At 42.4% G+C, this 72,089-nt stretch overlaps 1 protein-coding gene across 1 annotated transcript; it reads right to left on the reverse strand.

The window, feature by feature from the left end:
• Window positions 1-22,942: 22,942 nt before the first annotated feature.
• NKD1 (NKD inhibitor of WNT signaling pathway 1) lies at window positions 22,943-59,860 on the reverse strand. Its single transcript, XM_070761623.1, has 7 exons — window positions 59,797-59,860; window positions 40,795-40,901; window positions 33,696-33,791; window positions 29,151-29,298; window positions 27,719-27,803; window positions 25,255-25,385; window positions 22,943-23,781 (listed from the first exon to the last, which is right to left on the reverse strand). Exons 1-7 carry the CDS (start codon window positions 59,858-59,860, stop codon window positions 23,207-23,209), a joined length of 1,206 nt encoding a protein of 401 aa, XP_070617724.1. The 3' UTR covers window positions 22,943-23,206.
• Between the last annotated feature and the right edge of the window lie 12,229 nt (window positions 59,861-72,089).

Raw genomic sequence — 72,089 nt, forward strand, 5'->3', positions numbered from 1 at the left:
TTGTCTCGTGGGAATAAAGGTGGGATTCAGCTGGTTCAGAACAGTTCGGACAAACTGGTAGTAGCTACCCATAGGTCATGAGTGACCTATATGTATGGACATACGGGTGCACCAGTTGCGGCCCTATTTGGACCGGGAGTCACTGCTCACAGTCACTCATGCCCTCATCACCTCGAGGCTCGACTACTGTAACGCTCTCTACATGGGGCTACCTTTGAAAAGTGTTCGGAAACTTCAGATCGTGCAGAATGCAGCTGCGAGAGCAGTCATGGGCTTTCCTAAATACGCCCATGTCACACCAACACTCCATAGTCTGCATTGGTTGCTGATCAGTTTCCGGTGATGGTCACAATTCAAAGTGTTGGTTATGACCTATAAAGCCCTTCATGGCACCGGACCAGATTATCTCAGGGACCGCCTTCTGCTGCACGAATCCCAGTGACCAGTTAGGTCCCACAGAGTTGGTCTTCTCCGGGTCCCGTCAACTAAACAATGCCGTCTGGCGGGACCCAGGGGAAGAGCCTTCTCTGTGGCGGTCCCGGCCCTCTGGAACCAACTCCCCCCAGAGATTAGAATTGCCCCCACCCTCTTTGCCTTTCATAAGCTGCTTAAAACCCACCTCTGCCGCCAGGCATGGGGGAACTGAGATATTCTTTCCCCCTAGGCCTTTACAATTTTATGCATGGTGTGTCTGTACGTATGTTTGGTTTTATAATAAGGGTTTTTAACTGTTTTAGTATTGGATTATTATTATATGCTGTTTTTTATCATTGTTGTTAGCTGCGCCGAGTCTGCGGAGAGGGGCGGCATACAAATCCAATAAATAAATAAATGAATAAATGATTGAATGAATGAATGAATGAATGAATGGGTGAGTGAGTGAGTGAGTAAGTAAGTAAGTAATAAGTAAGTAAGTAAGTAAGTAAGTAAGTAAGTAAGTAAGTAAGTAAATAAATAAATAAATAAACAAACAAATAAATAAATAAATAAGCAAGCTCACATTTTTGGTGCCAGGCAAACCGGTAGATAAATTATGTGAAGCCCACGTCTTCATGGAAAGGACCCCAAACGATGCCCTCCCAGACCGTTTCTTCTCTCCATTCTACCCCGTTCTCTCCTCCCAATCGATGAATAAAATATGTCTTGAAACACAAAGGCTGGGGTGTCACTTCTCTTTCCCTCTGATGAGAATCAGTATCATTTTAACAAGTTTGGAGTTTTGGCAGGTATTTCACACACAGTGGAAAAATGCCATGTCTTTCTCTTTCTCTCGCTCTTTATTCCGATGGATTTTTTTTGGGGGGGAAAAAAGGATGACAGCGCTTGGAAAGGCGTTTGTTGAAGTTCAGGTGTCTCTGACAGGTTTGGCAGCTTTTTCACTATGACTTTTTATTCCGAGAAGATATGCATGGATGACTCAGCTGATTCCTTCTTTTTACCTCTCCCGCATTTCAGGTTTCCTAAATCTCCACGGCTCTCGTCGGCATTCAAACTTTCTACAGGGTTTCAGTTCTTGACACCCATACAGAGTTTTCAAGTCCTACGGTGGAGTACAGTCAATGAAGCAGTGGAAGTGTTGGTAATGACTTTTAAAGCCCTACATGGCATTGGGCCAGAATACATCCAAAACCGCCTTCTACCGCACGAATCCCACTTCTACTTACAAACATTTCTACTTAAGAACCTGGTCATAGAACGAATTAAGTTCTTAAATAGAGGTACCACTGTACTTTTCTTTCTTTAATGGAAATACCTTGATAGGGTTGTTAAAAGAAAAAGTTGGATATACCTTGGGGGGTTGTAGGGTGTGGCTATTCTAACTTTCTTCCTCTGACTTCTTTTCATCTCCAGGCTGTGCGGCTTCTTGTCTCACCCCACCCTCCCTGGAATGTGGTCCATCCTTCCTGGGAAACTGCTAGATCACTATAGTCCTTCACACTGCCTCCTCTTCCATAGGTACCATTCCACTCCCCAGCTTAGAAGATCACTCAGTTGGCTTTAAGAAGTTCATTCATTCCCAGCCATCCTATGTATAGAATTATTATAGTGGTATAATTCAAGAATAAATGAGCCGGTGTGGCGCAGCAGGTAGAGTACTGTACTGCAGGCCACTGAAGCTGACTGTAGATCTGAAGGTCAGCGGTTCAAATCTCATCACCGGCTCAAGGTTGACTCAGCCTTCCATCCTTCCGAGGTGGGTCAAATGAGGACCCGGATTGTGGGGGCAATAGGCTGGCTCTGTTAAAAAGTGCTATTGCTAACAGGTTGTAAGCCGCCCTGAGTCTAAGGAGAAGGGCGGCATAAAAATTGAATGAATGAATGAATGAATGAATGAATGAATGAATAAATAAATAAATAAATAAATGCAATAATAATGTAAAACAGTGGTCCTCAACTTGGGGGTCAGGACCCCTTTGGGGGTCGAACAACCGTTTCACAGGGGTCCCTTAAGACCCTGGGAAAAGACAAATTTCCCATGGTGTTAGGAACTAAAGCTTCTATTCTGGCGCCTTGGAACATATTTTTACAATCCGACCAATCAGGCCTTTACAATGGGAGTGTCCCTCTGACCTTCCTGCCAATCAGCTGAAAGCTCTGTTGGGAGAATTTGTGCTAGACTTATGATTGGGGGTCACCACAACATGAGGAACTGTATTAAGGGTTCACGGCATTAGAAAGGTTGAGAACCACTGATGTAAAACACGCAACAATCTAACAAGGATTGTTTCATATTCTTTAGCCACGACATTGGCAACCATTGGCTGCTAAAAGGGGGACCAGCTACAATGATCTATTTTTCAGTCTTATTCAACAGGAATCTTCCTAATTTATGGCTAGATACAAGTGGGGCCAAGTCACTTTTATAACAAGAATAAAAAAAGAAGAAATAAATCCATTTCATATTCAGGGCTTCATTTCAGGAGGAAAAATAAAAGGTTAATTTGTCACACATTCTATGAACTTGTTAACTTCTGTCCTGGTTCTGATTAGTTTGGCTTGTTCTCTTTAACGGAATTTTTTTTCTTTCTTTTCTCTCTCCAAGAAAAATCCTTTGGGATTGAAGATGTCTGATGCCATTTTGAAGTCCATGCCAAACATTTGTATTAGCTCAGGCTGGAGAAAAGAGCTTATGGAGAGGCTGCAAGGAGTTCTCCAGAATCCATTTTCAACAGGATGAGTTCTGGCACTGTCTCTTTCACAAACTGTGTATCGTGGGAGCCAAATACTTTAGGGTTGTTGTCTTTTCCCCCCCCTTTTTAAAGAGGAGTTTACAAAACCAGAATCAAAGGGCATCATCCATCAAAGGCTTGGGGTAACTAAATCCAACGAAAAGCAATGGAACGCGACCAGGAACGGATCAATTTTCTAACACTCTTGTCTTCTTCTTTTTTTAAAAAAAAGAGGGTTTTTTTTTCTCTTTGGAACTTAATTTGGTATTCTGCCCCGCCCACCCTCCCCAAAAAATCTATATAGAATTGTTAAGACATTTGTACATATTTTTTTCCTAGCATGCCTAAGGTGAAGGCATGTTTTCAACAGATAGGAAAAGTCTTCCCTGCCGTTATTTGATGATATGTTCCTTTCTGTACGTAGATTTTCCTAGAACAGGCATATCTATGTTCTCTTGCAGTATTTGAGTATGCATTGGGGTTTTTTTGGTCACTATTTAAATATTCTACACTGCAAAAATTGGAAAAATGGCATGTAACCTGTTCTGTCTGAGTCCCCCCAGACGCCAACACCAACCAAAAAGAGTATCCAGACACACTGGTAAAAAGCAAAGGCAGTTTATATAATTCCAAGCAAACACAGGTAACAAAAACTGTTCTTACAGACAGGAACACTTTGAAGCTTCACAGAGGTTTCACAAAGGCCAGGCAATAAAACAGGATTCTTGCTGGCAAAAACAACACTGGAGATAATAAAACCCACGCCTCCCCCAAGTCTTCCAGACTTCTAGGCCACAAGCCAAGATCAGAGAGGCCGAGAATCGAAGCAAGGTCACAGGACTCCCAGTTGATAACTCTCCACAAGACTGTAAGGGAAGGCCTGCCTTTTCAACCCTGCTGAGGAGAACCACACCCAAACCCAGCTGTTGCCAATTCAGGGATGGAAATACCTTTCTAATTGGCCCTGTCTTTGAGCTGCTCGTCGCTGCCTCATGTCTATTATAGCCTGTGCGTCTTCATCCAATGAATCCAGGCTACTAGCTGGGGAGAGCCCCCCCCCCGGGAGTCTCAAGCTGCTCTCCCTCCTCCTCTCCCTGACGTGCCTCTCCCCCGTCTGCCTGGTTCTCCCCCTCCTGTTCACTGTCCTCCTCCTCTGGGCATGGATCCGGCAGAGATCCAGCCGGTCCCTGAGGAGCCTCAGGCTGAATCACAACATAACCAAGTTCCAGATAAAATACCGTTTCTCCCCCCACTCCAGCCCTAAATGACAGTGAACCATACAATTGTTCCAACAGCATTAGGAGGAGAGCCAGGAATCCAACAAAGTCCCACAATGGCAAAATGACAAGAACATTCAAAGGAACAGAGGGGTTTTCCTGAAACAGGTCAAAGATCAATTGGACTCGGAATAGACTCGGTGGCCAACTAAATCTATTCAGGATGTTCACCTTTCTCTTCACCGGTTAAGAGCCTCGGTGGTGCAGTGGTTAGAGTGCAGTACTACAAGCTACTTCTGTTGATCAGCAGTTTGGAAGGAAGAGGGAGATTGTGATCCCGTTATATAGAGCGCTGGTGAGACCACATTTGGAATACTGTGTTCAGTTCTGGAGACCTCACCTACAAAAAGATATTGACAAAATTGAACGGGTCCAAAGACGGGCTACAAGAATGGTGGAAGGTCTTAAGCATAAAACGTATCAGGAAAGACTTAATGAACTCAATCTGTATAGTCTGGAGGACAGAAGGAAAAGGGGGGACATGATCGAAACATTTAAATATGTTAAAGGGTTAAATAAGGTTCAGGAGGGAAGTGTTTTTAATAGGAAAGTGAAGTGTTCTTAATAGGAAAGTGAACACAACAACAAGGGGGACACAATCTGAAGTTAGTTGGGGGAATGATTAAAGTCAACATGAGAAAATATTATTTTACTGAAAGAGTAGTAGATCCTTGGAACAAACTTCCAGCAGACGTGGTTGGTCAATCCACAGTAACTGAATTTAAACATGCCTGGGATAAACATAGACCCATTGTAAGATAAAATACAGGAAACAGTATAAGGGCAGACTAGACGGACCATGAGGTCTTTTTCTGCCGTCAGTCTTCTATGTTTCTATCAAATCTCACCAGGTTCAAGGTTGACTCAGTCTTCCATCCTTCCAAGGTCAGTAAAATGAGGACCCAGATTGATGGAGGCAATATGCTTACTCTCTGTAAACTGCTTAGAGGGGGCTGTAAAGCACTGTGAAGTGATATATATGTCTAAATGCTATTGCTCTTCTTCTTCCAAGTTCAGGATAACGAGTCTGCGGAGAGGGGCGGCATACAAATCTAATCAATAAAATAAATAAATAAAAACAGAATAATAGAATAACGGGATTAGAAAGGAGCTTAGAGGTCTTCTAGTCCAGTGTTTCCCAACCTTGCCAACTTGAAGATATCTGGACTTCAACTCCCAGAATTCCCCAGCCAGCATTCGCTGGCTGGGGAATTCTGGGAGTTGAAGTCCAAATACCTTCAAGTTGCCAAGGTTGGGAAACACTGTTCTAGCCCAACCCTCTTCTTAGGCTACACTTCAGAGAATAATAGCTTGACCCTTCCTTCTTGGTGGCAGCCCCTTCAAAAATATTGGAAGACTGCTGTCGTGTCACCAATTTAGAGCTAAAGGTTCTAGACCAGTGATGGCGAACCTTTTTTTCCCTCCGGTGCCGAAAGAGCGTGGGTGGGCATGAGTGCCCACACCCATAATTCAATGCCTGGGGAGGGCAAAAACAGCCTTGCCTGCCCCCCGGAAACCCCCTGGACGCTGGAAACAGCCTGTTTCCCAACTTCTGGTGGGCCCAGTAGGCTCATGTTTTGTCCTCCCCAGGCTCCAAAGGGTTCCCTGGACCTGGGGGAGGGTAAGAACACCCTCTCCCATCCCCCAGGAGGCTCTCTGGAAGCCAAAAATGCCCTCCCAGGGGCTTCCTGAGAGCCAAAAATCAGCTGGCTGGCACACACATGCACATTGGAGCTGATCTAGGGCAATGGCTCGTGTATCATCAGATGTGCCTCCTTGACACCGGTGCCATAGGTTCGCCATCAAATATTGTAGACCAACATGAAAAGTGTTTGGAAACTTCAGGTCGTGCAGATTGCAGCTGCGAGAGCAATCATGGGCTTTCCCAAATATGCCCATGTCACACCAACACTCCGCAGTCTGCACTGGTTGCCGATAAGTTTCCAGTCACAATTCAAAGTGTTGGTTATGACCTATAAAGCCCTTCATGGCACCGGACCAGACTATCTCAGGGACCGCCTTCTGCTGCACGAATCCCAGCGACCAGTTAGGTCCCACAGAGTTGGTCTTCTCCGGGTCCCATCAACTAAACAATGTTGCTTGGCGGGACCCAGGGGAAGAGCCTTCTCTGTGGCGGCCCCGGCTCTCTGGAACCAACTCTCCCCAGAGATTAGAATTGCCCCCACCCTCCTTGCCTTTCATAAGCTTCTTAAAATCCACCTCTGCCGCCAGGCATGGGGGAATTGAGATACTCTTTCCCTCTAGGCCTTTACAATTTTATGCATGGTATGTCTGTATGTATGTTGGTTTTACAATAGGGGTTTTAAACTGTTTATATTGGATTGTCATATGCTGTTTACTACTGTTGTTAGCCGACCCGAGTCTACGGAGAGGGGCGGCATACAAATCCAATAAAATAAAATCAATCGAATCAAATATTCTCTGCCATGGGATTTTGTTTTCTTTTGAACAGGCAGGGGGGAATCTCTTTAAAACACAAATGCTCCAATCTCCATTCGGCCACTGTAGCGCATCAGATCTGCAACTTGGTGAAAGCCCCTGCTGAGGTCCACGGGGCTTTAGCAGCCAAACAGATGTGGCCAGATGTTCTGCATCCAGGACTAATTTGCCGAAGGGATAGCGGAGGAGGAGGAGGACAGAGTGAAGTGGCCTCCTTCTTGGGCGGAAAAAAAATAACACTGGGATTGCATTTGGAAACTTGGAGCCCGGTCGGAATTTAGACTTACAACTGGGAAGCAGATGCAGTGCTATCATCGTTACAGCCAGCGGAAAGATGAAGGTGGCAGCGGAGGGGGCTTGCCCCCCCCTCCATTGCAAGCCAACCGCTTTGATCTCTGCAACCTAAGTCTGGCCAGCTTGACAAACACAGAACAGAAATCAATTACCAGCGTTCCATCCAGCAGTGTTTATAACTCGTGACACAAGCTTGGATGCCTTTCTCTAGGCGCCCCCCTCCCCAGGCCCCCACCCCACTCAAAAGGGACGCTGTCCAGGTTCCAGGCAGAATTCCTGTCCCCCTGCCATGTAATCAACAGAGTCCAAATGGCTTCGTTCTCTTGCGAGGCTGGAAGGATTTGCACTGTTGTTTTGTGTGTGTGTGTGGTTTTTTTTAAACAAGTTTTATATAGAACTCCAAATGTAAATAACAAAGGGCATTCTTCGGCTGAGTTGGAGAGATTTGCTGCAGGGAATTTGATGATCCATGCGAAGAGACAGTTCCCCCCACCTCGTTCAGGCTCCAAATAATCTTCAAAGGATCTTGGGATTTATGGAAACTCAGCGCTGGAAGGGGGCTTTGAGCCCAAGCTCCTCCTCCACCCAGAAATCCAGATTAATGGGGTTTTTTTCTGGGTAATTGGTTCTCCCCCGTGAAGGGCTGCAAAAATTGTTACTACCGCAATGTGGGTGTGGCTTATTTTCTGGGTGTGGCTTGCCAGCCATGTGACCGGGTGGGAGTGGCTTGATGATCATGTGACTGGGGTGGCTTAAAGGTCATGTGACTGATTTAAGGGGCGCCAACTTGACATCACTCGTGTCAAGGGTTTGGATTAGGGTTAGAAACATAGAAACATAGAAGTCTGACGGCAGAAAAAGACCTCCTGGTCCATCTAGTCTGCCCTTATACTATTTTCTGTATTTTATCTTAGGATGGATATATTTTTATCCCAGGCATGTTTAAATTCAGTTACTGTGGATTTATCTACCACGTCTGCTGGAAGTTTGTTCCAAGGATCTACTACTTTTCAGTAAAATAATATTTTCTCATGTTGCTTTTGATCTTTCCCAGATTGTGTCCCCTTGTTCTTGTGTTCACTTTCCTATTAAAAATACTTCCCTCCTGGACCTTATTTAACCCTTTAATATATTTAAATGTTTCGATCATGTCCCCCCCTTTTCCTTCTGTCCTCCAGACTATACAGATTGAGTTCATTAAGTCTTTCCTGATACGTTTTATGCTTAAGACCTTCCACCATTCTTGTAGCCCGTCTTTGGACCCGTTCAATTTTGTCAATATCTTTTTGTAGGTGAGATCTCCAGAACTGAACACAGGGTTAGGGTGCCTGGCCTCTCCTCGCCTCAAAGAGATACAATTTCCCTTATTATTACTGAACATCCAAAATATACTCTTTAATTCTATGCATATGTGTACATATTGCATATATAATATATATATTATACACAGGCACACAAAAATATATATTATCTACTATATAAACTGTATATGTATGTTCACGCACACACGGCTCTTCTAAAATTATACACAATCAACTTCTTTTACTGTGATAGGTAAAACATACCCAGAGCCCAGAAGGGAAAAAAAGAAAAAAAATTCAAAGTTTTTCTACCGGTTCTGTGTGCCTGACTGTACCTGTAGGAGCCCGTCACTGGTTCTCCTGTTGAAATGTTCTTGCTGATGAGGGAGTTCTCGAATTTTCAGTTGGGCCTTCACCAGTTAAAATCTCACCACTGGCTCAAGGTTGACTCAGCCTTCAGGACAAATATCCTGGGTCTAGAAAGCTTAGAACTACGGCACCTAAACACTACTTAAGTATTGCCCACAAGATCATACGCTGCAACGTCCTACCGGTCAATGACTACTTCAGCTTCAACCGCAACAACACAAGAGCACGCAACAGATTCAAACTTAATATTAACCGCTCCAAACTTGACTGTAAAAAATATGACTTTAACAATCGAGTTGTCGAAGCGTGGAACTCATTACCGGACTAAGTAGTGTCAACCCCTAACTCCCAACATTTCTCCCTTAGACTGTCCACGATTGACCTCTCCAGGTTCCTAAGAGGTCAGTAAGGGGTGTACATAAGTGCACTAGTGTGCCTTTCATCCCCTGTCCAATGGTCTTTCCTTTATCTCATATATGATATATATTTTCTTCCTTTCATATATCTTCTCCTCTATTTTTACATATTATCTTTATATATATTACTTCATGTCTATTCTCTTCCATATGTATTGTGTATTGGACAAATGAATAAATAAAGGAAAATATTTCTTCACCCAGAGGTTTGTTGGTTTATGGAATTCACGTCCAGAAGAGGTTGTGACAGCTGTCAGCCTGGATAGCTTCAAGGCAGGATTAGACAGATCCATAGATGCCAAGTGTATAGGTGGTTATTGAAACGGATGTCCAAGTACCGCCTCTATGTTGGTTGAGGAAGGCAGGATTCCCTTGAGTACCATTTATTGGGGGTCAAGGGAAAGGGAGGGTCTTGCCTTCTCTTTCTGCTCAAGATCCCCATGGACAATTGGTGGGCCACTGTGTGACACAGAATGCTGGACTCGATGGGCTTTGGCCTGATTCAGCATGGCTCTTATGTTCTTCCATCCTTCCGAGGTGGGTAAAACGAGGACCCAGATTGTTGGGGACAATACGCTGACTCTGTAAACCGCTTAGAGAGGGCTGTAAAGCATGGTGAAGTGGTATATAAGTCTAAGTCTAACTGCTATTGCTATTTTGGGAATGCAGTACTGCACGCTACAGTACCTCTGCCGATCACTGGCTGCCAGCAGTTTGGCTGATCGAATCTCGGTAAGCTCAAGTTTGACTCAGCCTTCCATCTTTCCAAGGTCGATAAAATGAGGACCCAGATTGTTGGGGGCAACATGCTGACTCTCTGTAAACTGCTTTAAGAGGGCTGTAAAACACTGTGAAATGGTATGCCTCTACTTATGAACTTTGCTCGATAAGAACCAAGGGTTCAAGATTTCTTTGCCTCTTCTCATACAAACTTGAGCCTCCGAAACTGTAACCTGAAAAGGCAGGGAGAAGCCTCTGTGGGGCCTCTCTAGGAATCTCCTGGGAGGAAACAGGGTTGGAAAAGGTGAGGAGAAGGCTCCATGGGGCCTCTCTAGGAATCTCCTGGGAGGAAACAGGGCCACAAAAGGCAGGGAGAAGCCTCCTTGTGGCATTTCTAGGAATCTCCTGGGAGGAAACAGGGTTGGAAAAGGCGGGGAGAAGCCTCTGTGGGGCCTCTCTAGGAATCTCCTGGGAGGAAACGGGGTTGGAAAAGGCAGGGAGAAGCCTCCGTGGGACTTCTTTAGGAATCTCCTGGGAGGAAACAGGGTTGGAAAAGGCGGGGAGAAGCCTCCGTGTGGCATCTCTAGGAATCTCCTGGGAGGAAACAGGGTTGGAAAAGGCGGGGAGAAGCCTCCGTGTGGCCTCTCTAGGAATCTCCTGGGAGGAAACAGGGTTGGAAAAGGCAGGGAGAAGCCTCCGTGTGGCATCTCTAGGAATCTCCTGGGAGGAAACAGGGTTGGAAAAGGCAGGGAGAAGCCTCCGTGTGGCATCTCTAGGAATCTCCTGGGAGGAAACAGGGTTGGAAAAGGCGGGGAGAAGCCTCCGTGTGGCCTCTCTAGGAATCTCCTGGGAGGAAACAGGGCCAGAAAAGGTGGGGAGAAGCCTCTGTGGGGCCTCTCTAGGAATCTCCTGGGAGGAAACAGGGCCTCCACCCTCTGTGTGGTTTCCCCAATCGCACGCATTATTTGCTTTTACATTGATTCGTATGGGAAAAATTGCTTCTTCTTACAAACTTTTCTACTTAAAGAACCTGGTCACGGAATGAATTAATTTCGTAAGTACAGGTACCACTGTATAAGTCTAAATGCTATTGCTATTGCTATTAAACGGGGCACCAAGTTAGTTACTGCCATTTGATAATGCAAGTCAAAGTACTATCTCCTTCAACTCTTCAGCTTATCATAAGGAGGAAATGAATAATCCATTGAAGCCAGACAAATTACTCTGTGCTTCCTGTCACATTTCCTTTCGCATCCCGGAGGCCTCTATTAGCACCAACACTTTGCCACCGAGGTTCATTTCTACCACCCTAACATCTGCCATAAATGTTTCTGCTCCAAGACATTTTAATGCAGACTCTCTCTCCGCCCCATCGCTGCCCTTACATTTTTTCCCCCTCCTAAAATCAATTTTTTGTCAAGTTTCTGCACTGCTCCAGAAAGACTGTGGCATCAATTAGCCTTAATTCTGTCCTCTTTTGCTATTCACCCCCCCTGCCTCTCTTTCCAAATTTTGTGTGTGTGTATGTGAGTGCATGCGCGGGTGCGTGTTAAAAAAAAATTGCCTTTGTAAGAAAAATCTCATATTTCAGCAATTTGCATTATCCACACAATCTCCTTTGAAGTTCTAAGTTATGGTAAGAAAAGGATCCACTTATCAGCACATAAAAAATGTTCAAAGCTTATAAAGTCGCTGAAACAGATGTACATTATCACTAGATTTGCCTCTCTCTCTCTGCTGTTGCATGGTTAATAGACTTTCACATGGCCTTCTATCCTCTCTCTAGCATCTTTCTTCTGCATAGACGCAGGCCCCCCACTGAGCCAATCCACACTTCAAAGATTTCTGCCTATCTATTAGAAACAAAGCACAAAGTGAGAACATATGGACCCTTTTAAATTCCTCACATTTAAGTCAATATCGTTTCTTTTCTCCTTTGGCGAAGGAAACCTAATAAGGTTTATCTCTGACACCCTCCCCTCATTGTCTTTCTCCCTTCTTCTTCTCCTCTCTCTCTCCCTCTCCCTCCCCTTTCCCAAAATCTGCTACTCCTTTAAATTGCTCTTGCCAACTCTACAAATATGTGTGTCGCATCAGAGTCAGCAGAACCAGGCACGGAGGGCGGGAGAGAGCAATGGAAACACCCATAAACATAAGATGAAAGACCTTCACTTTAATATACAGTGATACTTCGTCTTACAAACCCTTGTCATACAAACTTTTCGAGATACAAACCCGAGGTTTAAGACTTTTTTTGCCTCTTCTTCCAAACTATTTTCACCTTACAAACCCACACCACCGCTGGGATGCCCTGCCTCCGGACCTCTGTTGCCAGCGAAGTGCCCATTTTTGTGCTGCTGGGATTCCCCTGAGGCTCCCCTCCCTGGGAAACACCACCTCCGGACTTCCTTATTTTTGCAATGCTGCAGGCGGAATCCCAGCAGTGCAAAAATGGGTGCTGTGCTGGTAATGGAAGTCCGGAGGTGGGGTTTCCCATGGAGGGGAGCCTCGGGGGAATCCCAGCAGCGCAAAAACGGGTGCTTCGGCTGGCAAAAGGGGTGAGTTTTGGGCTTGCACGCATTCATCGCTTTTCCATTGATTCCTGTGGGAAACATTGTTTCGTCTTACAAACTTTTCACCTTACAAACCTCGTCCCGGAACCAATTAAGTTCGTAAGACGAGGTATCACTCTCTCTATATACAGTGGCACCTCTACTTATGAACTTAATTCGTTCCATGACCAGGTTCTTAAGTAGAAAAGTTTGTAAGAAGAAGCTATTTTTCCTATAGGAATCAATGTAAAAGCAAATAATGCGTGCAAACCCATTAGGAAATAAATAAATGCTCCTAGGCGATCCCTGTTAAATGGTTTTGTGACCCCCATACGGCTCCCGACCCCCAGGTAGAGAAACAATGGTTATATTCTTGGATTAATTTATATGAAGCAAATTTGTGTTGTTTTCATCTAACGGTCCAATGTCCGAAGAATCCCTCTACCCTGAATTGTGCCAATAGCGTTTCTCGGGAAATGAGAACATACGGAATTCTTTTGTTTTTGTAAAAAAGAAGAAATTCAAGAGAGCGTTGAAATAAGAAACAAAGACACAATGAACTGAACTTCAAAAAAGAAATGAGATATCTATACATCTGAACTAGTATTTTTTTTTAATTAACAGGGGTATCTCTTGGCCCAGTTTTGCTATTAAATAAATAAAGCATTTAGTCAAAACCATCTATATTAACTATACAAAATATCGAAAAGCAAACTTTTTGTTTCTTTTTCCTTGGGTTTTTTTTCCTTACAAAAATGGTATAGAGACTTTAGATAAAAATTAATCAAGAACAAAAAAAAGCTGTTACATGACATGATCCACTATTCACACCGAACACACGTAATACAAATGATTTAAATACTGTATATTTTTACATAACTGATTTTTTTTTAAAGAAAAAGAAAAGTGTAGTTACTTGCATTCCACAAAACAGAAGCTGGATATATTTTGGAGCTGTGGAAATGAACCAAAATAAGAATGCTCAGTCAATACTGATAGTTTTGTGCACCCATCTTTCCTTGTTTCCTTTAATATTCACTTTAGATGTTTTGAAAACTTAGTTCACTGGACTAAATGCTCATGGAATGCCATAGAGGGGTGGGGGAATCAAATGTCCATCTTTTCAAAAATTAGAGCAATTGGTCCTGGAAAAGATACCTGTAAAGATGGGGCAAACCCTTTGAGGCTTCTTTAGGGCAGAACGGTGATGGAATGTTGTGCACTAATAGGCGGGTGTTGGATCTAGGACTGGGGTAGGCAAAGTTGGCTGTTCTATGACTTGTGGACTTCCATCCCCAGGCTTCCTGAGCCAATCATGCCAGCTCTGGAATTCTGGGAGTTGAAGTCCACATGTCATAGAACAGCCAACTTTGCCTACCCCTGTTCTAGGACAGCTCACCATGGCCATCTTACCATGGTCAACTCATCACAGCCAACTTGCCATAGCCAACTCGGCATAGTCAACTTGCCATGGCCAACTTGCCAAGACCTATTTGTCAAGGCCAACGTCCCATGGCCAATTTGTCAAGGCCAACGTCCCATGGCTAATTTCTCAAGGCCAACTCTACATGGCCAACTTGGCAGGGTCAACTAACCCACCATGGCAAACCCACTGCAGGACAACTGACTAGAGGACAACAGTTACACTAATATCAAAGAAATGGTGGAACAGAATCATGAAAGAAAGGATAGGGGAGGGACGAAATGAAATAAGAATGACAAAAGCAATTTTTTTAAAAAAAATTACAGGTAGTCCTCAACTTACAACTGTTCATTTAATGACTATTCAAAGTTACAATGTCCCTGAAAAAAGTGACTTATGACCTTTGCAGTTACCACCTTTGCATCATTACCACGATCATACAATCCAAACTCAGACACCTGGGCACTGGCTCGTGTCTATAATGGTTTTGGCATTCTGGGGATCACATGATCCCTTTTTGCAACCTTCGGACAAGCAAAAGTCAACAGAGAAGCCAGATTCAGTTCACAATCAGGATTACTAATCAACTGCAGTAATTCCCCTACCAACTAGAGCAGGAAGGGTTGTAAAATAGGGCAAAACTCCCTTAATACATTTCTCACTTAGCAACAAAAATGTTGGTCATAGTTTGAGGACTACCTGTATTTTAAATAATTGTTGAATTGTCTCGCAGCGAGTTGTCCATGGGGAGTTGTCCTGCGGCCAGTTAGCTGGCCTTGGCGAGTTGTCTCATTCCACAAGTATTTCTTCTCTCATAAACCCCAAACTCCTAGTTAACCAAGCCATGGTTGAATCTGGTGATTCAGAAGAGATTTTTAGGCCATTGCACTGATTAATAGAAATTCCAGCCATAAAACATGGAGGACACTAGCCTCCAGAATGGAGATACGATCAATCTATCTGTTTGACAGATCAGGTTCTAGATCAGTCACCACTGGATGCATCTGGCAACCACTGTCTTCGTATCTTACTTCTTAACCTCTTACTGCACATCTGGATGGCCACAGTGCAAATCATTGTGTTGCGTTTATGGTCCCTTTACAGGACATCTGATAGTTTTATGTTTCTATTCGAGGAGCTGTGTGTTAGTACAGATCTGATCTTCGTTACAATCTGGGTTAATCAAGACACCATTTTTATCACAATTTCTTTTTTTAACAGTGTTGGGCAAACTTGTACAATTTTCGCCGGCGGTCTCTTCTTTTTGTGAACGTTTTTTCCTTCCTGATTTTATTGAAACACAATTGTCCTGGATGCTGCCTTTTTTAAAGCACAAATTTCTACACGGCTATGTTTTTTTTCCCCTTCACCAAAGCAATACACTCTTTCATGTCCTTCCTTTCAAGCCTAACCTCTTTCTCAGCACGCTCCAAATGTTCAACGCATTTCTTTCTGTACGTAAGACATTTAGTTATGTAAACCCCCAATTTCAATTTGAAGCAGCATACACCGAAAATGGGTTTCTTATTTTAATGAGAAAAAAACCCAACAACCCTGTTTCTTGATCATCCTTAGATATGAGCCAATGCAACCGTCATCATCCCTATATCTTTAGAAAAGCCTCTCTCTTTGTGCTTTCTTTAGACCAATGTTTCCCAACCTTGGCAACTTGAAGATAACTGGACTTCAACTCCCAGAATTCCCCAGCCAGCATTTGCTGGCTGGGGAATTCTGGGAGTTGAAGTCCCAATATCTTCAAGTTGCCAAGGTTGGGAAACACTGCTTTAGACAATCTAAAGCAGAGTTTTATTTCTGACACACAGAAGAATTCTTTATTTATACCATTACACTTTATACTTTAAAACTAACCTTCGTAAAGGCGTGTATCCCAGGGGGAGGAAAAAAACAAGTCTTAGAAGAGGGTTAAATCAATGCCACCTGCAAATGCTTAGCCGATATTTGGATTACCTGAAGAATTCTAGTGGCTAAGACTTCTGCATTTTCATCAAATAAGAGATACAGTGATACCTTGTCTTATGAACTTAATTGGTTCCGGGACGAGGTTTGTAAGGTGAAAAGTTTGTAAGACGAAACAATGTTTCCCATAGGAATCAATGGAAAAGCGATTAATGCATGCAAGCCCAAAACTCACCCTTTTGCCAGCTGAAGTGCCCGTTTTTGCGCTGCTGGGATTCCCCTGAGGCTCCCTTCCATGGGAAACCCCACCTCCGGACTTCCGTGTTTTTGTGATGCTGCAGGGGAATCCCAGCAGTGCAAAAATTGGTGCTTCGATGGCAAACCCCACCTCCGGACTTCTGTTGCCAGCGAAGCTCCCGTTTTTGTGCTGCTGGGATTCCCCTGAAGCATTGCAAAAACATGGAAGTCAGGAGGTGGTGTTTCCCAGCGAAGGGAGCATCAGTGAAATCGCAGCATTGCAAAAACACCAAAGTCCTCAAAATCCCACCTCCGGACCTCTGTGTTTTTGCGATGCTGCGATTTCACTGAGGCTCCCCTTGCTGGGAAACACCACCTCCTGACTTCCGTTGCCAGCGAAGCACCCGTTTTTGCACTGCTGGAATTCCCCTGCAGAATCACAAAAACATGGAAGTCCAGAGGTGGGGTTTCCCATGGAGGGGAGCCTCAGGGGAATCCCAGCAGCACAAAAATGGGTGCTTTGCTGGCAACAGAAGTCTGGAGGCAGGGCATCCCAGTGGCGGCGTCTTGGGTTTGTAAGGTGAAAATAGTTTGGAAGAAGAGGCAAAAAACCTTAAACCCCGGGTTTGTATCTCAAAAAGTTTGTATGACGAGGGGTTTGTAAGACGAGGTATCACTGTATTATTCTAATGTTCATTGCAAGAGGATTAGGAACGGATGTAGGTCAAAGTCTCCTAAACTCAGAAGGAAAGTAGAAGGGACAGCAAAACAAGGAGGCATGAAAAGAAATGGGCATGGACAAACCTGAAGAGGGAATTAAAAGGTGCTATGTATTTTCACCATCTCTGATCTACAGCTCCAGCATTCCTCAATCAGATCTCTTTGCATTCTGTGGCTTATTCTAATGAACGTAGCTCTCATGGAGAATGTTCGCTGAGAAAGTTGGTATTACTATCGTGTAGCGGGATGCCAGCGGAAGAGAACAAGCAGTGCCAGTGGTCAGTAGATCATTGACTGGCATTGTGGTGAAGGTGAGAGATGAGTATCCTCATTCCGTTTTCCTCCAAGTGCGAAGTGCGTGCTGTAATACGTTACCTGAATGCTAAGGGCATGAACGCTGCTACGATTCATCGGAAAATCATTTCATTTTATGGAGAGGATGCAATGTCAGAACAAAAAGGGTACAGAATTTCAATTTCGGAAGGACGAAAATTCACAATGAAGACAGAAGTGGACGTCCGTCCATTGTGACTGATGACGTTGTGCAGAAAATTGAAAATCTCTGCTCGCCGTTCAGCAATTGACGACCTGCACGAACATTTGTCACACGCTCTCTTGACATTGCATCCTCTCCATAAACTGAAACAATTTTGCGATGAACCGCAGCAGCGTTCATGTCCTTAGCATTCAGGTAGCATATTACAGCGCGCACTTCGCACATGGAGGGAAACGGAATGAGGACGCTGACCTCTAACCTTCACCACAACGCCAGTTGCTGATCTACCGACCTCTGTCACCGCTCGTTTGCTTTCTCTGGCTTCCCGCTACACGATAGTAATACCAACTTCCCCCGCGAACATTCCCCGCGAGAGCGGCCTTGCAACCTTGCTTTCTGGATAACCGTCATAGTTCCCTTCCACCCCCCACTTACATTCAATTGTAGTACTCCCTAAATGTACTTGACTTCTCATCTTACAATTCCCCAGCTAGTTAAAGCCCGGCCCTTCTAGGAAAGAAGTTTCCAAACTTGGGTCTAGGATAGGGGTGTCAACCCAAGACTCTGGGGCCAAATTCAGACTGTGGGTGTTTAAACCTGGCCCGCAAGGCTGCCCCTGAAACAGCGAAGGACTGACCCATGGTGCTTCTGCTGGTGAAAATGGAGCTACTGGGGGCAGTGTGCAGCCCCCCTGAGCTCAGTTTTCGCTAGCAGAGGTTGCAAGATGCCATCACAGACCAAAATGGATCTCAGGAGTCTGTTTTTGCTTGCAGAGTGCTGGGGCCACCACAGGAGTGATATGGAGCTGACCACGGCCACCCCTGAGGTCAAACACAACCTGACATGGCCCTCACTGAAACCAATGGAATGACTCAAGAAGGTTCCAAATCTGAAGCAAGACAAGGTCCACTGCAAATCGCTTGTCCATCTCGCTTAGGTTGAACTGTCCTGCAGCAATTTGGCCAGGGCAGGTCAGCTCTGGCAGGTGGGTCAGGATCAGTTGGCCAAGGCAAGTTATCCTACTCGGTCCAAACTTTTAAGACTTGTGGACTTCAATTCCCAGAATGCCTCGGCCATCATACCTGGCTCATGAATTTGCAGTCCACACATCCTAAACTTGATGGGATCTTGATGATACCGGCGTAGAGGACATAATTTGTTGCTACAACCATGTCTGATTGGTGTGGCTTCTTGGGACAACACTAGACTGAATGGGAAAGTTGTTTATGGGCTCTTTACTTCTGCTTTTTTTTAAACCCCTTATCAAATTTTCCACTGGTTTAATTTCTTTTTGGACGGAGGGGACAACTGGACACCTCAATCTAATTTCCAATCTGTCCCCCAGTTAATTAAGCATTTGAATATTTCCAATTCATGACTCTTCGGGTTAGGAGGAGATCAGATTTTTATTTTTATTTTATTATTATTATTGGTTCCAGTTGCTAAGGAAAGTAGAAAACATTCAGGGTTTTAAAACAGTCCAAAGGAACAAAGAAACCTTTTTTTTCAACCGCCCCTCCCCGCACTCCCCCCCCCATGGAATGTGTACTTTTCATGGGTTTGCATGCAATATAACAAACATCACTTGAATACATCAGACTTCATTTAACACTATCATATAAATAAGCTTATTCCTTCTATATCAGGCAAGTAAATTGTTGTTTCTCCTGCAGTCCAGAATATATATACATATACATTTTATATATATATGTATCTATTTCCATAGATTTTCACGGGTACAGGTATGACGGTCTTGGTATATTCGGGTTTCTTCCCATGTAGGATTTAGAAATTTCTGGCGACGTTTCGACGAGGTCCCACTCGTCATCTTCAGGCTGGTGCTTCTGTCCTTGTTCTAGGGCGAACACAGTGAGACCTGAGCTGCCTTCCTTCTATAAATACTGGTGGCTGGGTGTGGTTTGATGGCTCAGCAATTGCCTGCTGTGTAGAAACTTCCTGGTGAGTCAGTGGGGTAACACCTGGGGTCGTTGATTTAACTGAGGTATGCTGATTAGTTAATGATTGTGGATTAGGGGTGATATCCTGAGTAGTTGGAGCTTGCAGGCAAAACAACCAAGTAGCCTGCAAGCTCCAACTACTCAGGATATCACCCCTAATCCACAAACAACAACTAACCAGCATACATCAATTACATCAATGACCCCAGGTGTTACCCCACTGACTCACCAGGAAGTTTCTACACAGCAGGCAATTGCTGAGCCATCAAACCACACCCAGCCACCAGTATTTATAGAAGGAAGGCAGCTCAGGTCTCGCTGTGTTCGCCCTAGAACAAGGACAGAAGCACCAGCCTGAAGATGACGAGTGGGACCTCGTCGAAACGTCGCCAGAAATTTCTAAATCCTACACGGGAAGAAACCCGAATATACCAAGACCGTCATATATGTATCTCTCTATATAATTATATACGCATATGGGAGTAAAACAAAGGACTGATAATGTAAGCAGCAAAATAAAACTCGACGAAAAATAAATCAGCCAGTGGTAAATTGAGAAGTTACGTTCCAACTTTCCCTTTGCTGGTTTCTAAACAACAGAAAAAATGTATAAATATTTCGCGGGGGAAGTTTAGAAAACCAATGGAATAAATCAAACGGGCTAGCCGTCCTACAGAACAATCACTGCGGAATATCTCACCAGCAAAAGAAATAAAATAATCTGCAACAACATCTATTTTGATTTGGTTTGAAAAGGTTCACCAGGGGTGGGCGGGTGGGAGAAAAAACCCAAAACCATATATATTTTTTCTCTCTCTTTTTTGAGACCAATGCTAATTAACCAATATTTCTGGTCACGGCCCTCCAAACCATCTGATCTTGCGTTGTGCCAGCTTCATCTATTCAACACTTCTGCAAATGTTACATTCTTGGATTCGACCCAAAAATTGGAGCCGGGGTGGTAAAATCCTAGCTTTAAAGATTTTTTCTTTTTGTTTAAAATAATAATAATAATGTAATAACACTTCAGCATTTTGTAAACATAAACAGCAACCTAAAAACAACAACAACAATAACCCCCAAATTGCATACTGTTTTCAAAATAATTATACATGAGTGGTCAAAGTTTCAACAACTGCAAGAGAATCCCCTTTGGATTTCTTGCTGGGGGAGGGGGATAAAAAATCAAGATTGTATAGCCAAAGGATATGGGGGAAGGGGAATTCAGAGCCCCCTTTCACTGCCTTGTAAAACTCAAAACAACACAACACAACACAATATGGCCCTTGTGTAATTTGAGGGTCAAACTAAATTCCATTTCCCTTACGACTACTCTATTCTTATTTATAGTGATGATGTTAGGTCTTCGTTAGGACCACCATGGGGCCTTATGCTATCACAAGAGTGGTTGTGAGAAAGGAATGTATAGTAGGCTATTTGTCACACAGCCTTACTTCCATTCCACAAGTGGAATAAGAACGGTAGAGCACATGGAACAGCAGTTGGGTAGAGAAGAATCCTCAATCATGATGGGTTGGATTATGGCCTAGAACAGGACTCTTGTGAACCAGGTCATTTGTTGACTACAATATGCTATTAGTCTTTATAACAATTCCTCTGGTCATTCTTTGAAAAGACCAGCACAAGTTATCTGAAACTAAGAGAAAGTCACTGGTTGACGCAACATCTGAATAGGATGACCACTTGCCTTCTAGTACCATAAGAACCATAAAACCCTTGGTGATGATTGAACTGAGAGACCACCAAGGACTCCACCTCCAAGGACTCCACCACCAAGTTCAATCCTGAGCTACATATATGCTCTCCTAAACCATAAGTACCGTTAAGATGCCAGAAATCACTTGCAAGGTATGATTAGGAATAGCGACAAGCTGCAGAGATGGCCTCCCGCATTAATTCAAGATTGACCATGTGTCAAGCCGGTTCAGAGGTTGGTGAGAAATGATCGGCTTGTCACATTATCTATAGAAGGCCTGATGTTTAAGGGAAATTGGGAGGGTTGATTTTCATGAGGGAACAGCTGCAGCCACAAAGCAATCTTTCGAGTGGTTCAAGGCCATCCTATGCCCACCCACCTGGGCGGAAGCGAAAAGAGGACTGGCCACGCTGGCATAATCTGAAGCTCAGATTCAGGTTTCCCAGTGTAGGTTCCAGGATGTCTCTGGAAATAAATTGGAACTTTGAGGAGCACTTTGACTCAGATTCTGATTTCGTTTGGATGTTACCTGGAACCTCGACATTTAACGTGAATCCGAGTCTCATGCTTTTCTGTTGCCTGAACACCAGACATTCCTACAGACCTTCTAACCTAAAGACAGCAGAGTACATTCATTCTTGCGGTTTTCCAATATGACAAGAAAAAATAAAAAGAGAGGGGAAAAAGATGTTTAAAAGTGACCTAACTTATAAAGGTGGCCATTAAAAAAATAACGGAAGTAATAAAAGTTTGTCCATTGTAGCTTTTTTTCCAATGAGCGACCTGAACCATTTCCTCATTGCTAGTATTAAGGGATAGCTAACAAAGTAATGAATAATTTTAAAAAGTAACCGGCTACATGAATGCAATCAAGTTTTTTTTTTAAAAAAAAAAAACACCCTTCCCTGGTTCCATCGCCCCTTTTTTTCTGGCAGCACATTCAATCAAATAAGAAGTTTTGAATTCTCCAAGAAGTAGCAGCTATCTTGTATTCTTGAAATTGCCGGCAGGTTTGCATGACTTAAGCCAGGGGTAGGCAAAGTTGGCTCTTCTATGACTTGTGGACTTCAGCTCCCAGAATTCCTGAGCCAATCATGCTAGCTCAGGAATTTTGGTAGTTGAAGTCCACGTCATAGAAGAGCCAACTTTGCCTATCCTTGACTTAAGCCAACCTGTGCAATAAACTAGATATCTAACCATTTGTTCAAAGCTTCTTTTCCAATATCCCAAAGGAAAGTTTGCATCTTTTTAAGATTTTAAACACAGCTTATCACAGTGGGCTTTGTACGAACCAACATGTATGTTCAACTACTGATTCCTACCTTCAGAATCCCAGTAACACTCACCAGTAGAAAGTTCTCCAGAGTTTTGCTTGGAGAACATCTACGCTCAAGGAGGCAACGTGAAGTCCTCCTTGAAACGCAAGAGGTCTTTCACACAAGACCACAGAGAACTCCTCACAAATTTCCGATGACATTTGTGATGTACACTGCTCAAAATAATAAAGGGAACACTCTAAGAACACTTCCTAGATCTGAATGAATGAAATATTCTCATTGAATACTTTGTTCTGTACAAAGTTTAATGTGCTGACAACAGAATGAAATTGATTGTCAATCAGTGTTGCTTCCTAAGTGGACCGTTTGATTTCACAGAAGTTTGATTTATATATATATATTGTGTTGTTTAAGTGTTCCCTGTATTTTTTTTGAGCAGTATACATTTCCGGGAGTGGACTAGTTTCATGTACCTTTTTCATATGTTCTCTGAATACACGAAGCATTCGTGTGAAGATTCCCATAAGGATATCTACGGCTGTTCTCTGTGTGTGTGTGTGTGTGTGTGTGTATGTTGAACAAGCCAATTCTTTCCAAAATAATAACAAAACCACAAGTTATTAAAGTAAGTGATACAGTTCCGCATAATATAAATAATGTTAGGTTATTATTATTATTATTATTATTATCATCATCATCATCATCACCGTTATTTTTTTTAGTGTTTTTCATACAGGTTCTAAAATAGTTTTAGCAGAATATTAATGTTATAGCAACAATACTAACATGGATAAGGACAACACCGATATTTCCCCCCTGCCCCAAGAGGCCACCACACCAGCCTTCCTTCCTTCATGGACGGGAGAACTTCCCAAGAGGTGGAGAAGGGAGAAAAGTCCATTTCATGTCTGGTAGAAGTGGTGATAGTGGTGATGGTGTTCGTGGTGGTGGTGGTGCTCGTGTCTTTGGATCATCTGCCCAACTTGGCCTTCATATAAGATGACCGCGGGCAGATCCCGGACGTGCTCTTTTTCCACAACTGTCCCCGGAGCTTGGAAGCTTTTGCACAACTGGTGAGGCTCTTTCGCCCTCTGCTTATGCTTCTTGTAAGTCTGCTGAGACGGCATGGGGTGGTAAGGTAGGTTCTGGCTTATCCGCGTGGTAGGAGAAGCCACGGGAAACGGCACTCCTTGGATAGGTTTACTTCTCATAGCCCTTCCGGTGTGAACGGAAGCCGTGTTCTTGCTTTGAGCCTTGGGAGACTTCACGAAGTGCCTGCTGGCCTCTTGGCTTCGCAGCCTCTGCTGAATTTCGGCCAGCTTGGCATACGAAGCTTCCATTAAGTTGATGTGGGCAGGATCCACCACAGGAGACCTCCGCTGCTGGGCATGGAAGACCTCTGGCTCGTGCGAACGGGATCTGGCTTGGTTGGCAACCCGAACGGTCGGGTTGTGCTTCTGAGCGATCGGTGGAGACCCTAAGAAACAACAAAAGATCGTTTAAAAATGGCAGAGCAACCTGAGCAAAGGTCCTCTCTGATTTAAGGGACATTGGCAGATGCCTTAATGACTTGTGCTTCAAATAGTATTAGCACTTAGACTTAGATGCTGATTCACTGTGTTTACAGGGTCAATATATTGCCCAAAACAATCTGGGTCTTCGTTTCATCAACCGCAGAAGGATGGAAAGCTGAGTCGATCTTGAGCCTGGTGAGATCTGAATTGCCAAACTGCTGGCAGCCGGTAGTCAGCAAAAATAGCCTGCAGTTCCACACTCTAACCACTGTGCCTCCTTGGCTTTTAATATATAAATATAACAATTTTACCATTATTAAAGAGAGGTAAACTGTGTTCATTTAGTCCTTGTGGACTGAACATAGAAGACGCAGACAGGAAGAGGTATTGGGGAGGCAAAACACTAGACTCCTAACAATCACTTTTACACTGAGTTTAATAGAAAAGAAATAGATACCTCTATTACATGAAATATAAACAATTTGATCAAGGGCAGGTTAAAAAGTACTTTGATAAACTAATCTTTTTTTTTAATTAGAAAAAAAATATTTACAAATATGTTACATTCAAGAATATGGAAACACACAAAAAACTACATTAAAAACAAGAGATGACCATCTTCTCTCTTTACTAAGTTGTTTTTACTTATATCTTTCTAATTTTTTTTTGCAGATTTTCATATCTCATTTAAACAAATTTGGCTTAGCATACCACAACACAAAGTTGTCCTCAACTTACCACCTCACACTTACACCTCTTGTAGCAGGTGTCGTGCTCCTTCTAGTTTTCTGGAATTGAGTAGTACCCCCTCCCCACAAAAGGTCAATAGTCCCCTTTCTCTGCTGATCCAAAGCTTCTGAAATATGCTAACTAGAACTCAGAGGCAGTTCGAAAGCATGCAAATATGAGTAGATAAATAGGTACCACTTCGGTGGGAAGTTAACAGCTCTCGGTGATGCCATGCTGGCTACATGACCATAGAAATGTCTTTGCACAAAGCTGGCTCAATGGCCTTAAAATGGAGTTGTACGCCACCCCCTATAGTTGGCAATAACTAGTAAAATCCACAAGGATTCCTCCTTCGTTTTACCTTTATTGGAATTAGGGAGGGCCTTAGACAAGTTTTCCTCATATTTTTGCACCGGGATCAAGCCTCGTTTATCTAACCATTGCAGTCATAGTTGTCTGTTCCTCCTTTCCCTATGCTTTCTACAAAACCCTTCTGGAAAACAACACGTAATCAAAACTGTCCTTTATGAGCTGATATGTCCACATGTCCATCTGTTTCAGCCCTTCCCGGTCCATTGCTCCAAATCTCAAAACACAACCTGATCTTTAGATACTCAGCACGCCCCACTATCGAAGTAAAACCAGATCGTCCCATGTCAAAAAATAACAGGATCTGGGATGAATTGCAAGGCATGGATGCAACTTACCTGGCCCGAACTTTGAGGTGTAGTTTTCTATTCCTGCAAGATCTAAATAGTGGTTCCTCCTTTCGATGTTTTCATCAACGCAGTGATGGTAGCATCCATTCGGTTCAGGCTTGGATTCTCCATGATGGTACCTATTCCCAAATTACAGGATGTCTATTAGTTTCATCGTGCGCCATGCTAGTGAATGCCTTTAAAAACTAAGCTTCGTGCTGAAATATAGACACAATTCTATATTTATTGGTGGGTTGCATGCAGTGAAGGGCTACCAAACTTTTCTACTAGCACACTGTGGGCGTGGCTTGTGCAGGATGCCCTGCGTTTTCTTTCAACATCTTTCATGCAAATTGAGTGCTCTGGGGTGGAGCTATATTTTTTGCTACCCCACTGCGTTTCCCCTCATCTGGGTAGCAGCCCACCCCGGTTGTATGCTTTCTGGATAGTGATGGGCGAACCGAACCCGCACAATTCGGGTCCGTACCGAATTTTGCAGTGTTCGGTATGCCGAACACGAAGTCGAAATTTTTTTAAACTTCAGGCAAAGTTCGGGGTTGCATTCAGCGTTCGGACCTGTGACGTCACCGGCAGGTTGCTAAGGACACCAAGGTGATCACTTCCTGGATTCCATGGCATCCTTAGCATGTTTATTTTTACGTGAAAGGATCGCCCTTTGCTTGCAGCGCCGCTGCGGTGTCCTTTCACGTAAAAATAACAATTTTTATTTTTACGTGAAGACCTCCTTTGAAGGAGCTGAGGAATCCCTCCCACGAAGAGATTCCGGGGGTGGAGCCTTGACATCACTGGCAGGTTGCTAAGGACGCCAAGGTGATCACTTCCTGGATTACAAGGAATCCAGGAAGTGATCACCTTGGTGTCCTTAGCAACCTGCCGGTATACATGACGTCAAAGCTCCGACCCCGGAATCTCTTGGTGGGATTCCCCATTCGGGTTCGGGTTCAGTTCGGGTTCGGCCGAATTTTGCATAGTTCATCCGAACTTGCCGAACCCGAACACTGTTGGGTTCGCCCATCACTATTTCTGGGCAGAACACTTTAGTTTCAACTTCTGACATCTCCAATTGAAAGCATTGTTGGAAGTAGGGCTGAAAGATACCTTGATGTGACAATCTAGATTCGCCTTGGTGACTCTAGATTGTTTAATATAGAAAATTAGATCTAGAGCCTTGAGAAATGGTTTATATTTTAGAGAAAAAAGTCCTCCAAGTCCCCTGACTTTTATTTTTATTGTTTTAAGGGCTTTAAATTGAAATTCTCAACAAGTGTCCAGCACAAAAGGCCAAGTCCACATGTGAGAGCCCAATTAAACTCATTTATTGCTAAAAATCTATGCACAGGAATCTTCTCAATGTATGGTTAGCACTTGCTTGGAATTAAAGGTCCTCAGAATTCAAGGGAGGTTGGGCTTACTTCATTAACGGCTATGCAGAGATTCTAGGCTGATGTCTCTTTTAACTCCACCCCCAGTTTCTGCCACGCATTCTCCAAAACAGGAGATAGCAGACAGTTGCCTTGGGTTGGGCTGAGCAGCAAAGAGACTCAGATTTGGTTAATCCTTGAATGAGACACTACCAGAGAAGTTCTCGTTTGCAGCCCGGCTCCTTTGCAGAACTCTGTAATGGTTGGTGTTTTGTTTTCGCCCGTCTTTTAAAATTAAAATGCTAACATTTCAATTTGTTTCATGCATATTGTTAACAAGAAGGAAGTTCGGTGGTGATGTTCATTCTTCCTTGGTTTGTGGAGATGTGGAAACAGTTTTATTTTTTTAAACGGATATCAACTTCAACGTACATCAATAATTTGACAGGTTCAACTCTCCTGGTTTCGAATTGCTGCACCATGCCATGTTAATATGGGCCCATCCTTGTTAATGTGGGACCTCCTACAGGGGAAACATATCTTGGGCATAGCATTGTTTCCAGAAGTGCTAAACTGAATGCTTAAACCCAAGGCTATCTAGCATGGCATTTCCTACATGGCAATGGACCAGATTACCTCCGGAACCGCCTGCTACCGCACGAATCCCAGCGACCAATAAGGTCCCACAGAGTTGGCCTTCTCTGGGTCCCATCGACTAAACAATGTCGTTTGGCGGGCCCTAGGGGAAGAGCCTTCTCTGTGGCGGCCCCGGCCCTCTGGAACCAACTCCCCCCGGAGATTAGAACTGCCCCCACCCTCCCTGTCTTTTGTAAACTACTCAAGACTCATTTATACCGCCAGGCATGGGGGAGTTGAGATATTCCTTCCCCCTAGGCCATTACAAGTTATGCATGGTATGTTTGTGTGTATGTTGGGTTTTACAATAAGGGTTTGTAGTTGTTTTTATTATTGGATTGTACATGTTGTGTTTATTATTGTTCTTAGCCGCCCCGAGAGGGGCGGCATACAAATCCAATAAATTATTATTATTATTTCCCCAGAGACAGATAAAACATTTTGCTCTAGTTTACCTGAGAGAACCCCTTGGCTTCTTGTCACAACTTCTTGCTTCTTCACCAGCTTTGCTCTCTGCTCGATGCCTTGAGCTTTGAAGATCTGCTTTCACAACACACACACACACACAGAGAGAGAGAGAGAGAGAGAGATGGTTATCTCCTCTCTTCTTATTGAACTAAACAGGGCACATCTATTCTTGGTGAAAAATAGGTAGATATTTCTTTGCATCCAGCCTTGAAGGCAGGAAAAGATCCAGTATACCTCTTAAGAAATGTTTCCCAATTTCAGAGTGTTCTGTCGAGCTCTCTGGTAGAATCCTCCCGAAAATGCACAGATACAGTTTCAGACACACACACATTTGAAAATTCAAAACAATGTTCTTTATAATGAAAATTCACTTAAACTAAGCCCTCTTTTTGCATAGCAAAGAGCACTCGTCTCCAAACAAACTGGTAATTTGTACAAGTCCCTTATCAGTCCTGTGATACTTAGCTTGCAGCTGTGAGGCAATTCACAGTCCTTCTTCTTTCACAAAGTGAAACACACTTTGCTCTGGTTTAGTTTCAAAGCGGGGGAAAATCAGCACACAAAAGGTCAAAGTCAGCAAAGCAGGCACGAAACACAACGATCAGATAATCCTCCACAATGGCCAAACCCACAGGCTGCTCTTTATAGCAGCCTCACTAATTACCACAGCCCCACCCAACCACAGGTGGCCTCATTTTCTTTGATAATAATCTCTCAGTTGTTGTTGCCTATGCATCGCTCTCCGCATGTGTGGCTGTATCATTAACTCTTGTTCTGAATCCAAGGAGAAGCTAGAGAATTGATCTCCTTCTGAGCTGTCTGCCACACTCTCCTCCTCCCTGTCACTCATGTCTTCTTGGTCAGAGGAGCCTTCATCAGCAGATTCCACCGGGGGCAAAACAGGCCTGCTGCATGTGGATGTCTCCCCCACATCCACAGTCCTTGGGGCAGGAGCTGGGCCAGAGCTGACCACAACACAGAGGAGGGAAAATCCCCCCCCCAATGATTGATGTGAAGAAGTGCACGCAGGAAAGAAAGAAAGAAAGAGATGTTCAAAGAAACATTGGCCCGACAAAGCAAGAAAAGCAAAGCTAAGATTTTCAACCAGACCGACTGGAATGGAGAACTCTATTTCACTAAGGAAACTTTGCTATTTCAATTACCAATTTCCTTGAAAGGCTGCAACTCCACATCCCATTAAGCCAGGATTGATTGATTAACCCACGGTTTCTTTAATGAACCATTATGTCTTAGCTTGTAAAACCAAACAACAACAACCATGTTGATCTAAATCCAAAATGGAAAAAAATATCTTACTATGGCTTTGTGCAAACGTGCAAACCCAGCTTAAGAGTTTCTCCCGGTGTAAGGAATGATTCTCGGTTTAGGGAAGGAAGAACGGCCCAAATCAAAACTTACCAGTATGGTTCAGCATGATGCTTCTCTTCTTCTGGCTCCCATCTGGAGCAACGGTGAGCTTAACCCTCAAAGTTTTACTAGAGTTGGGTGAATGATTGACAGACGCATCCACGACTTCATAGATGGTATGAAGCAGGCTTGTAATATCCTAGAGACAGAAGAAAATGTGTGTGTAAACTCCAATGATAGCGTTTACTCTGCCAGTAGTCACACTTATTTCCTTCACAGAAATGGTTGTTCTTGTGCTGCTTGGCCCTACTCCGTTCGGAACAGCCCCGACCCTTTGGAACCAACTCCCCCCAGATATCAGAGTTGCCCCCACCCTCGTTGCCTTTCGTAAGCTCCTTAAAACCCACCTCTGTCGTCAGGCATGGGGGAATTGAGACTTTCCCTCCCACTAGGCTTATAAAATTTATGCATGGTATGTCAGTATGTATGATTGGTTTCTAAATTGGGGTTTTAAATTAACTTAAATATTAGATTTGTTTACATTGTATTATTACTGCTGTTAGCCACCCCAAGTCTGCGTAGAGGGGCGGCATACAAATCTGATTAAGGTCTTAAGCATAAAACGTATCAGGAAAGACTTCATGAACTCAATCTGTATAGTCTGGAGGACAGAAGGAAAAGGGGGGACATGATCGAAACATTGAAATATATTAAAGGGTTAAATAAGGTCCAGGAGGGAAGTGTTTTTAATAGGAAAGTGAACACAAGAACAGGGGGACACAATCTGAAGTTAGTTGGGGGAAAGATCAAAAGCAACATGAGAAAATATTATTTTACTGAAAGAGTAGTAGATCCTTGGAACAAACTTCCAGCAGACGTGGTAGATAAATCCACAGTCACTGAATTTAAACATGCCTGGGATAAACATATATCCATCCTAAGATAAAATACAGAAAATAGTATAAGGGCAGACTAGATGGACCATGAGGTCTTTTTCTGCCGTCAGACTTCTATGTTTCTATGTTTCTATAATAATAATAATAATAATAATAATAATAATAATAATAATAATAATAATAATAATAATAATAATTCCAGATATCTATGAATTCCCTATTTTGCACCAACGTTCTGCATTCATCTATCCCAGGAAAGTCTTCCTTCTGTCTTAACTTCAAACACAACAGCGAGATTCTCTTTCTCTCTCTCTCTCTCTTTCTTATCCAAAGCATTTTGATAGCTAAAACCCATGAAAATAAAATAAAAAATATATTGGAGGGGAGAAAGCAGAAATGAGTCTATTAGTGCTTGGAGCAGGGGTTCTCTTTCTATATTCCTTTTTTTCTTTCTTTCACATCCTCTTGGTATCTCTCTCTCCACCTCTAAGAATCTCGATTAACACAGGCCTCCTCAAGAAAGGCCTTAAAGCTATAGGGCATCCACTAAGTTATTCACAAAGAACAACACTCAGCCTCCGCAACAACCCATAGGCAACACGTTTCTCTCTGAAATGCCAATTTGCTCTGTAATTCACCACATCAGAAATAACCACACTTCACACTTGGCTAAGCTTTGCCGGGTTTTTTTCTAGTGGAGGAGATTTCCGTTGGTCCCCAGGCCTTGCTGAATCGACGGGAATTCTGCGTTCTCGCCTTGTCATGGTGTGTATCTCATCTAGACACACAAATTGCCGGTATAACACACTACCAAAACGGAACACCCTACGGACAAGAAAGTAGAGAGACAACTCCAGGAGTAGACTTTGTGTGTTTGTTATTTCACCTGCGAGGTTAAATCCGGGCTAATGGAGGAACTTGGAAATATTGAGCGATGCTCAAAAGTTTGGCCTGGTGGGCGTGTCACTTTTAAATCTAAAATAGCACATGAGCTTCAGCAAAATCTTAACGCTTTGCAAAGTCTTATTGCTGTTTGCATCTTAGAGCCTTTCTAAATAGTGTCAGTACCATGTACTGTATTGGTTGAGTTTCCAATATACTATTAAGACAAGCCAGCATAGATTGTTAGGAGGAAATAACAGGTATTGCTTTAAGAGCTAGGTAGTAATTATGGGCTAGGCTGCAATTTAGTAATATAAGAGAGACAGATGTGCTGTTCTCAGTTACATTCTATGGCTGCATTCTGTTGTTGTATTGCATCTGTCCTGCTGCATGCCTTATATTGTATTGTTGGTTTATATATGCTGGTTAAGCATTAATATCTGTGCTGTGTGCAATATATTGTGTAGAATATACTAAGAGCTGTGTGCAAGATACTGTATAGAATATACTAAGAGCTGTGTGCAAGATACTGTATAAAATATACTAAGAGCTGTCTGCAAGATACTGTATAGAATATACTAAGAGCTGTGTGCAAGATACTGTATAAAATATACTAAGAGCTGTGTGCAAGATACTGTATAGAATATACTAAGAGCTGTGTGCAAGATACTGTATAGAATATACTAAGAGCTGTGTGCTGGATACTGTATAGAATATACTAAGAGCTGTGTGCAAGATACTGTATAGAATATACTAAGAGCTGTGTGCAAGATACTGTATAGAATATACTAAGAGCTGTGTGCTGGATACTGTATAGAATATACTAAGAGCTGTGTGCAAGATACTGTATAGAATATACTAAGAGCTATGTGCAAGATACTGTATAGAATATACTAAGAGCTGTGTGCTGGATACTGTATAGAATATACTAAGAACTGTGTGCAAGATACTGTATAAAATATACTAAGAGCTGTGTGCAAGATACTGTGAAGAATATATTATACTGATGTATAGTGAATATATTATACTGATGTAAAGGTAATAAGAGAATAGGCTGTGTGCTAATACTATTATCTCTGCAGTGTGCAAAGAAGATAATATATTATATCTGTGTTATAATTACTGTGTAATATTATGGAGTTATTGTATATCCTGTATAATACCTTTACTATATATTGACTTGTGTTATTGTCTGAAAAAGCCACCACTGCCACATGTACTCTGGTTACAATACAGTATTTCTATCATTGGTTCTTTGACCAGTGTGGAATACTGACAAATATGATTATCAGTCCAGCTGAAACACTGCTGTTATTTTATTGGCTCTGTTCTGACAGCAATTGGAAGAGCCAGGAAAAAAATCATATTTGCAAAGGGTGCTCTCTTGACATATCTGTTTAAAGAATAATTTGTCTCCAATGTTTATCGCTTTCCAAATTCACACGTTTAAAATGTTCCTGAAACACACACACATACATACATGGGCGCTAATCCTTGACATGAAACAATGCCAAGGAAAAAGGAAAGAATTCTGGTATTCTAAAAACAGAAAAGATGGCACATCTTGAATTGAACTGAATACTTGATATGGCCAAGTATGATTAGACACACAAGGAATTTGTCTCGGGTGCAAAAGCTCTCAGTCTATGTACAAAACAAAAGAATAATGATCATAATACCAATAAGAGGGGGGAAATAAAAAAGATAGAAACAGAAACATAGAAAATTGACGGCAGAAAAAGACCTCAGGGTCCATCTAGTCTGCCCTTATACTATTTTCTATATTTTATCTTATGACGGATAGATGTTTATCCCAGACATGTTGAAATTCAGTTCCTGTGGATTTACCAACCACGTCTGCTGGAAGTTTGTTCCAAGAATCTACTACTCTTTCCGTCAAATAATATTTTCTCATGTGGCTTCTGATCTTTCCCCCAACTAACCTCAGATTGTGCCCCCTTGTTCTTGTGTTCACTTTCCTATTAAAAACACTTACCTCCTGAACCTTATTTAACCCTTTAACATATTTAGATGTTTCGATCATGTCCCCCCTTTTCCTTCTGTCCTCCAGACTATACAGATTGAGTGAGTGTTCACTTTACTGATAAGTTTTATGCTTAAGACTTTCCACCATTTTTGTAGCCTGTCTTTGGACCCGTTCAATTTTATCAATCTCTTTTTGTAGGTGAGGTCTCCAGAACTGAACACAGTATTCCAAATGTGGTCTCACCAGTGCTCTAGACAGCGGGATCACAACCTCCCTCTTCCTGCTTGTTATACCTCTAGCTATGCAGCCAAGCATTCTACTTGTTTTCCTACTGCCTGGCCGCACTGTTCACCCATTTTGAGACTGCCAGAAGTCACTAGCATTAAATCCTTCTCTTCTGAAGTTTCTGCTAACACAGAACTACCAATACATGGTAATATAGATAAAATATAGGTAATGTAGGTAGTAATGAGCTGTTGTATGTGGGTCATTTTTAGTATCTATGAAAAACATTCCAAATACGTATCTCAAAAGCATTCCATAAAACAGGAGTCTCCAAAGCTGGAAACTTATGGGTGAGTTGAAGTCCACCAGTCTTAAAATTGCCAAGTTTGGAGACCCCTGCCATAAAAGACGAGTGAGCTGCACGGATTACTAAAAGAAGAAACATACAGAAAATAATTGGTGTCCCTAAAGACAATCAGCATGTAACATTCATGCTCTCCTGACCTAGAAATGTATAGATTTATGACCTGTGTATAATTTACCTCTTCTCAATTTTCTTTGCCCTTGTTTTTATCTGGTACTGTTTTAGGGTGTGATTTGACTTACCTCGCGGGTGACTCTGCCATTGTTGTCAAAATCGTAGAGAGTGAAGGTCCATTCTTGTCTATTATCTTCCTCAACAGACACATCACACTGCAGTTCCTAAGGAACACACACAAACTTGTGTGTTAGATTAGCCAAAGCAAAATGCTAGTTACTGTTGTCGTCTTTTATGTTTTGAAGATGCTTTTCCAAAAGGGGGAAAAAAATCTCCAACCTTCCTTTTATCAGCAGAGATTGTTGAGAAAGTGGTTACAAAGCCCCTCCAAGGAACGGATAATTTAGATCAGTAGTTCTCAACCTTTCCCCCCACCACGGACTCCCTTAAAATACCTTTGCAAGATTTAAGATTTAAAGCACTCGACTTAATTTCACAGAGCCTCTTGGGGTAGGGAATATTGCGTGCCTCGGGGATCTATGGATCTTGAGAGCTTCATCACTGGAAGCTTTCAAGAAGAGACTGGACTGACACCTGTCGGAAATGGAGTAGGGTCTCCTGTGTAGGATGGGGAGCATTGCACTAAATGACCTACAAAATCCCTTCCCTATACGGCATTCGGTTTGGTCACCATGATGCAAAAAGGATGCTGAGGGTCTAGGAAAAGTGCCGAGAAGAGCAACCAAGATGATTGCTTCTGGATAGATAGATAGATAGATAGATAGATAGATAGATAGATAGATAGGTAGGTAGGTAGGTAGATGGATAGATAGATTAGAAAGATAGATAGATTAGAAAGATAGATAGATTAGATAGATAGATAGATAGATAGATAGATAGATAGATAGATAGATAGATAGATAGATTAGAAAGACAGACAGACAGACAGACAGACAGACTAGAAAGATAGACAGGATAGATAGATAGATAGATAGATAGAGAGAGAGAGAGAGAGAGAGAGAGAGATAGATAGATAGATAGATAGATAGATAGATAGATAGATAGATAGATAGATAGATAGATAGGTGGGCGGCTAACAACAATAATAAAGCAGCATATGACCAGTCTAATATTAAAATAACTAAAAAACCCTTCTTAAAAATCAAACATACACACAAACATACCATGCATAAATTGTATAGCCCTGGGGGGGGGGAAGGAATATCTCAATTCCCCCATGCCTGACGACAGAGGTGGGTTTTAAGGAGATTATGAAAGGCGAGGAGGGTGGGGGCAATTCTGATCTCTGGGGGGAGCTAGTTCCAGAGGGTCGGGGCCACCACAGAGAAGGCTCTTCCCCTGGGTCCCGCCAAACGACATTGTTTAGTCGACGGGACCCGGAGAAGGCCAACTCTGTGGGACCTAACCGGTCGCTGGGATTTGTGCGGCAGAAGGCAGTCCCGGAGATGAAGAGGAGGTGGACGTACTAAATGTACTAAATGGTGGTGGTTCTTTCTATTTGGCAGACAGTTATGTGTTGGCAGATGTGGACAGATCACATGACCTCACAACCATCATAAATACGAGTCAGTGGCCAAGGGTTTGGAATTTGATCAGGTGACCACGAGGATGCTGTAACTGTTGTAAGTGTGGAAAAAGTCACTTTTTTCAGTGCTGCGGTCACTTTGAACGGTCACTAAATGAGCTGCTGTTGTAAGTCGAGGACTTGTGTGTAGTTTAGAGGTTGGTTTCAGCAGGTTCTGGAGAACCGGTAGCAAAAATTTTGAGTAGTTTGGAGAACCAGTAGCAGGAATTTTGAGCAGTTTGGAGAACCATTAATGGAAATTTTGAGTAGTTTGGAGAACTGCTAGTGGTAATTTTGAGTAGTTCGGAGAACCGGTAGCAGAAATTTCAAGCAGTTCAGAGAACCAGTAGTGGAAACTTTGAATAGTTTGGTGAACCAATAGCAGAAATTTTGAGTAGTTCAGAGAACCAGTAGCGGAAATTTTGAGTAGTTCAGAGAACCAGTAGTGGAAATTTTGAGTAGTTCGGAGAACTGGGAGTAGAAATTTTGAGTAGTTCGGAGAACCAGTAGCGGAAATTTTGAGTAGTTCAGAGAACCAGTAGTGGAAATTTTGAGTAGTTCAGAGAACCAGTAGCGGAAATTTTGAGTAGTTCAGAGAACCAGTAGTGGAAATTTTGAGTAGTTCAGAGAACCAGTAGCGGAAATTTTGAGTAGTTCAGAGAACCAGTAGTGGAAATTTTAAGTAGTTCGGAGAACCGGTAGCAGAAATTTTGAGCAATTCGGAGAACCAGTAGCAGAAATTTTTAGTTCGGAGAACCAGTAGCAGAAATTTTGAGCAGTTCGGAGAACTGGTAGTAGAAATTTTGAGTAGTTCAGAGAACCGGTAGTAGAAATTTTGAGTAGTTCAGAGAACCAGTAGTGGAAATTTTAAGTAGTTCGGAGAACCGGTAGTAGAAATTTTGAGTAGTTCAGAGAACCAGTAGCAGAAATTTTGAGTAGTTCGGAGAACCAGTAGCAGAAATTTTGAGCAGTTCGGAGAACCAGTAGTGGAAATTTTGAGTAGTTCAGAGAACTGGTAGTAGAAATTTTGAGTAGTTCAGAGAACGGGTGAATACCACCTCTGACTGTCCCCACCAACATCTATTCTCTGCCTTCCGAGTCCCAGCTGATTGGGAAGAAGTGGGAATTTTGTAGTATCCTTCCCTTGCCACGGCCCCCAACCCACATCCACAAAACCAGCGGCTTAAAATATTTGAAGCTCACCACTGCGTGTAGTTCCTGAAAGGACGCCTGGTCTTCTTACCTGGCTAAAGTAAGAATTAAACCCGGTACTTTCCAGTTTTCAGTTCTCTGAGTTTTCCAAGGAGGAAAAACTTGTTTGCACAACCGTCTCCTTTCAATCCGAGGCCTCACCTCAAACTTTACAGGACCTTCACCTTCCTTCCGTGATCGGAGTCGCGGGGAGAGCGAAAAGGAAGGCATGGGGGCGATTAAAAGGAAAAGCTGTTGCACTCAAGGAAAATAAACACTTCCAAATAGCTCTGGCAGGATGGAAGGCCTGAAATACCACCTTGATCTGCTGACTTGAAACCAATTCCCTACAGCAGTTAACGGTAAAGCCCCGAGTTCCCCCGCTGAGTTCAAAGGCAGCCGTCTCTTGCTTGTTACAGGCCCCTGCTTGAAAGCTGCCAAAAGACCCCTAACACAGTGGTGGAAGTGGAGGTTCAGATTACACAAACATTCCCGGGCTTCTTTAAAAGCAGCCGCCTCGGATTTAGATCTCTTGGCTGTCAGTATTGGAGACTTCCTGGGTCTCCTGTCATAAAATGAAAGCGTTTCCTGGGTGCTTAGCCCCTCGCTTGCGCCACTGAGGAGCTCGGAGTATTGTATTGGCAGTTCTGTGTTAGCAAAAACTTCAGAAGAGAAGGATTTAGGGGTAGTGATTTCCGACAGTCTCAAAATGGGTGAACAATGCGGTCAGGCGGTAGGGAAAGCGAGTAGGATGCTTGGCTGCATAGCTAGAGATATAACAAGCAGGACAAGGGAGATTGTGGTATAGAGCGCTGGAATAATACTGTGTTCAGTTCTGGAGACCTCACCTACAAAAAGATATTGACAAAATTGAACGGGTCCAAAGATGGTCTACAAGAATGGTGGATGGTCTTAAGCATAAAACGTATCAGGAAAGACTTCATGAACTCCATCTGTATAGCCTGGAGGACAGAAGGAAAAGGGGGGACATGATCGAAACATTTAAATATGTTAAAGGGTTAAATAAGGTTCGGGAGGGAAGTGCTTTTAATAGGAAAGTGAACACAAGAACAAGGGGGCACAATCTGAGGTTAGTTGGGGGAAGATCAAAAGCAGCGTGAGAAAATATTATTTTATTGAAAGAGTAGTAGATGCTTGGAACAAGCTTCTAGAAGACGTGGTTGGTAAATCCACAGTAACTGAATGAAGGAAGAGTGGGAGGGAGGGAGAGAGGAAAGGAAGGAGATAGAAGAGTAGAGGGAAGAGAGAGAGGGAGGGAGGGAGAGAAGAAAGGAAGGAGAAAGAAAAGAAAATGGGGAGGGAGAGAAGGAATGAGATAGACGAGTAGAGGGGAAAGAGAGAGGGTGAAGGAAGAGAGGGAAGGAGAAAGAGAGGAAGGGGAGGAGATAGAAGAGTAGAGGGAAGAGAGAGACAAAGGGAGGGAACAAGAGAATGAAGGAAGGAAGGAAAGAAAGAAAGAAAGAAAGAAAGAAAGAAAGAGAAACTGCTTAGAAGTTTTCTTTCCTTCCTTCCTTCCTTCCCTCCCTCACTCTTAAAGCCACTCAAATCATAGAGACTTCATTGACTGTGTTAGTTATCAATGAAGCTACATGAAAAGTCCCTATTTTTCCCCAGGATCTCTCTCTTTTTCATTCACTAATTATATTTTGAAAGAGCAATCCAGGAGGCGCAGAGGGAAAAGAAAAGATGAAAGCCTATTCTTTTTCCAGCTTCAGTTATCAGTCCTGGAACAGTCCTGGAACAATTTTGGCAAGATCACAGCCAACCTCTGAAGGCTCTTAATCTGTCTACTTAGCCGAATTTATACTCAGGGAGGAGAATTAGATCACTTATGTACTTGTAATTGGCTATGTTTACTCCCAGCATTATCTGTATCTTTTACAGCAACAACATACTGATCACCTTTGGCAAGAAAGTAAGAAAACAGGAGAAAAGAGCTTGGTGATAGCCAACAGAGAGCCTTCGTTAACACCAGTTGATGAGACATCAGAATAATATATTAAAAATAATATATTTAAATTTTGCCAGAGTTAGGGTCTATGGTGCTTGGCTCATACAGGTGGAACTACTGCACACACAAGAAAAAAACCAAATAAAAGGTCTCCCTTGAATCAAGTTTCTTGATTTCTTGGAATGAGCCATCTGGGTTTTCTCCCCCCAAATTTGTTTTCCACATTTCCCAGTCTAGTCTACACTCCTGGTGGTCTTGTTCAAATCTGGTCCTTCTTAGCTTTTCCAGATCAGCTAAGGTCAGCTAGTGCTGCAGGCCAATTGGGCATGAATCTAAAAGCTTAATTCACAACTATAATTATCCCACACGAACATATATTTGCCCCCATTGTAGTGAAAAGAGTTTAAATAATAAAGATGTTGAGACTCTAGAAACAGTGTAGAGAAGAGCGACAAAGAGGATTAGGGGATTGAAGGCTAAAACATATGAAGAACGGTTGCAGGAACTGGGCATGGCTAGTTTAATGAAAAGAAGGACCAGGGGAGACATGATAGCAGTTTTCCTATATTTGAGGGCAGAACAAGAAGCAATGAGTGGAAACTAAAGGAGAGAAGCAACTTAGAACTAAGGATAAATTTTCCTAATAGTGAGAACAATTGCCTCTAAAAGTTGTGGCTCCATCATCAAAGGTTTCTAAGAAGAGATTAGATAGCCATTTGTCCAGAATGGTAGAGGGCTTCCTGCTTGAGCAGGGGGTTGGACTAGAAGACCTCTACACTCCCTGGCAATTCTGGGTTTTTTTCCAGTTACTCAAGATATTTGTGTAAACAGAAAAGCTGGAATAATCCTCCAGGGAATTGCAACATGTTTGAACTTTCGAGAAAACTCTCCTTACCCCATGGATCAATTTGATTCTTCAAAGTCCCTTAATTAATTCATTTTGACTGTCAAACATGTAGAAACTAGCAGGTATAGGTATAAACATAAGCAATGTAAGTAACGATAAATGAGGACAATAGGACAGTAAGAGAGGGATGGTAGGCATGGTGGTGTGGTTACGCATGCTCCTTACAGACTGGTTTAATTAATTAAGCAAAGCAGATTGAGATATAATGACAACCCATCAATGGAAACTTCGCCTTAAACTTGTAGTAGTAGCTGCTGCCTCATTGTCAGTTTTGAAGCACAATTCAACAGCTTAGTGACCGGTTAGGTCCCACAGAGTTGGCCTTCTCCGGCTCCCGTCGACTAAGCAATGTCGTTTGGCGGGACCCAGGAGAAGAGCCTTCTCTGTGGTGGCCCCGACCCTCTGGAACCAGCTCCCCCCAGATATCAGAGTTGCCCCCACCCTCCTTGCCTTTCGCAAGCTCCTTAAAACCCACCTCTGTTGTCAGGCATGGGGGAATTGAAATTTTCCTTCCCCCTAGGCTTATAGAATTTATACATGGTATGCTTGTATGTATGAGTGGTTCTTTAAATTGGGGTTTTTAAGATTATTTTTAATATTAGATTTGTTTACATTGTCTTTTTATATTGTTGTTAGCCGCCCCGAGTCTTTGGAGAGGGGCGGCATACAAATCTAATAAGTAAGTAAGTAAGTAAGTAAGTAAGTAAGTAAGTAAGTAAGTAAGTAAATAAATAACAATAAATAACAATAAATAAATAAAAATAGATAAATAAATAGATAAATAAATAGATAGATAAATAAATAAATAAATAGATAGATAAATAGATAGATAGATAGATAGATAGATAGATAGATAGATAGATAGATAGATAGATAGATAGATAGATAGAGAGAGAAAGCAAGCAAGCAAGCAAGCAAGCAAGCAAGCAAGCAAGCAAGCAAGCAAGCAAGCAAGCAAGCAAGCAAGCAAGCAAGCAAGCAAGCAAGCAAGCAAGCAAGCAAGCAAGAAAGCAGGAGATGGAGGAAGCAAACATGATTTCGGGGCCACTTCCAATTCTTTCCAAATCTGTCCCTTTTGGTGTTAGGGATCTAGGCAACCACTTTGCAACCACATATACACAAGATAATCCTCCAGTATTTATTACGCACTCCCAAATAGGGCACACAGCTAGCAGTTCTCTGAAACCCTCGAAGCTTCTTCCATCTTCCAGGAAAAACAGGGCACTGCTTGGAAAGCAGGCTTGTGAAATGTTTCAAAGACAAAACATTTCAAGGCTCCAAAATGCCGTTTCAAGTTCAAAAATGGGTTATTTCATCGTTTCTAGAAGCGTTCTGATGTCGTTCCAACTCGCCTGGAAGGGTTCCAAGAGCAAACCCAGAGCTTGTGTTGACCTCAGAACACTCCCCCAAATCTTTGGAACCAAACCAGCATTGCTGTTTTTGAGCAATGTTGCATTCGCTAAAAACCACTAATATGGAGCTGATTAAGGAGTCAAATTGGATGGCAACGACTGTCTTTCAAGATCTCAGAGCAACTGGCTGCCCTCACAAAAAGTTAACATCATTGCTTACCTCAAATTTTAGCTGCTTCTTTGCATTTGCCCTTCCATCGGTTTCCTTATCGGCTTTCTTTTCATCACCGCTGCAGGCTCCCTCTGTCTTTTCTGGGGGCAGAGCAACTGAGTGAGAAAGAGGGAGAAAAAAGTTAAGAAAAAAGTTCTAAAAGTTGTGTTGAGTTTAACTCCACTGCATTTTTTTTCAGGGCAAAACATGTACAATACCTCAAAACATTCAAAATAACTGCACAGACATAATAATAATAATAATAATAATAATAATAATAATAATAATAATAATAATAATAATAATAATAATAAATAATAAATAATAATAATAATAATAAAATTATTATTATTATTATTATTATTATTATTATTATTATTATTATTATTATTATTATGAAGCAAACTAAGGACCAGTACAGAAAAACTGTAACTCAATGTCGTATGGACAGTTGGCGGAACAAAGCATTGCATGGGCAGTTCTTGGAGAAGATTGAAGGCAAAGTGGATAAAGAAAGGACCTGGTCATGGCTTACAAGTGGAGCACTCAAAAAGGAGACAGAAGGACTAATACTGGCAGCACAAGAACAGGCCATTAGAACAAATGCTGTCAAAGCCAGAATTGAAAAATCAACAGACAATCCAAAGTGCAGACTCTGTAAAGAAACAGATGAAACAATCAATCACATACTCAGCTGCTGCAAAAAGATCGCACAGACTGACTACAAGCATAGACATGATGCTGTGGCACAGATGATCCACTGGAACTTGTGCCCGAACTACCATTTACCAGTGGCAAAGAACTGGTGGGATCATAAGCCTGAAAAAGTGGTCGAAAATGAGCGAGCAAAACTACTGTGGAACTTCCGACTTCAGACTGACCGAATTCTGAAGCATAACACACCAGACATTGTGATCGTGGAGAAAAAGAAAGTATGGATCATCGACATCGCAATCCCAGGAGACAGCAGAATTGAGGAGAAGCAGCTAGAGAAATTAGTGAAATACGAAGATCTAAAAATAGAGCTGCAACGACTCTGGCATAAGCCAGTGAAAGTGGTTCCAGTGGTACTTGTCACGCTGGGAGCAGTGCCAAAGGATCTCAGCGGACATTTCAAAACCATTGGAATTGACAAAATCTCCATCTGTCAATTGTAAAAGGCTGCTTTACTGGGATCGGCAAACATAATTCGCCGCTATATCACGCAGTCTTAGGTGCTTGGGAAGCGCCCAACTGGTGATGAAATACGAAATCCAGCATAGTGATCTTGCTTGATGTGTTGTACTGACATAATAATAATAATAATAATAATAATAATAATAATAATAATAATAATAATAACTTGTTAGATTTGTATGCCGCCCCTCTCCGAAGACTCCAAATAAAGCTTTGTTCTGAACAAGAAATATAACCTATTTGTGGTTTCACACTTAATTATTTGACATGCCAGGGATCTCATTGTAAAACCTATGTTTGCCAACCATGTTAAATGTTGGCTTCAGTTTCAACAACTGGGTACAACCAGGAATTTTACATGGGTTTTTTCCTAAAAAGAATTGCTCCCAGGATCCTAATTTTGACATCCAAAATACAATTTGATTGAACAGGATACAATATTGAAAATGCTCTCTGCGTGGAAAAAAACTGAGGTTTTTTTTTTAAAAAAAAACACACTCAAAGGAAATACAAAAGTGAATTTTTCAAAAGGAAAAAAAGGAAGCATTAAAACCTTGGAACATTTCTACGATGAGAATGGACTTCTTACAACTTGCATACACACATTTGTTTCTCGTTCAGAGCCAACAGAAATCATCACTCAGTGTAAGCATAAAACTAAATCAGTTGTTTTTTAAAAAAAAATCTTATTGCCACAATACTTTGGTTTTGCACATAGAACTAAAAGCCACAATGGCTAGCTTCACACATTGCAGTAACCCCTTCCTGCAAACAAACACGCTGCTTTAATGTAGTGTTATGCCTCCATAAAAGTTCTATTTTATCCTTCAATTAAGTTTCTATATGCAGGCAAGGCAAGGGTGCCCAGAAAAGAAGTCCCAAATGAGAATAAATATTCTTGGCTCTAAGCTCTGTAACTTACTCTTTCCCCACATTCAGATAGATAAATAAAACATTAAAGTGACATATTCTGGCAGGTAAAAAAAGTGTGCTGTGACAAATTAGATCCTTCAAATATAAAATCAAGGACTATCAAAAAGATGATGCAGAAGGGAGAACTTGCCATAATAAACACCTTGGACATATGTTTTAATATGGTATGCAGGCTAGTTTGTTCATTTGGTCTGAAATGTTGTTGCCGGAGCGATTTTTAACATCTGTATTTGAAGAGGGATAGCAGCATCAATTCTTCCAAAGATTATTCCTTTAATGTCACACATTCTTGCAACTTAAGTGCTAGAAATACTCAGCCCCATTATTATTATTATTATTATTATTATTATTATTATTATTATTATTAATTAGATTTGTATGCTGCCCCTCTCCGTAGACTCAGGGCGGCTCACAACAGTAATAGTACAATATATAACAAATCTAATAATTAAAAGTCACTAAAAACCCCTTATTAAAAGGAAACATACACACACAAACATACCATGCATAAACTGTATAGGCCCGGGGGAGATGTCTCAGTTCCCCCATACCTGGCGGTAGAGGTGGGTTTTAAGGAGTTTACAAAAGGCAAGGAGGGTGGGGGCAGTTCTAATCTCTGGGGGGAGCTGGTTCCAGAGGGTCGGGGCCGCCACAGAGAAGGCTCTTCCCCTGGGTCCCACCAGACGACATTGTTTAGTCGACGGGACCCGGAGAAGGCCAACTCTGTGGGACCTAACCGTTGGCTGGGATTTGTGCGGCAGAATATCTAGTAATGTCTTGTAAATGTCTTGTAAAAAATTATATTCCCCAAAAGCACCAGACAGCAGGACAAGAAGCAATGGTTGGAAACTAATCAAGCCTCTCGTTTGCTCTTGGCTTCTTTGGCAACTGGGTACGGTTTTCTTCTTGGTCTGATGATAATGCTCATTTGGTGTTGACTGTTGGAAAAGTGGTGTTGGATTTTTATTTTTGTTCTCTTTTGGGCTGGTTGATTGCCTCTTTTGCACAGTCTATCGATGTTGGTAATGTCTATGTGTCTGTTGCTGACTTGTCAGAGTGCCAAATTCCCTGGGCTCTTTATTTAATTGCCAAGGCTGGTCACAACTACAGATTCAAACTTTTCCATAAATGAAAAAGGCATCGCCGCTTGTGTAGCATAGATCTATGTCTTTAAAGCCCCGTTCAAAAGCAGCCCAGATCACTGAAGATGGACAGCTAGATGAATCTTTTAAATAAATACATACATATGTAAATAAACAGGCTGTCTGGGATAAAAGATCATGCATCAGTCAAACAGTTCCATCACTGGAGTAGATAGTATAGGGGGGGAAATATCAAAGGATTGAATTTTTTGGCTCGAGGCGAGCAAATTTTGTTTTAACACGCGTTTAACTGAAATACAGAAAATTTAAGTGCTTTTAGGCCATATGCCCTTCAACTTGGCTGTCTCTATGCATGAGAAGCAGTACAGGACAATTAAAGAGATCTGTTCACATCGCCCACACGCGCAATAGAAAATCAATGCACCGAAAGCGTCTTTAAAGACAAATGCGAACAACGGCCAGCAAGAGTTCAAATTGGCAGTGCGACAACCCAAGAAAAACCACAAGGCAAAATGCTAAGAGTTCAGCTGCGCACAATGTGGCCGTCCACCCAAATCCTTGCCAACCCTATTATATTTGCCTAGGCGAGATTGCCATCTTAAATAAATGAGAGATCATCAAGGATCCTAGTTTTCATCTCAGAGCCTTTCAAAAGAAATCTGTGGGCAAGCTCACTTCTGGAAGGAAAATACAGTGATACCTCGTCTTATAAACGCCTTGTCATACAAACTTTTTGAGATGCAAATCTGGGGTTTAAGATTTTTTTGCCTCTTCTTACAAACTATTTTTACCTTACAAACCCACCGCCACCACTGGGATGCCCCACCTCCGGACTTCCATTGCCAGCGAAGCACCCATTTTTGCGCTGCTGGGATTCCCCTGAGGCTCCTCTCCATGACAAACCCCATCTCTAGACTTCCATGTTTTTGTGATGCTGCAGGGGATTCCCAGCATCGCAAAAATGGGCACTTCGCTGGCAACGGAAGTCTGGAGGTGGGATTTCCCAGCGAGGGGAGCCTCAGTGAAATCGCAGTATCGCAAAAACACAGAGGTCCATCACAACAAAGAATGTTCTTTCTGCGCCAGCTCAGGAAGCTCAAACTGCCCAAGGAGCTGCTGATACAGTTCTACAGAGGAATCATTGAGTCTGTCATCTGCACCTCTATAACTGTCTGGTTTGGTGCTGCAACCCAACAGGACCGACACAGACTTCAGAGGACAATCAGAACTGCAGAAAAAACAATTGCTGCCAACCTGCCTTCCATTCAGGACCTGTATACTGCACGAGTCAAAAAGAGGGCGGGGAAAATATTTACTGACCCTTCACTTCCTGGACACAAATTGTTTCAACTCCTACCCTCAAAACGTCGCTACAGAGCACTGCACACCAAGACAACTAGACACAAGAACAGTTTTTTTCCGAACGCCATCACTCTACTAAACAAATAATTCCCTCAACACTGTCAGACTTTCTACTAAATCTGCACTTCTATTCTACTAGTTTTTCTCATCATTCCTATCACCCATTTCCTCCCATGTTGACTGTATGATTGTAACTTGTTGCTTATATCCTAAGATTTTTATTAATATTGCTTCTTCATTGCTTATTTGACCCCTATGACAATCATTAAGTGTTGTACCATATGATTCTTGACAAATGTATATTTTATTTTATGTACGCTGAGAGCATATGCACCAAGACAAATTCCTTGTGTGTCCAATCACACTTGGCCAATAAAAATTCTATTCTATTCTATTCTATTCTATTCTATTTAGATCAGTGATGGCAAATCTATGGCACAGATGCCATGCAGAGCCATTTTTGCTGGCACAAAAGCTCAGTTCCAACGTGGATGTGTGTGTTGGCCAGCTGATTTTTGGCTTGCACAGAGCATTTTTGGCTTCCAGAGAGCCTCCGGGAGATGGGGGAGGGCATTTTTACCCTTCCTCAGCTCCAGGGAAGCCTTTGGAACCTGGAAAGGGCAAAACACGAGCCTACTGGGCCGACCAGAAGTTGGGAAACAGACCGTTTCTGGCCTCCAGAGGGCCTCTGGGGGCAGGAGAAGCTGTTTTCACCCTCCCCAGGCACTGAATTACGGGTGTAGACACTCACTCATAGAATCCTGCTTTTTTAGGAGGGATCAAGAGCTGGGGTGGTGCAGTGGTTAGAGTGCTAGCTGTAGTTCAGCAGTTCAAATCTCATCACCGGCTCAAGGTGGACTCAGCCTACCATCCTTCCAAGGTGGGTCAAATGAGGACCCAGATTGTTGGGGGCAAGAGGCTAATTCTATAAACCACTTAGAGGGGGCTGTAAAAGCACAAAGAAGTGGTATATAAGTCTAAATGCTATTGCCATTTACTGAAACCAGCCTAAGCAAACCCAATCAGTAGACAAACATTCGCTCTTGAGTCCAGAAAAATGGGGGAGGGAGGATAACAAAAACTACCATACTATCTAAGTCTTTTTGTTCTCATTTTCAATTGAATGAGGATTACATCTTTTGAAAAATACATCTCATTTGCCTCTTCACAGGGCCTCTTTTCTCTGCTGCTAATTAGAAAGTGTGCTCCACAAACGCCACAGCACAATGTTCCTTTTCTATCTGAAACTGGAAATGCAACAAAGGGAATGGGGCTGAGAAATATTACATTTCAAACGCTGTGAAACAGTACTCTTGCATTTCTTTAAAAAACCTAATTGCTACAAGAATACTTCCAGATATCTGTCGCGGAGGTCAGCTAATTAATAACATCTATTTGTTATTAGAGAACCAGGCAGAACAGAAGGGTGTGGACAGGGGAAAAAAAAGGTTCCATGACTTGTATTCTCAATCTGCATTCTATATAGCAATAGCACTTAGACTTATATACTGCTTCACAGTGCTTTACAGCCCTCTCTAAGTGGTTTACAGAGTCAACTATTGCCCCCAAGAAATTGGGTCTTCATTTTATCCGCCTCGGAAGGATGGAAGACTGAGTCAAACTTGAGGCAGTCCAGATCGAACTGCTGGCTGTAGGCAGAGCTTGCAATAATGCATTCTAACCATTGTACCATTGTACCAACAAGGAAGGAAGGAAGGAAGGAAGGAAGGAAGGAGGCAGGAAGGAAGGAAGGAAGGAAGGAAGGATGGCGGGAGGGAGGGAGGGAGGGACGTATAGCAATAGCACTTAGACTTATCTATCGCTTCACAGTGGTCTTACAGTCCTCTCTAAGTGGTTTACAGAGTCAGCCACTTGCCCCCAACAATCTGGGTCCTCATTTTAGCCACCTCGGAAGGCTGGAAGGCCGAGTCAACCTTGAGCCTGGTGAGATTTGCCAAATTGCAGGCAGCAGACAGTCAGCAGAAGAAGCCTACAATACTGGATTCTAACCACTGCAACACCGAGGGCTCATGCATTCTCTATTATTGAGTTGTGCTTGAAGTTATAAACACCAACTTTATCTATTTATTTATTTATTTAGCTACCTACATACTTACCTGCCTACCTACCTGTCATCCATCCATTTATCTATCTATCTATCTATCTATCTATCTATCTATCTATCTATCTATCTATTTCAATTTCTATCCTGCCCAATCCCGAAGGACTCAGGGCACCTTACAACAATATAAAAGATACAAATACAATAAAAAAAGAAGTCAAATATAAATAAACTATAAACCCCAATTAAAAACCCACAACTCAGACAATCCTGTCAACACACATGCATGCCCTTCAGTACAATTCTCCAATTGTACAGATTGCTTCAATTTCTCCAAGGAAGTATTGGGGAGAATCTCCAATCATTTCCAAAGGACAGGATGTCTCCTTAAAAATTCCTTCTGTCCTTTGGAGAGAAGAGACATTTGGGATTTATTGGGAATATAGGAAGTTGAGGAAGCTTACATATTTTCCTCCCTCAGAACATGCAAAACCAAAATATGATTTTCTTCATTGGGCCTTGGCAGGTTGTACGAACCCAACTGTGCTACGCTTAGATAAGGCAAATGTGGCTTGGTGCTGCGTCTTTGTAGCACTTGGTATGCTACATGAACACTGCAAATGTTGAACTATGGAAAAGAAACCACAATTAAGCATTGCCCCCACATACGCACACAGACAAAACATCTCCAAAAGACTGCTTCTTCACTAATCTCTGTGATACCCAAACAAATATGGCTGCCGTCTCCCATGGCAACCATCTGCATGGCACACAGGCCTTCAACCACCTCTGTGTTTTTGACCCTTCTGTCAGCCGATCCTAACTTGACCCTCCACTTTCTCAATCTGAATCATTTATTTGCCGGGATGGTCCAAAGTCGACAAATGGGATCATATAAGACAAGACATAACGTTCTCTCTCTTTCCATTGATCATTCATTCAAGCAAAGTAACCCACGTTTTAACTTTACAACCCCTAAATCTCTCTTTCTTTCCCCCCTTTCTTCCTTCAAACATGTTCAGGAAAAAAAGGGGAAAAAATTGACAGATATCGCCAAACCATATGGCAGCTCTAAACTGCTATTAGTTCGCAATTATATCACTTCAGTACCAGCTCAGGCACCTAGCTTAATTCTTTGCACTAAATAGCTTGATGAATTTCTATAGCAGACAATCGTTTTCTCTTTCCTAATTAGTGGCCTGGCTGGTAACGTTTCATCAACAGCAGCAGCTAGATTAAATGCCATACTTAACCATCTTCACCTAACCTACTTTGATGTTCAGTTTTTGCAAGCTTCAGAATACCTTTTGGATGGAGATCAGACGGCATTAAACAGAATTACTAATTAATTAAGCAAAGTTAAATTCTAAACACTGTTTGTTCTGTTAGCCAAAAGCCTCAACAGAACAGGCTTTTCCTATCTCTGCTGAGATCAAAGGATATGTGTGTATATATATGTGTGTGAGTGTGTATCCCTCTATCTTAGCCCTCCCCATTCATCCTCCTCGTTTGAAAGTTCAGTTTAGAAGGAAGAGATGAAAATGCTCTATCGCTATGTACAAAAAAGCCTTTTTTTATTTTTTTATTTTTATTTTTTAAAAATGACACGGTTCCAAATTATTGCTAGTGATGGGCGAACCCAACGGTGTTTGGGTTCGGTAAGTTCGGATGAACTTTACGCAAAATTCGTCCGAACCCGAACCGAACCCGAACGGGGAATCCCTCCCAAGAAGAGATTCCAGGGGCGGAGCTTTGACGTCACCGGCAGGTTGCTAAGGACGCCAAGGTGATCACCATGGAATCCAGGAAGTGATCACCTTGGTGTCCTTAGCAACCTGCCGGTGACGTCAAAGCTCCGAATGCCGAACACGATCCTGAACTTTGAAAAAAATTCGAGTTCCTGTTCGGCATACCGAACACTGCAAAATTCGGTACGGACCCGAATTGTGCGGGTTCGGTTCGCCCATCACTAATTATTGCCTCGTAGAAGAAGACAATACCGCTTCGGTTGGGTCTCATGACTTGGGCACCAGATGAATTGCTAAAGGGTGCAAAAGACTCCTAAAATGAAAAGAAAACTGAAAAAAAAACAACCTACCTCTGGGAGATAAGCAGATGAGGGCGAGGAGAGCTCATCGAAATGAGGTGTAAACCCAGAAATAGCTTGAGCAGCAGATGGCAAAACGCCTGGGGACTGGTAGACTTTGGAGAACAGTCCCAGAAAAACGTTCCCAAATATAGGCAGGTTGAAGAAATGGATGGAATAGGACAAAACCCAAATTTAATACAGAGCCTTGGTGGTGCAGTGGTTAGAGTATAGTACTGCATGCTATTTCTGCTGATTACAAATACAGTTGTACCTCATCATACGAACTTAATTGGTTCCAGGAGGAGGTTCGTAAGGTGAAAAGTTCGTAAGATGAAACAATGTTTCCCATAGGAATCAATGTAAAAGCAAATAATGCGTGCAAATCCTTCAGGAAAATCCCAAACTTTAGAAGGGAGGCAAACAGAGGGCAGGGAGGAGCAGCTAAAGGGGGCGGGTGGAAGAAGCAAGGCTAGGCTAAAGGGTGAGTGGGAAGGAAGAAAGGCAAGGGGGCGCCCCTCCCTTTTCTTTCTTAAAAAGACACTGTTTCAGTGCCTTTGCAAGCACGTTGTTCTCTGCAAAATCTTTCCTCCAAGCTGCCCCTCCCTTTTCTTTCTTAAAAAGACACCCTTTCAGTGCCTTTGCAAGCACGTTGTTCTCTGCAAAATCTTTCCTACTGCAAGCAGCCCCTCCCTTTTCTTTCTTCAAAAAAGGGGGGGAAAAGAAACCCCTTCATCCCAGCAGCAGCTGCTTGGGTTCGTAAGGTGAAAATAGTTCGGAAGAAGAGGCAAAAAAATCATAAACACCGGGTTCGTATCTTGAAAAGTTCGTTAGAAGAGGCGTTCGTAAGATGAGGTACCACTGTACTGTACAAATTTAATACAGAGCCTCGGTGGTGCAGTGGTTAGAGTGCAGTACTGCATGCTATTTCTGCTGATTATCGGGTGCCGGCAGTTTGGCAGATCAAATCTCAGTAGGCTCAAGGTTGACTCGGCCTTCCATCCTTTCAAGGTCGGCAAAATGCGGACTCAGATTGTTGGGGGCAATTGGCTAACCCAGATACAAATCCTTTCTCTTCTTCAACCCCTCCATTTTTTTAAAATTTTAAACGTATTTCTGTTGCTACCATCATGGTTTTTTTTTTTTAAAAAATCATTTTGATTTTCGGAGGGAGGTAGTCTGGTGATCCCTTTAGGGTTGGGGGTTTTTTTTCTTCAAGTTCCCAAGGAAAAACCCCACACAAACACTCATTTAAATGAAGGTTGTGCGTAGGTAATATCATTAATAATGCAGACTTTGATCCCAACCAGTCTCTCGGCTAACTTAGATGTGCCACAAAAAAATAAAAAAATAGAAAGGAAATCCTCCCACTTTTGCTGTGATAACAAGAGCTCCGAAAACTCCAAGATGATGGAATAATCATATCACCCTTTTCATCAAAATTGCTTCCCGTGGGGAAAGCTGTCACTGTGATCTTCACATAGCTCATCGTAAAAGAAATAATGCTGTGGAGACCAATTTTAAGTGTCCTTCTAGTTACTGTGCACCAATCATACAACCCACGGTCCTGCAAACCAATTTAAACATATTGTGTTTAAATATGTAAAAAAATAAACATATTGTCCTGGACCGGTGCTCTAATCTCTTCTTTAAAAAGGCAGCCCGAAGTTCACATATACAGCGGTACCTCTACCTAAGAAAGCCTCTACTTATGAACTTTTCTAGTTAAGAACCGGGTGTTCAAGATTTTTTTGCCTCTTCTCAAGAACCATTTTCCACTTACGAACCCGAGCCTCCGAAACTGTAACCGGAAAAGGCAGGGAGAAGCCTCTGTGGGGCCTCTCTAGGAATCTCCTGGGAGGAAACAGGGCCAGAAAAGGCAGGGAGAAGCCTCTGTGGGGCCTCTCTAGGAATCTCCTGGGAGGAAACAGGGCCAGAAAAGGCAGGGAGAAGCCTCTGTGAGGCCTCTCTAGGAATCTCCTGGGAGGAAACAGGGCCAGAAAAGGCGAGGAGAAGCCTCCGTGGGGCCTCTCTAGGAATCTCCTGGGAGGAAACAGGGCCAGAAAAGGCAGGGAGAAGCCTCTGTGGGGCCTCTCTAGGAATCTCCTGGGAGGAAACAGGGCCAGAAAAGGCAGGGAGAAGCCTCTGTGAGGCCTCTCTAGGAATCTCCTGGGAGGAAACAGGGCCAGAAAAGGCGAGGAGAAGCCTCCGTGGGGCCTCTCTAGGAATCTCCTGGGAGGAAACAAGACCTCCACCCTCCCTATGGTTTCCCCAATTGCACAGTTAAAACCCCTAAAGTAAAAACATTCATATCTTCTTTGTTGGAGCTGGGTAGTATTGCTCAACGGCCCCATGTCTGTTGGCAAAGCAAGATTTTCACGGCTTTCCAGGAGGCCAGGAGAGTGGGGGCAGCGTGGATCTCTGGAGGTTCCAGAGAGCTGGGGCCACCACAAAGAAAGCCCTCACATGTGGCCCCACCAACTGACATTGTATGGCCGACGGGACCCTGAGAAGGCCGACCCTGTGGGCTCTAATCGGTCGCTTCTTCATTTTACTTCTCATGTAAAAAGCTTCTTCAATCTTGAAGGAAAAACCAATTCCAGTTGCCCCTTGAAAAAACACCTTTGGGACAATGAGAGGTGCGTTGCTACCGATATGCCCCGGAGCTCAGTTCCGATAGCAGCCTGCAAATTGCACAATTTGCACACGATGGCTCCAATGCAGTCTTCACCAATCCGTCGCGTGTTGCCATCTTTTTTAAAAAAAATTCGCTTTATTTTTCTTCCTGTGTATCAGTATTCAGGTAAGAGCAACCCAGACCTGGGCACAACCATGACTTGAAAATATCCACCGATGTCTGTCTGTCTGTCTGTCTGTCTGTCTGTCTGTCTGTTTATTTATTTGATTTATATGATGCCCTTCTCCGAGAACTTGGGGCGGCTTAAAACAGATAAAAAGAAACAGTAAAATACAGTAGCTCAATCCAATTCATTAAAACAAGGTGAACGAATCTAAAATCCCCAATTATGTTAAAAAATCAATCATGCCCATTCAGACAACAACCATACATAACATTTGTCGGCCAGGGGGCCAAGATCTAATCACCCCGAGCCTGGTGGCCTAAATTTATTTATTTATTTGTTTGTTTGTTTATTTATTTATTTATTTATTTATCTATTTATCTATCTATTTATCTATTTAGCTATTTATCTATTTATTTATCTATTTAGCTATTTATCTATCGATCTATTGATCGATCGATTGATTGATTGGCTTTGTATGCCGCCCCTCTCTGCAGACTCGGGGCGGCTAACAACAGCAATAAAACAGTATATAACAAAATCTAATACTAAAAACAGTTAAAAACCCATTATATAAAAACCAATCATACATACAGACATACCATGCATAAAATTGTAAAGGCCTAGGGGGAAGTGTATTTCAGTTCCCCCATGCCTGGCGGCAGAGGTGGGTTTTAAGCAGCTTTCAAAAGGCAAGGAGGGTGGGGGCAATTCTAATCTCTGGGGGGAGTTGGTTCCAGAGGGCCAGGGCCACCACAAAGAAGGCTCTTCCCCTGGGTCCCACCAATGGACATTGTTTGGTTGACGGGACCCGGAGAAGACCCACTCTGTGGGACCTAACTGGTCGCTGGGATTCGTGCAGCAGAAGGCGGTCCCTGAGGTAAATGAGTCTTGAGACTCTTGCGGAAGGCAAGGAGGATGGGGGCAGTACGAATCTCTGGAAGGAGCTGATTCCAGAGGGCTGGGGCCCCCACAGAGAAGGCTCTTCCCCTAGGCCCCACCAAGTGACACTGTCTGGTTGATGGGACCTGGAAAAGGCCGGCTCTGTGGGACCTGACTGGTCGCTGGGGAGAAGGCGGTCCCGCAAATTTACCCATTGGCTTTAAATTTACTACCAATTAAATTAAATTATTTATTTATTAATTCAATTTGTATGACACCCACCCACCGAGGACTCCCAAATCTTTCTTTTAATTCACACACTAATAACAGTTCCATTAAAATTTAGCGTTGGGGTGAAATATAAAAGGGGGAAAGGAGGAACTTTGAACTCCAAATAAATGCTAGATTGTCATTTTTGCTCCCCTCTTCATAGGAAAATAAAGCTGACTTGTACAATGACGATGAGGTCTGGATATGATTGAGATGAAACATCTGTTAAAGGAGAATGGGGGGAAAAAACCTCCTCCCCCCCCCCACTAAAAATACATCTCTATTTTCCATCCCTTCTTCTCAAACTTAAAACATATGATGAAATCCCTGAAGCGACTTCAGAACTATAAAAGTCATTTCAGCATCGGAAGCCAGTCAAAGAAATTCCAACCTTCATGCTGAGTTTTTATGAAGAGCAGATTTTAAGAGGAAGGGTGGTGGGGAAGGAAAGCTATAATCTGTCCAGGTAACAAAAGCTACTTTATTCTCTGCTTGTTGAGTAAAACTGAGGTTTGGGGGTTTTTTTAACGCAGCTACCCAGAGAAAAATAAGGTTGAAACACACAATAAAGTCCCTGACAGTTTTCAATACTCTTCAAGCTAGGACCCCAAGCTGGCTGAAGTTCTTTCCTTCCCCCCCCCCCCACTCTACTCTTTGGCTTTTCTGCCCCAGACTTGCTGTTTGTATTATTTGTTACAGTTTTCTCCAAGAACAATGGTCTTGTTGTCTCTGAAAACATTCAGCGCCCCTGGAGGCTTCCAAAATTTAACCAAGCCGTATGAACGTTATGAAAAGACAGCTTGCAAGTTTCTCTCCTCCAATTAATTCTTGATTTTCTCCCCCTCCCTTCGAGGACAGAAAAGAGGGCTCTATAATAAATGCATTCGTGCGTGCATGTGAACCCCGCTTCTTTTTTGTAGATCTCTGGCTTAGATTTTTAAAAAACCTCACTGTTCCCTCCCCTTCCCTAAAAGACTAGAGAAAATGGTGGGTTTCTCTTGTCCTTCTCAGAAATAAGAGAGTTTTCTATAAAGCCCTTCATGGCACCGGACCAGATTATCTCCGGGACCGATGGGGTTTCCCATGGAAGGGAGCCTCAGGGGAATCCCAGCAGCGCAAAAACGGGCACTTCAGCCGGCAAAAGGGGTGAGTTTTGGGCTTGCACGCATTTATCGCTTTTCCATTGATTCCTATGGGAAACATTGTTTCGTCTTACAAACTTTTCACCTTACAAATCTTGTCCTGGAACCAATTAAGTTCGTAAGATGAGGTATCACTGTATATCTTTTTAGTAGCTATGAAGCTTAATTATCTTTCCAGATCTACCTTCGTAAATCGAGTGTACAGTATATTCAAGTTTCCAGTTGCAACATTCTTCTAATTCTGTGAGTATAATCATGATCAAATCAAGATTAAAAGTGAGTCAGCCTATATCTTTAATCCCTCCAAGAACATTAACTTCAGTATACAGGATTGAAGAAGACACCCTCTTTAAAAAAAAATGTTGTTCCAAAAGTACTAGGACTTCCAAAGCTAAAAATAAAAAATAAAATAAAAAACATCAAACCAGACAGAAGTTAAATTAGGCAATGATAGTAAAGAGTATTTCTATCTTGCTGCTTCAGGACAAACAAAATAACTCAGCTGTAACTGAGCCTCTTGTCAAATCTCAAAAACTGAGTCAACAAACCGTCCTTGTGGCTTAGAGCTTTGATGTTGATTTTTTGTTCTTTCCACAATTTTTTTTTTTAAAAAATGATTCCTGCAACAGTTCTTTTACCAAAGACAATCTTAATCCCAGAATCCAGAGCCTTTCGCTGTTGACCGGTTAAGTCAGTGGAGAAGAAAAAAGGATTTGATTAAGCCTTGCAATGCAACCTTAGAAATTAAATCCAGTATTTATTTACATTTTTTTTTTGGACTAAGTAGAGAGGGGGGTTTTTTATTAGTATTTTAGCTGTTGGTGCTTACTGCGGGTAACTCCATAAAGTGCGGGAAGTAATAGATCCAATTTGGAACAAAATCGCCAAATTCTACTGCTTATCTAATGCAGTGTTTCCCAACCTTGGCAACTTGAAGATATCTGGACTTCAACTCCCAGAATCCCCCAGCCAGCATTTGCTGGCTGGGGAATTCTGGGAGTTGAAGTCCAGATATCTTCAAGTTGCCAAGGTTGGGAAACACTGATCTAATGGGGGTGTCAGGCCGAAGTTACTGTTTTGAGTTGGAGCCTTTGGCCTGCCCCAAGTAGAAAAGTACTGTGGGAATTGGGTAAGGGGTGGTTGCATGAGAGGGGAAAATACTTAATCACAGGTCTGGGATCCTGTTCACACAACACTGTAGCTAGCATTCAATTGCAATGGCCTGAATATGAAGCAAAGCCAATAAACAATGTTTGGAATCTAAGGAGAGAAGCAGCCTGGGATTGAGGAGAAACCTCCTAACAGTGAGTTCAATTAAACAGTGGAACAGCTTGCCACCAGACATTGTGGGTGCTTCATCATTGGAGGTTTTTAAGAAGAGGCTGGACAGTGAGCTTGTTTGAAATGGTATAGGATCTCCTGTTTGAGCATGGGGCTGGACTAGAAGACCTCCATGGCCCCTTCCATATTCTATTCTATTCTATTCCTCTACTCTACTCTTCTCTACACTCTATTCTACTCTACTTTACTTTACTCTACTATTATTCCATTCCACTCCACTCCTCTCTACCCTTCTCCATTCCATCCCATTCCATTCTCTATTCCATTCCATTCTATTATATTCTATTTTTACTCTATTCTACTCTACTCTACTCTTATTCCATTCCACTCCACTCCTCTCTACCCTTCTCCATTCCATCCCATTCCATTCTCTATTCCATTCCATTCTATTATATTCTATTTTTACTCTACTCCACTCTACTCTACTCTACTCTACTCTATTCTTATTCTATTCCACTCCACTCCTCTCTACCCTTCTCCATTCCATCCCATTCCATTCTCTATTCCATTCCATTCTATTATATTCTATTTTTACTCTACTCTACTCTACTCCACTCTACTCTACTCTTCTCTACACTCTATTCTACTCTACTCTACTCTACTATTATTCCATTTCACTCCACTCCTCTCTACCTTTCTCCATTCCATCCCATTCCATTCTCTATTCCATTCCATTCTATTATATTCTATTTTTACTCTACTCCACTCTACTCTAATCTACTCTACTCTTCTCTAAACTCTATTCTATTCTACTCTACTCTACTTTACTCTACTCTACTATTATTCCATTCCACTCCACTCCTCTCTACCCTTCTCCATTCCATTCCATCCCATTCCATTCTCTATTCCATTCCATTCAATTATATTCTATTTTTACTCTACTCCACTCTACTCTACTCTACTCTACTCTTATTCCACTCCACTCCACTCCTCTCTACCCTTCTCCATTCCATCCCATTCCATTCTCTATTCCATTCCATTCTATTATAATCTATTTTTACTCTACTCTACTCTACTCTTATTCCATTCCACTCCACTCCACTCTACCCTTCTCCATTCCATTCCATTCCATTCTATTTTTACTCTACTCCACTTTACTCTACTCTATTATTATTTCATTCCACTCTACTCGCCTCCACTCCAAGCCATTCCACTCCACTCCATTCTATTATTATTCCATTCCACTCCACTCTACCCTTCTCCATTCCATTCCATCCCATGGATAGTGTTGAATGAGGTACCCATCCACGCGACAAGAAGAAAAGTAGAACAAGAGAACACAAGTATCAACCTATCTCAAGACTACAGGAGAAACTAAGAAAGTTTTTTTTAAAAAAACGTCTTCCAAGGTAAAATCTGAATCTGCTTTCTCGGAGCCAGCAACAGTGAGATCTTCTTTTGTGCATAAAGAAAGGGCATCAAACAAAGCGATTTCTAATGCATGAGAAGCTGCTCTACAGCTGCTGAAGATACGTTCCGAATGTTATGCTAGTCTTAATGGGAGATTTGTTGGCTCGGTTTCAGGTCACACTATTTTCTTTTCATTACAGGTTTAGTGTTAAAACATTGAACTGCAGGGGAAATGGGGGGAAAAAAGAGTGAATGTTGAAATGCAAAGAGAGGACAAGACGGGAAAGAGAGAGACAGAGGGAAGGGAAGAGGAGAGAAGGTATCATAAAACGTATCAGGAAAGACTTCATGAACTCCATCTGTATAGTCTGGAGGACAGAAGGAAAAGGGGGGACATGATCGAAACATTTAAATACGTTAAAGGGTTAAATAAGGTCCAGGAGGGAAGTGTTTTTAATAGGAAAGTGAACACAAGAGCAAGGGGATACAATCTGAAGTTAGTTGGGGGAATGATCAAAGGCAACATGAGAAAATATTATTTTACTGAAAGAGTAGTAGATCCTTGGAACAAACTTCCAGCAGACGTGGTTGGTAAATCCACAGTAACTGAATTTAAACATGCCTGGGATAAACATAGATCCATTGTAAGATAAAATACAGGAAATAGCATAAGGGCAGACTAGATGGACCATGAGGTCTTTTTCTGCCGTCAGTCTTCTATGTTTCTATGTTTCTAAGAGTGAATGTTGAAATGCAAAGAGAGGACAAGACGGGAAAGAGAGAGACAGAGGGAAGGGAAGAGAAGAGAAGGGGTGGGGTGGAAAGGAAAGGGGTTGGAAGGGAGGGAAAACGAAAAGGAAAAAGGATCCACTCTTGAAATATTCTTCCAAATACAGTGTTCCCTCGATTTTCCCGGGGGATGCGTTCCGAGACCGCCCGCAAAAGTTTAATTTCCGCAAAGTAGAGAAGCGGAAGTAAATACACCATTTTTGGCTATGGACAGTATCACAAGCCTTCCCTAAACACTTTAAACCCCTAAATTACCATTTCCCATTCCCTTAGCAACCATTTAGATTATTACTCACCATGTTTATTTATTAAAGTTTATTAAAAAAAATATTTATTAAAGGCGGATGAAAGTTTGGTGTCATCGGGCGGGAAAAACTGGGGTATAGGGGAAAAAACCGCAAAGTATTTATTAATTAATATTTTTGAAAAACCGTGGTATAGACTTTTCGTAAAAATCGAGGGAACACTGTATTGACAATGAATTCTAATACCCCAATCCAACATGTCCAAGGAGTTCACTGAGACAAAAAGAGGTGAAATGCAAAAAGACAAATTATTAAAATGAAAGGAAATTAAACATGTCTCTATTTCTTAAAAGTAAAGTCAATGGGGAAGCTAGTTCACTTAAGAACTGCAGGGATTCACTTAAGGACCGTGGCAAGACAAGTCGTAGACTGGAGTTAAAGCTCACTTGATTAGTTTTTTTTCCACTTGGCGACATAAATCTTGGGCTCAATGGTGATCATAAATCGAGGACCACCTGTACAGATAATCCTTGTAGCATTTATCCAGGTAGCTCAATCCTTACTAATGAGGATCTCGTTCATTTTATACAAGGAAGCCCATGGGCAGTGGAGAGATTGAAGGACCAAAATAAACAAAGAAATACAAATACAGTGGTACCTCATGATACGAACCCCTCGTCTTACGAACAACCCGAGATACGAACCCGGGGTTCAGAAAACTTTTGCCTCTTCTTACGAACTTTTTTCTTCTTACGAACCCGCCGCTACCGCCGCCGAGAAGCCCCGCCGCCCGTCTGTCGCTTTTTGAAACAGCCGGGGGGCTTCCCAGCGTCCTCCTGAACCCGAACGCCAAACCCGAACTTCCGGGTTCGGCGTTCGGGAGGCCTCCGACTGTTTTAAAAGGTGACAGCCGGGCGGCGGGGCTTCCCAGCGGCCTCCCGAACGCCGAACCCAGAAGTTCGGCAAAAGTTTGGGTTCGGGAGGCCGCTGGGAAGCCCCGCCACCCAGCTGTCACCTTTTAAAACAGCCGGGGGGCTTCTCGACGGCCTCCCGAACGCTGAACCTGGAAGTTCGGGTTTGGCGTTCAGGTGTAGGAGGACGCTGGGAAGCACCCCCGGCTGTTTCAAAAGGTAACAGCCGGGTGGCGATGTTTTTTTGCGGGTTTTTTTTTCCCCGTTGCACAGATTAATGGATTTTACATTGTTTCCTATGGGAAACAATGTTTCGTCTTACGAACTTTTCGTCTTACGAACCTCCCCCTGGAACCAATTAGGTTCGTAAGACGAGGTATTACTGTACATGATTTTTTAAAAAATGACTAAGGCTTTGAACCAAAAATTTTAGAAAGTGAGTCAGATAACATGCAGAAGATCTCTTTGCCCTTCTCCAACAAAGCATGGTGACTCTTAATTAAAAATTAAGAGAGACAATGTTTGCTTTTTATATACCGGTATATATAAAAAAATCACCTTCAAGATGAAAATGTTCGTTCTCAAGTGCCTCCCTGAAAATTTCACCAGCTGCCTCCTGCATGAGGAAAGAAAGAAAAAATATATATGTCTGTTAGTTTATTTCATATAGAAATATTAACTATTTTTATTGGCACTCGCATTAAATCAAGCACAAAACCAGCACCCGGTAAAAATACAATTCCAAAACTGAGCCTTAAAACCAGCCACTTTTAATGCTTTACTGAGCCTTAATACTAGTAAAGATGTATTTTTTCTTTTTAAAAAAAGGTTCTTTAATACCTATAGATTTTTATAAGACCGCGATCTTTCAAAAAAACTGCAAACAATTCATTGACTTTTAAAATCACTACTGCATTGCTAATGTACGGTAATAATATGGAGTAAGGCAGCATGGTAATTTGGAAAAAAATGAAAGTTTCTAGAAGGAAATAAAAAAAAACAATTTTCTTTCTTGTAAAAGAAAATTACATGCTCCCCTCAGCCCTCCGAGCATTAGTTTATGTTTATCATTCTCCATTTCTGCACTCATTAGTTATTTGTTTAACTGAGCTGATAATTATTGACAATTCAGGCTTCGCTTCTTAAATTTCCTCTCCTCGGGGTGGTTATTATAAGGAGAACTTCCAAATAGCTTGTTTTGTTGATTTCTGCAAGAGCATCAATACGCTTATTAATAGCCTATTAACCGAATGTTCTTTTCTAAAACCAACCATGCTAATCTTTGTGCCTTTCAGAGCCACCGCTGGGTAACTAGAGTGCATCAGCTGTCAATTAAAATTTTACTCTCTGTGGTGCCTGTCTGATTATGCCATGCATCATCTCAGACTGGCATTTATTTCATAGAACGGTGAGTGTGCAGGAAGACAGCATTTCTTCCTCCTCCTCTCCTCCTCCTCCTCCTCGTTTTCTCTTCTCCCCCTCCTTCTTCATCTTTCGCTTCTACTACTACTACTACTCCCTCCCTCCTCCTCTTTTTCTTCTTCTTTTTCTTCATCTTCTTCATCTTCTTCTTCATCTTCTTCATCTTCTTCATCTTCTTCTTCTTCATTTTCTTCTTCTTCTTCTTCTTCTTCTTCTTCTTTTTCTTCTTCTTCTTCTTCTTCTTCTTCTTCTTCTTCTTCTTCTTCTTCTTCTTCTTCTTCGAAACATAGAAGATTGACAGCAGAAGAAGACCTCCTGGTCCATCTAGTCTGCCCTATACTATTTCCTGTATTTTATCTTAGGATGGATATAATTTAAACATTCAGTCACTGTGGATTTACCAACCACGTCTGCTGGACGGTTGTTCCAAGCATCTACTACTCTTCCTCCTCCTCTTCCTCCTCCTCCGCTCCCCTTTCTTCTCCTCTTTCACTTCTACTGCTTTTCTCCTTCTTTTCCTCCTTCTCCTCCTCCTCTTCTTTTTCTTCTTCTTCTTCTTCTTTTTCCTCCTCCTCCTCCTCCTCCTCCTCCTCCTCCTCCTCCTCCTCCTCTTCTTCTTCTTCTTCTTCTTCTTCTTCTTCTTCTTCTTCTTCTTCTTCTTCTTCTTCTCCTCCTCACAGACCATGGTCCATCTTGTCTGCCCTTATACTATTTCCTGTATTTTATCTTATGATGGATCTATGTTTATCCCAGGCATGTTTAAATTCGGTTCCTGTGGATTTACCAACCACGTCTGCTGAAAGTTGTTCCAAGCATCTACTACTCTTTCTCCTCCTCCTCCTCCTCCTCCCTCTGCTCCCCTTTCTTCTCATTTTCACTTCTACTGCTTTTCTTCTTCTTTTCCTCCTTCTCCTCCTCTTTCACTTCTACTGCTTCTCCTTCCTCTTCTCCCCCTCCTCCCTCTCTCTTTCCTTCCTCCTCCTCTTCCAGATGTTCAAACGTTGATTATGTTGTTTTTATGATGATATGTTATGATTTAAACATTTAAATATGTTAAAGGGTTAAATAAAGTTCAGGAGGGAAGTGTTTTTAATAGGAAAGTGAACACAAGAACAAGGGGGCACCATCTGAGGTTAGTTGGGGGAAAGATCAGAAGCAACGTGACAAAATATTATTTAACTGAAAGAGTAGTAGATACTTGGAACAAACTTCCAGCAGACATGGTTGGTAAATCCACAGGAACTGAATTTAATCATGCCTGCGATAAACCATCCTAAGATAAAATACAGGAAATAGTATAAAGGCAGACTAGATGGACCAGGAGGTCTTTTTCTGCTGTCAATCTTCTATGTTTCTTTGACGATAATTAATATTATTATTCCAAGACCCAGAGAAAAAAGATCCACTTCTCCAGGCAAATGGGATGTAACTGCACCCTTACCATTGCTTCTAAAACTGCCCCAGAGAGAAAACATGAGTCTCTTTTGCAAAGATAACCCTGGATCAGATCCCAAGGAGGAAATAATGATTCCATTGAAATCAAGGGAAAGGGGCTAAGAGTTAGCCAAGGTCCCTTTAGGAAGTCAGCTATCAGTTCTGAAAGAGGGGTAAAATGATTGTAATTGCCACCATAGTTCTTCTCTAAGGACCTTGGATTAAAATCTGCTGAATTTTGAGACAGGAAATTAGAAATTGTAATCCAATACACCCGGAGCAATGTTTGTCAAACTCTTGACAACTTTAAGATGTCTGGACTTCAACTCCCAGAATTCAGTTCCCAGTTGGCTGGAGTTTTTCTGGGAGTTGAAATCCACATATCCGAAACTTGCCAAAGTCGACAAACTCTACTAACCTGGAGAATAATTGGCGAAGTAAAACTCCCCCTAACAATAACCAGATCTCCATTCTAATTTGGAAAAAAAGGACTACGGTGCATTTATTTTGAAGTTAGAAAACATTGATCCCAAACACATTTATTTCACTCTTCACTTGCCTGAAGAGAGCAGTGATTGTGGGAAGTCCCAATTTCCTCCATTCAAGCAACAGGAGGGTACGGCATCTTTCCTATAAAAAGCAGCTTAAACCCAGGAGAATTTTGATTTTACAAAAAAAAAGACAGCTAAGGAAGAAAGTGTCACTCGCCAGTGTGACAAAATAAGCACAACACCACAAAACAGATATTGTGTATTTGTATATATATACGGTGTGTGTTGTGTGTGTGTGAGCGTTTATGTATATACATACAGTGGTACCTCTACTTACGAACATGACCAGGTTCTTAAGTAGAAAAGTTTGTAAGAAGAAGCAATTTTTCCCATAGGAATCAATGTAAAAGCAAATAATGTGTGTGATTGGGGAAACCACAGGGAGGGTGGAGGCCCTGTTTCTTCCCCGGAGATTCCCAGAGAGGCCCCACGGAGGCTTTTCCTTACCTTTTCTGGCCCTGTTTCCTCCCAGGAGATTCCTAGAGAGGCCCCACGGAGGCTTCTCCCTGCCTTTTCTGGCCCTGTTTCCTCCCAGGAGATTCCTAGAGAGGCCCCACGGAGGCTTCTCCCTGCCTTTTCCGTCCCTGTTTCCTCCCAGGAGATTCCTAGAGAGGCCCCACGGAGGCTTCTCCCTGCCTTTTCCGGTTACAGTTTCAGGGGCTCAGATTTGTAAGTAGAAAATGGTTCCTGAGAAGAGGCAAAAAAATCTTGAACACCCGGTTCTTATCTAGAAAAGTTCGTAAGTAGAGGTTTTTGTAGGTAGAGGTACCACTGTCTAGTCAAAGGAGCCTCAGACAAACTGAAAGTCATTCACAGCTATGAGTTGGGGTGGATGATCCTTATGACCCTTTGTCATCATTTATAAAGATCTGAAGATCGTTTTCTCCTTCTAATGCCACCATGAGGCAGATTGTGGTAGAACTAAGGACTGGCTTCACACATCCTGTTAACCTCTCATAAAGTTGGCTTGACCTGGGCTTAGGACCAGAGAGAAATGGCTAGAGATGTAGCTGCTCTCTAAGAAAAAAGACTGTGTCATTTTTTTACACCCAAGTGCTCCAGTGAAGAAAAAAATGGGATGTTCCTTTTTTAAAAATAATTTTAACGATTATTATAATAATAAACAAATACACACAACACAAAACAGTGGGCGGTGATATGTGCTCCCACCACCCAACATCAATCATTCAATCCCTCCACCAAATGAGGGTGCCCTAATTTATTATAATATTTTAAAACCGGGAACATCAACATATTTACAAAATGTAGAGTGATTCCAATTTGTTCTTTATGGCTCGGTTTCGAATTCTACTAGCCATAAAACCTCTGACCCTATCCCATCTTTCCATCAGTTTTTCCGCTTTACTTTCATCGATCGTAATCATTTTAATTTCCATAATTTCAAATTGAATGTGTTCCACCACGTACCGATACCAAAAAAGATGGGATGTTCCGATGGGAGGAGCATCGAGGAACGTGAAGGAAGACCACAACTGTTTTTCTTGGCAGCCTTCAAGATTTCGGACCCCACCCCTATTCCAGTTCTGCCTCTCTTAATCCAGCCTGCTTCCCAACAGGTGCTCTGCTATGAGAAGGAAGGCTGTGGTTTTATCCTGGTCAATTGTCACTGCAACTAAATAAACCTTCCCTGGGCAAATGAGAAACTGTGCTTACCCCATAACTAAAACACAGGTGTAGGATTTTTATGAGGGAACTAATACAACTCTATAAATCTATCAGCAGAAGGTGTGAGAAGAACAGATGGCCTCAGCTCTCTGGGTCTCCTTTCTCACCCAGAATTGCACGTGTGTCTTCTTTCTTTCTTTCTTTCTTTCTTTCTTTCTTTCTTTCTTTCTTTCCTTGTCTTCCTTCCTTCTTTCCTTTCTTCCTTCCTCTTTCTTTCTTTCTTTCTCTTCCTTCCTTCCTTCCCTTGTCTTCCTTCCTTCCTTCTTTCCTTTCTTCCTACTTCTTTCTTTCTTTCTCTTCCTTCCTTCCTTTCCTTCCTTCTTTCCTTTCTTCCTTCCTCTTTCTTTCTTTCTTTCTCTTGCTTTCTTCCTTCCCTCCCTCCCTTTCTCCCTTTTCTTTTCTCCTCCTTTATTTTCTCGGATTTCAGAAGACTAAAGAATTTGGAAATTTAAAATGCTGGAGGGAGGGAGGAAGGAAGGAAGGAAAGAAGGAAGGACGGAAGGAAAGGGGAGGGAAATCTACCCAGCCAAAAGAGATAGCCCAGTGTGAACAGGTATTATCAATTTAAAGATAAAATGTATTATCTCAATCCTCTTTATCCAGTCCGAGTCCTTTGTACCTCCACTGAGAACTAAACAACTCATGTCTATCCACTACTGGTCAACAATTCTAGAAGAAATCAAACAAGAGCTTGATTTTGAAGGCCAGAATCAAACATTGAATTTAAGACCATGGGACATTTAGGTTCAGACCTATCTCCAGAGGTCAACCTGTCTCACAGGGTTGTTATGGACCCTGTTCCCTATCAACGTTTGGGCTGTTTCCATCAGAATCTTTCCACAGTAATATTGAATAAAAATCCAACACACACACACACTCCGAAACGGAGCTCACCCACGTTCAGAAATGCTACCAGGGACCAGTCTTCTCTGTGAATTTCCTTAAAAGCAACCACATCAAAGCTCCAGGATTTTGCCAACCCCAATTCCCTTATTCTCCCAACTTTTAAAACCAAGGCTTCCTACTCGAAAATTTAATATCTTTGCACAGTCTCCACATGCTGTGTATTTTCCCTCAACAGCCCTTTTTTTTTTTTGGAGTCTGAACCTCTGTTCTCTTAAAAGCTAACAGATGTTAATGCCACGGAGAGGGGGGGGATCGTGCCTGCATAGCTCATTAAAGTTTATATATTCCAAGAATTCTTGTAATTCAGGAATCATTGGAGGTCTGATGGGGTGGGGGGAAAGGGAGGGGAGGGGAGAGAGAGTGAGAAAGAGAGAAAAAGGCCCCAAAATACAGTCGGAAAGAACGTAAAACAGTTTCCTTGGCATCACATATAGAAACATAGAAGACTGACGGCAGAAAAAGACCTCATGGTCCATCTAGTCTGCCCTTATACTATTTCCTGTATTTTATCTTAGGATGGATCTATGCTTATCCCAGGCATGTTTAAATTCAGTTACTGTGGATTTACCAACCACGTCTGCTGGAAGTTTGTTCCAAGCATCTACTACTCTTTCAGTAAAATAATATTTTCTCATGTTGCCTTTGATCTTTCCCCCAACTAACTTCAGATTGTGCCCCCTTGTTCTTGTGTTCACTTTCCTATTAAAAACACTTCCCTCCTGGACCTTATTTAACCCTTTAACATATTTAAATGTTTCGATCATGTCCCTCCTTTTCCTTCTGTCCTCCAGACTATACAGATTGAGTTCATTCAGTCTTTCCTGATACGTTTTATGCTTAAGACCTTCCACCATTCTTGCAGCCCATCTTTGGACCCGTTCATTTTTGTCAATATATTTTTGTAGATGAGGTCTCCAGAACTGAACACAGTATTCCAAACGTGGTCTCACCAGCGCTCTATATAGCGGGATCATAATCTCCCTCTTCCTGCTTGTTATACCTCTAGCTATGCAGCCAAGCATCCTACTGTATGCTGACCCTGTAAACCGCTTAGAGAGGGCTGTAAAACACTATGAAGCAATATATAAGTCTAAATGCTAAATGCTATTGCTTTGGAACAACTATGATCTGTATGACTGAGAATCCCCATAGACCTAATTCTTTAATTGAAAGACGTGCAAAGGGCCTTCATATTTTTCAGATGTACCATGAAAGCATTGCCCCCTGCCCTCTGGTTGGGCCCAAACATCCCAAGACTCAACCAGGAGGAACTTTGATGGTGCTTTCGGGGAAAAAATGAGGGGAGAAAAATAACAATTAGATTACATCAGTATCACAAAAGGAGGGTATCAAACTGTGGAGCTTTTCTGTTTGGGCCAATCTCCCCTTGAAATCAGTGGGAGCTGCCTACATGAAGGTCTGTAGGATCGACCCAAGTTTCTCATGAGAGAACTTCAAACAGACAGCTTCAGAATCACCCATGACCTCAATCAACATCATCCTTTAGACTTGGCGCCTGCCTTACATTTGGAGACCTATAAAAGGCTCCTCTCCCCCCCCCTCCTTCCCAAATAACTGTTGTGGAAAAGGAGGTGAAAAAGGAAAAAGGATGAAGCTAGCTACAATGCAAGCACTGTTCAACTCAAACCTCTCTCTCTCTCTCTCTGAACCTTGAGTCTATACCTTGCATTCGAGGGCAACCACAAGTCCGGCCCTGATCAAAGATGTAGACAGTTGAAAGGCAACTACTTGTCAATAAATCCCAAACTGGCTAAATACACAGCCTTCTTTTGCCAGGATCAGCCCCTTGCTGCTGCTTCGTCAGTTTCCTACTAGGAGAAAGCAACACCGTGAAGTAAAGCAGAGCTTTGGAGGGAAGATCTCTTAGTAGGTGTTGTGGTTGGCTCTGGCCCAGCTCCTGCCCCAGGGAATGGGGAGGTGGATGCAGGGGAAAATTCAACATGTCACAGGCCTGTGTTATTGCCGGCAGAATCAGTTCAGAGTTCAATTTCCTCGGACGAAGAAGAAGGTGGGAGTGACTCGGCAGAGGAGGGCTTGGCACACAGCCCAGGCAGTCAATCTCCCTTATCTTCCGTTGATTCAGATGATGACATTTTGGACCCACTCAAGCACAGAATTATGCGCAGAAGAGACCAAGTAAGAACATATTACAGGAAATAAGGGAGGCCACCTGTGTTTGGGTGGGGCTCCAGTAATTAGGGCTGCTGCTATAAATAGCAGCATGTGGGTTTGGCCATTGTGGAAGAATATCTGTTGCAGTTTCATCAGGAATCTTGCGTGCTGGACTTTGTTGCTTGTATGTGTCTCCCTTCGTTGGAAGAAGAAGGGGTGTGAAGTTTCTTCACAGCTGCTAGCTAAGTTCTTAATGACTGCCTAAGGAAAATTGTACAGACTACCCAGTTGTTTTGGGAAGAGTGCTCTTTGCAATACAAAAAGAGTGCTTAGTTTCTTTTGACTTTTGTGATAAAGAACATTGTTTTGAATTTTCAAACATGTGTGTGTCTGAAATTTGTATCCTTGAATTTTCGGGAGGCTCCTACCAGAGAGCCCGACAGAACAGTAGGTGTAGACCATGCCAACCCTGGTACCAAGAGTTGGCATGGTCACATCTCTACAGGGAACTAAGCGTCCAACATGACCAACTCTATATTGCAAAGGTCAACTCTAGAGATTTGCAGCAACCTTCACAAGTTGGCTCTTGGGTCAAAACATGTAGGAGAACATGGAAACTTCTTTACATCAAGACAACCCACTAGGCAATCCAATTCTTCATGGTCAATCCAGCTCTTTGCGGTCAAAACCAATGATCAAGACATCACTAGAATTTTGGATCATAGACAATCCCAGACTTACCTTAAGATCTTAGACACTGAATGTGAAATGTCTGAGACAATGTTTACCATCTCCTTTGGTAATGATGTTCTACTATGTGTAGTTTGGGATCAGATATTCTGTGTTTAGGACTAATATTCCCTGAAGCCACTGATAGATGTTAGCCATGATTGTGGGCTTGTGGAAGCCATAATTCAACAAGTTTGAAGGACATCACATCAGCTACTTCTGATGGCCCTGTGCAGTACATAATCTGTTTGCTGGGACTTCTTACTTACATGGATAGAAGTAAATCCCTAAGGAGATTTTAGTAAATAATAATAATAACAGAGTTGGAAGGGACCTTGGAGGTCTTCTAGTCCAACCCCCTGCTTAGGCAGGAAACCCTACACTACTTCAGACAGATGGTTATCTAACATCTTCTTTAAAACTTGCTGTTCTACTGATTAATTGTTCTAACTGTCAGGAAATTTCTCCTTAGTTCTACGTTGATTCTCTCCTTGATTAGTTTTCACTCATTGCTTCTTGTTCTACCCTCGGTTGCTTTGGGTGCTTCTTCTTTGTGGCAATCCCTGAGATATTGGAAGGCTTCTATCATGTCTCCCCTGGTCCTTCTTTTTATTAAACTAGCCATGCCCAGTTCCTGCAACCATTCTTCATATGTTTCAGCCTCCAGTTCCAGTCCCCTAATCATCTTTGTTGCTCTTCTCTGCATTCTTTCCAGAGTCTCAACATCCTTTTTGCATCATGATGACCAAAACTTAATGCAGTATTCCAAGTGTGGCCTTACCAAGGCCTTATAAAAGGGTATTAACACTCCACGTGATCTTGATTCTATCCCTCTGTTAATACAGCCTAGAACTATGTTGACCTTTTTGGCAGCTGCTGCACTCATGGTCCATCTAGTCTGCCCACTAGGACTCCAAGATTCCTCCAAAATCCCTACTGCATTAGTCTTCTTCTAATGGTCCAATTGTTCAAACACCCAATCCGTTGATTAAGGGGCAGACTAGATGGACCATGAGGACTAGATGGACCATGAGGTCTTTTTCTGCCATCAATCTTCAATCTTCTAAGGTTTTCTGGTTCTCCCATCAGAATGCCCAATTAGGTCTAAACCAGAGGTAGGCAAAGTTGGCTCTTCTATAACATGTGGACTTCAACTACCAGAATTCCTGAACCAATCATGCTAGCTCAGGAATTCTGGGAGTTGAAGTCCACATGTCATAGAAGAGCCAAGTTTGCCTACCCCTGGTCTAAACCATCCTTCTTCTCTTCCACGATCCAATGAAGTCATCCTTTATTTCCATCTGCTGACGCGCATATTATTATTATACAGACCGGAGAGAATGAGAATGTAGAGGCGAGGACACATATCCACTTAATTGGAAGCATCTCCAGCGCTTCTTTCTCTAAACACCCACTGTGTGCTAAATAGGGCACCAAGTCTTCTGACATCAAAGGGGCAAACATTTCACTTCACTTGAAACGTCTTCCAGATCTTGTACAAACACAGCATCAACAGCCCCGCCCCTTTAAAAGGAAGATGAAAGAAAGCCATCGCTTTGCAAATAAAAAATAAAAAATTACCCAAGGAAGGAAAAGGTGGCGCCAGTCAACTCTCCCTCTTTCAATGGGTTTGAAAAGGTGGTGGTGTAGGGGGCACAGAAGGACCCTAAATTCAATCAGTTTATATAAACCAGCTTTTGGAGGGGGGGGGTTTCCCCTCTTTTCTTTTTTTCTTTCTTTCTTTTTTTGTTTTTCCTTTTACCCTAATGACTTTGCTCTTAAGGATTTGCTATAACTGGATTGCTTTGCTACCCAGCAGGGAAGCTGTAGCGCTAAAGCAAAGCCGTTCAACTCGAACGGGGGTTTCTTTACCAAGGACTGCTGACGGTTCAAAATTTTTTCGGCTCTTTGGAAATGTTTTGCTGTTGCAGAAGCTGTCATCGTGGAAACGGGAGAGCAGCTGAGTTCCTCCCTCCCCCCCCGTCCCCCCCAGATGGGTGGATCTAAGGGAAAGAGATCAATCGATGCTACGGTGTCAGGTGCCGGGATAGCGTACTACGAGTTTATTTCACGCTATCTACAGAGAAACATAGAAGATTGACAGCAGAAAAAGAGCTCATGGTCCATCTACTCTGCCCTTGTACTATTTCCTGTATTTTATCTTAGGATGGATATATGTTTATCCCAGGCATGTTTAAATTCAGTTACTGTGGATTGACCAACCATGTCTGCTGGAAGTTTGTACCAAGCATCTACTACTCTTTCAGTAAAATAATATTTTCTCATGTGGCTTCTGATCTTTCCCCCAACTAACCTCAGATTGTGTCCCCTTGTTCTTGTGTCCACTTTCCTGTTAAAAACACTTCCCTCCTGAACCTTATTTAACCCTTTAAATGTTTCAATCATGTCCCCGCTTGCCCTTCTGTCCTCCAGACTGTACAGATGGAGTTCATGAAGTCTTTCCTGATATGTTTGATGCTTAAGATCTTCTACCCTTTCTGTAGCCCATCTTTGGACCCGTTCAATTTTGTCAATATCTTTTTGTAGGTGAGGTCTCCAGAACTGAACACAGTATTATTCCAAATGGGGTCTCACCAGCGCTCTATACAGCGGGATCACAATCTCAGAAGAGAAGATTTAGATTTACTGGTGGCCAAGGCAACTTGGTGCTAGATAAGAGTTAATAGCCAGCCACTTCTGAAAATTGTCCTCAGCCTTACCACCAGGGTAAGCCCGAGATGGCTGGGATTAAAGGGGGGATGGCAGGAAACTGGCCGGGCCTTCGTGCCGCTCTCAAATTTCCTGGGAAATATTTCCGGGCTCGACTTCTTAAGTAGAAAATGGTTCTTGAGAAGAGGCAAAAAAAAAAATCTTGAGCACCCGGTTCTTATCTAGAAAAGTTCTTAAGTAGAGGCGTTTTTAAGTAGAGGTACCACTGTACTGGGGTATTTTAACTTTGCAATTGTTTGTATTGTTGTAAGCCTATACAAAAATAAATAAATAAAACTGGTCATGATTCGCTTGAACTGTTTTACTTAGTGCTGGAAATTCTGCTCCCAGTTGTAGCCGTGCGTTGAAAGCTACCTCTGATTGATATGCTTTTAGATCAGTGTGAGAGACAAAGAATTAGACCATGCAGAAAAAGTGGCGAGGCATATAATCCACAGCCTCTCCAGAAAGTCCCAAACTTCACTTTCCTGGTTTTTCATGGGCAACAGCAGAGGCCACACCTGGGAAGGGCAAGGGTGATGAAAAGGCAAGTTCAAGAGTAACTAGAAAGACCGCTTGAGTGATCAGAGGCACAAGCGCTCTCTGGTTTCCTTGTTTGGTTTGTATTAAACTGATGAATGCCATTAAGCACTCAATAGGTTGGACAAACACTGTGGCTTCAAGAAATCCCAGTGCTCTTCCTCTCCCCTCCTCTTCTTCTTAATAATAATAATAATAATTTATTGGATTTGTATGCCGCCCCTCTCCGTAGACTCGGGGCTAACAACAATAATAAAAACAACATGTACAATCCAATAATAAAAACAACTAAAAAAACCTTATTATAAAACCAAACATACACACAAACATACCATGCATAACTTGTAATGGTCTAGGGGGAAGGAATGTCTCAACTCCCCCATGCCTGGCGGTATAAATGAGTCTTGAGTAGTTTACGAAAGACAGGGAGGGTGGGGGCAGTTCTAATCTCCAGGGGGAGTTGGTTCCAGAGGGCTGGGGCCGCCACAGAGAAGGCTCTTCCCCTGGGCCCCGCCAAACGACATTGTTTAGTCAATGGGACCCGGAGAAGGCCAACTCTGTGGGACCTTATCGGTTGCTGGGATTCGTGCGGTAGCAGGCGGTTCGGGAGGTAATCTGATCCATTGCCATGTAGGGCTTTAAAGGTCATGAGCAACACTTTGAATTGTAACCGGAAACTGATCGGCAGCCAATGCAAGTCACGGAGTGTTGAAGAAACGTGGGCGAATCTTGGAAGCCCCA

This window comes from Erythrolamprus reginae, chromosome 9 (assembly GCF_031021105.1).
Source record: "Erythrolamprus reginae isolate rEryReg1 chromosome 9, rEryReg1.hap1, whole genome shotgun sequence".
NCBI lineage: Eukaryota > Metazoa > Chordata > Lepidosauria > Squamata > Dipsadidae > Erythrolamprus > Erythrolamprus reginae.

What these genes read in the sequence shown, in the direction of transcription:
- NKD1 (XM_070761623.1), bottom strand. Translation starts at nt 59,860, where the DNA reads ATGCAGGAGGCAGCTGGTGAAATTTTCAGGGAGGCACTTGAGAACGAA. An exon ending in AGAAGCAGCTAAAATTTGAG is followed by an intron (nt 33,792 to 40,794) that starts GTAAGCAATGAT and finishes TGTGTTCCTTAG; the next exon opens with GAACTGCAGTGTGATGTGTC. An exon ending in AAGCCAAGGGGTTCTCTCAG is followed by an intron (nt 25,386 to 27,718) that starts GTAAACTAGAGC and finishes ATTTGGGAATAG; the next exon opens with GTACCATCATGGAGAATCCA.